The sequence below is a fragment of the Hordeum vulgare genome, chromosome 2H (genome assembly GCF_904849725.1).
Source record: "Hordeum vulgare subsp. vulgare chromosome 2H, MorexV3_pseudomolecules_assembly, whole genome shotgun sequence".
Taxonomy (NCBI): Eukaryota; Viridiplantae; Streptophyta; class Magnoliopsida; order Poales; family Poaceae; genus Hordeum; species Hordeum vulgare.
Genome location: NC_058519.1, coordinates 52,493,524 through 52,565,612, shown reverse-complemented (window position 1 = coordinate 52,565,612; position 72,089 = coordinate 52,493,524). Strand labels below are relative to the sequence as shown.

Here is a 72,089-nt window from a genome sequence, read left to right as displayed (position 1 = left end):
TGAGATTGATCAAAAAATTAGAACTTTTCTTAGGGTGGGAGCGCTTGCCGTTATTTGATCGCTTTGGCTATGTCGAAATGATAAGGTTTTTAACGATAAAAGTACTTCTATGCAGGTTATCTATCTCTACTATTAAAGCAGGATCGAACGTCGTGATGGTTCGACCTCCCAGCGATGGTTCGACCTCTCGTTAGCAAAACCTCTATACCACCCGAAAAAGCACCTCCCTCGTAACCTCCTCCTCCTCCTGCGATCCAAAAAAATCGGGAGAAAACTAAACCCACGCACGCACCAAGCCCACACACGCACGTCTCGTACCGCAGACCCGCACCGACGTCTCCCATCCACACACCACCCACACCCTGGAGTTCCCCCGCCTCAGCAGCGCGGCCGGGCTCCTCCCCGCCGCGTCTGGCGCCGTGTCGGACGTCGTGGTGAGGGTGCTCGACACCGGGATCTACCCCGCTCAACCGCGTCTCCTTCAAGCCCGCCGGCGACGGGCTTGGCCCCCACCCTCGTCCTTCTCCGGGGGATGCGTCTCTGCTGCCGCCTTCAACGCCTCCGCCTACTACAACAACAAGCTCATCGGTGCCGAGTTCTTCTACAAGGGGTATGAGGCCGGCCTCGAGCACCCCATTAACGAGACCCTGGAGTCCAAGTCGCCGCTGGATACTGAGGGATACGACACCCATACAGCGTCCACGGCTGCCGGGTCGCCGGTGGATGGCGCCGGGTTCTACAACTACGCGCACGGGAGGGCCGTCGGCATGGCCCCCACCATGCGCATCGCCGCGTACAAGATCTGCTGGAAGTCCGGCTGCTACGACTCCGACATACTTGCGACGTTCGACGAGATCCCCGGCGGCGTGATGGCTCACCGGCACGGATCCCCTCCTCCGCCTCTCCGACCGCCTAGTTGCAGCAGCGAGCTCCCCCTTTCCCCGACTCCTATCCTCTCTCACATCACATAAGGTTGGATCGGACCCCTGGTTTATTTTTCTGTTCGATTCGGTCAGGTGCAGCAGCAGTAGCAGCGGTAGGCGACCTACAGCAGCTCCTTCCTTGCATGCATGGATGAGCTCGACGGAAATGCCGTCCAGCCCGACCACGGCTGCTACCATCCCACGCACAAGGTCCCTTCCTGCTCCCCCACCTTCTTCCATGGATCAAGATGCTACACACACTGTTGCTGTTGTTGTTGTTTGTCAAATGAACGAACGAACCTTCCTTACTTACTGAATTGAAAAATGAATCAACCTTTCTCTAGATCAAGCAGAGAATGAATGAATGAAAGAATTTGCAACTTCTCTGCTAAAATGAACGAACCTCCAACAGTTTGCAATGGAAACGTGTGAAATTGTTGGATGTTCACATTTTTGTAGTTGCATCGATGGGATTTCAATTCTTTAATGGCCATGATATATCACATATTTTAGAATATTCCTTTCCATGTCTCCTTCTTATGTTAATTGGGAGTCCAATAGAGATATTATACTGCACTCTTTCTTCTGTTGTAAATAATTATTGGCCCCTTTCAGTTGAGCAGATGCAGATCATATCTAGGGAGATTAAGATGCTCAAGACCAAGGTTCACAAATGAGATTTCTTGAACTTACTTGTGGAAAGATGAGCAAATCAATTCCCTTCTCCAGAGTATTTTTGTGGCAATGTTTTGCAGGAAGGCATACTAAAGGATGGCAATGATATACTTCAAGAAAGGGTACTATACTCTAACCCATATCCATTTTAAAGAAACTGCACTGTTTGAGATGTTACCTCTTGATTTTAGGATAGCGTGCAGATTAGTTTTAGCATTTAGACCTGACCAAAGCATGATAAAAAAACAAGGTTCACGAATGAGATTTCCTGAATTTACTTGTGGAAACATGAGCAAAGCAATTCCCTTCTCCAGTGTCTTTTTGTGGCAATGTTTTGCAGGAAGGCACACTGAAGGATGCCAATGATATACTTCAAGAAAGGGTACTATACTCTAACCCATATCCATTTTAAAGAAACTGCAATGTTTGAGATGTTACCTCTTGATTTTAGGATAGCGTGCAGATTAGTTTAGCATTTAGACTTGACCAAAGCATGATGAAAAAAGGAATAGTCCATAGGAGTGGTAGACAATCTTATTGCCGGTATGTTATATTTTATAACCATGAATGTACATATTTGCTGATAAAAGGTACTTTTGCATATGATTCAGGGACGCAAGTTGGTCAGGGCATCTACCCACCATACCAACATTATTCTTAATGTCTTCATATGTTCCTGAACATTATATATATTATTTGAAGGTATGCCCATGATGAGGTTTTACCATTCTGTCTCCTGTAGCAATAGTTTCCCTTTTTTGTTCTTCCAAAAACAAGCAATGGTGTTTGGCCATAATCTCTATACAGTCAAATCACATCTCAATTTTGCGTGTCTCAGATTTGAGTCTAACCTGCAACATATCAAGTGAGTCTAACTGTATTGCTTTTCTAATTTCATCAATTGAGTGCTTTGATGTTTCAGAGTTTATACCATGAGTGTATCTGCAGCAATTTGGTATCTGGTTTTTATATCATTTCCTTACAATTCAGAGTAAGCCTTCTCGAATAAATCACAGTGTGACCTAATCTTACGTGATTGGATGTCGCCTAAGTATGCTTTCTTCTATTTTTTAAATATTGTTAATGCCAAACTGTTGTCATGACTTACTGGTGAAATTTATAAGTGATATATTTGCACATATATACGGGTATTTAACTTAACTGATGTCATGACTTTTGTTTGCTTCCTTATACCACTATTATTTTTGTTCGGTTGCTTGCTAATGCACGCGGGTTAATTGACTGGTTGTTCTTGTTGCTCATCGATGCATGCAAGTTAATTAATCATCCAGTAGAAAGAATCTTATGCTCCTAGGGTCCAGTAGGTCTTTTGTTTTCTGCTTTGCTTGCAATGTAACACTCTACTTGCTATCAAAGAAAAGGAGAGAGGTTCAGGTTTGGAATCTGACATTATCCCTGTTAGTGCAAATAGATAAAAGGACGCAAAGAAACAAATGATTTCACGGACTATATATCGTAGGAAAATCAACAAATAAGGTAAATTTACATGAAGAAAAATAATATTGTTTATTACTTTCTTTTCTCCTACTGATTTATCCTTTTAAACCATCTTTAGTCAACACCTAAATATGCACGGAAGAGGATCACGTTAGCTGATGGGAAACACATTATCCGTGGTACGGAACTACCTGTATCCCCCTATTTATATCACAGACTGACATGCATTACCTGTTACATTCAACAGGTATCCATGGTCACTAATGAGGTAAGTGGCCAAGGTGAGATCAGGAAGAGGTGGTGCCATAACTGAACTGAATTGACAAGATCAGAGGTAAAAAAATATATGATTTGAAGGCTTTTCCAATTTCTGTGCCTTTCCTTGTTAAATGTCTAAAAAGAAATAAGAAAATCATACTGAATGTGGAGATTCATTGCATCACATTTATAGCAATGATACTATTAAATTTCATTTGCTTTCATGGGTTCTCACTCATCTGTACTATTAAAACAGGATCGAACGTCGTGATGGTTCGACCTCCCAGCGATGGTTCGACCTCTCGTTCGCTCCCCACCTCCTGAAGTGGCACTTCCACCAATTTTTTTCATCCCTCCTTAAACCAATCGATTAAATATATAAAATCTGGTTCACAATGCAAAAAGCAAAACCTCTATACCACCCGAAAAAGCACCTCCCTCGTAACCTCCTCCTCCTCCTGCGATCCAAAAATATCAGGAGAAAACCAAACCCACGCACGCACCAAGCCCACACACGCACGTCTCGTACCGCAGACCCCCACCGACGTCTCCCATCCACACACCACCCACACCCCGGAGTTCCTCCGCCTCAGCAGCGTGGCCGGGCTCCTCCCCGCCGCGTTTGGCGCCTTGTCGGACGTCGTGGTGAGGGTGCTCGACACCGGGATCTACCCGCTCAACCGCGGCTCCTTTAAGCCCGCCGGCGAGGCGGCGACGGGCTCAGCCCCTCGCCCTCGTCCTTCTCCGGGAATACGTCTCTGCTACCGGCTTCAATTCCTCCGCCTACTGCAACAACAAGCTCATCGGCGCCAAGTTCTTCTACAAGGGGTATGAGGCCGGCCTCGGGCACCCCATTAACGAGACCCTGGAGTCCAAGTCACCGCTGGATACCGAGGGACACGGCACCCATACAGCGTCCACGGCCGCCGGGTCGCCGGTGGATGGCGCCGAGTTCTACAACTACGCGCACGGGAGGGCCGTCGGCATGGCCCCACCGTGCGCATCGCCGCGTACAAGATTTGCTGGAAGTCCGGCTGCTACGACTCTGACATACTTGCGGCGTTCGACGAGGCCGTCGGCGACGGCGTCAACGTCATCTCCCTCTCCGTCGTCTCTAGTGGTAACGCCCCCGCCTTCTACGAGGACTCCATCGCCATCGGGGCCTTCGGTGCAGTGAAGAAGGGCAACGTCGTCTCTGCCTCGGCAGGTAACTCCGGCCCCGGAGAGTACACCGCATCCAACATCGCCCCGTGGATACTGACTGTCGCCGCGTCCAACATCGATCGTGAGTTCCCCGCCGCCGCGATTCTCGACGCCAATTGTGGATCTTGATTGCCAAGGTGGTCCTTTTGGGGTGCAAATGACTCAAAGGCTCCTGCTTCATGATGAACACCATGAATCTGCACTTTTCAGTTCTGCTACGACTTAGAACAACACACTACAAGGGCTAGCTTTTGATTGATATATCCATACACTATAGAGTACCTCCTGTAGTATGTTGAAGATCTGACAAAACATGAGGCTCCAGTCTATCGGCAGTTACTTTGGGTCAATCGCAGTGCAGGACAGATACCGGTCCTCTACTGGTCTGGTCTGGTAGTGATTTCAGTTAAGAATGCTCTCTCCTCTTTACAATTAATTAAATATATCCGTTAGTTGCTTGATTGATACAACTGATTGTAACACCGGCCGGTTACTTTGAGTGAATTGGGCACATCAAATTATGCTATGTATGTTCCATCTCATTTTGTTCGATGCTTATGCTCTTCTTAATTGGGAGTCTCCAAGTTTTGATTCCATTTATTAGAATGGTTGCTTCTATCAGGTTGATGAATGGAATGTGAAGATCACGTAAAACAGTAGGATTTTCAGTTTGTATGCTCGTCCACTAACTGAGTTACCAAATTTTATTCTAACGACATCAGGCTGTGACGCGATTGGTCGAGGCGGAGATGCCAACGCGCGGGGTCGACTCGTGGTTGGAGAAGCTGTTCAGCATGCACGGTAAAGTGGTTGATGCTAAAGTAGTTTACTATGAGTTTAGAGGAGGGACCAAGCGTTCAAGGGGATTTGGTTTTGTCACAATGGCGACAGAGGAGCAATCCTACTGCGCGATAAATTCTCTCAACAAGCAGGTCAGTGTAACAACTGGTTGGTTTCAGTGTCAGCTCAAGAAAATCTGGTTTTCACTTTGAATCGCTGCAGATTCTGGAGGGACGTACCCTGCGAGTGAAGGTTTCAAGGGAGAAGCCACAACAAGGCTACTGAAGATATATGTAGCACGCCTGATACTGCTCAAGGCCTCCTCCGAAATGCATAAATTGAAAACCAGAGTTTAGGAAAAATGCGGGAACTATAGTGCCATGCCTTGTGCAATGATACAGGAAAGTGAACTACGTACATGAATTTTCCATATTGTTCATCTGGGAATTTCTTAAGTTCTATAAGAACTCCGCAGGTGTTTGGACAGAGAAGTGCCCAAGAGACCAGAGAAAACTTCCATGAGATTGAGACCTCATGTTTCTTCTATGAAACTCATTTTAATTAGACCATTTCATTTCATAGGAAAATGTCATATCAATCCTGAAGTGTGATTTCTTCATTTGAAAGTTGAATGGCGTTGCAAAGGTAAAAAAGAAATTCACAGGTTTCAAATTGTTTAGCTTTCTTTCCACTTTTCCCTCGTATTAAAACTATTTTTATGATCTATAGCAAAGGGAGTAACTTTTAACTGACCCCAAAGATGCAAATAAGCTAATGGCTGATAATATACTGGAGCAGGTTCTTTAATATTTGTAAGTAGGCATTCTTTGTTTCAAGGTATGGAGAAGAACAATATTTTAGATGAGTACTTAAACTATTGAGAATATGGCTTTCAAATGGTACTGAAACTTCCGCTAAAAAATGCTAATGAAATTTAATTTAGGCATGGTTTCGGTCTTGTATCAAATGTTCATGTGTCACTTAAGCCCAACAAATGGGATTGTGGTAACTGAGATTACAATGTTTGTTGCATATCAGTTACATTTTCTAAGTTATGTTTGTGCATTTGGCAATATGAAAAAGTGTGACCACAATGACGGCACATAGCGTGGGAGAGGAAGAGAAGCTTGTATTTTCCCCTTTATTATTTTTATGTAATCATCAGCATGGTTGTCACCCACACCCACCCAAAGTAGATTAATATGTAGTAGGGTTCATCCAACTTGCATGTCATGTGCAAGTTAGTTGCATGGTCCGCAAAACTGTGCTGAAAGGCTGAGACGACCATGACCTACTCGCCGATAGCACCGAAATAAGCCATAGGATCGTTTGCCACGACAGCAGGGTGGCCAAATCCGCCGCATTTGAAAGTAGCCAACACCATCCTTATTAATATTGACGCTCTTGTGGCTCAATGAACCAGCCTAAAAGAGTCGGATGATGATGATTCTTCAAGAAGAAAATGGAGAAACACAAGAGATTCACTATTGTTGTGCCTGGCATGTGTGTTTACTATATTTAAATACACTTTGATCTAATTTATTTATTTCAATATATTTTGTCTTCTATGAACGCATCGGCAACTTCTATATTTAGTGGGAGCCTCACCGGAAAAATCATCGGGTCCGGAGTGCCATGTGGAGCTATGTTTGATGAATGTGTGTGTCTAATTTTATTGTTCCGCGGCAACGCACGGGCATTAAGCTAGTAGATGTAGAATCGAGACCTGTTTACGAAAGTGTGTACATGATTGGAGGATACAACAAGGGATACTTTTACCCAACATGGATGACAACATGATCTTAGGACTGGCCTACCTCCGCTTTAGGCGTTACAGAGACTCTTCGTGTTTCTCTGTATTTCACCTTTTTATTTTTTGTTTGTGCGTAAGAACTTCGTTTGACTGTGTGTATTTTAGTTATGTAGAGGTCGGGTGTAATGTTTAAACTTTTTAAGTAATAAAGCGTTCCTTTTTAAAAAAGGAAAAGAAAATGACAATGGATCGATGGATCAATGGAATCTAACAAAAGTTAAATCAGTAGTGTCTAAGATGGATCGAGCAATGAAATCAGAGCGAAGGCTCCATCCCAGGTTGGTTAGACCAAATTAATTCGTGGTGCGCCTACTTCATAGCCTTTTAATAAACGCCGGGTCCAACACACATAAAAAAGGGCGTGCCGTCTCTAAAGGAACAAAGTCACTTCGACAGAAAAAAAGAATAGAACAGTCACCACATCATATAGTAGAGAAAAGCTATGGACATAGTGAAACACGAGTGGAATCATAAACCCTGTATAAAATTGTAGATGCCACATTCCTAATTTTGTCGTGAGATAGACACTGCAAGCTTACTTCGGTCGCGTTATGAATAAATGTTATATATATCTCCAACACATAGCATTTTCCCCTCTCGGTCCGTCCAAATTGGGCAAGGAATTTGTTTAGTGCTAAAACCCAATTTCATAGTTTTGTTCAAGAAGAAACACCATGGTATGTTTAGCATCTTTCATACAATACATCACCTATCATGTAATAAGAGACGCGTCATCATCTACGTCATCATCGGCTAATAGAACTGCTCATTGTATTGCCCCACTTGTATCGTATGTCTAACTTTACTTGGGGAAAGGTACCACTGGCTGGGCTGATGCATTCTATTTGATCTATCATCTAGGACTGATTGTCTATGGTCTATCATTTGGAATGTGATAGTCTCTTCTGTGTCATTGCCATTCTCCAAACCGGAGAATATGCGAGTAAAAGAAACTATTACAGTCCATTCTAACGATCTCATTGGACACGGTATAGCGCCTTCCCGTTATAGTTTCTTTAAGTTCTTATGTTGCCTCTCTAAGTTCTTGTTTCTTTGTGATTTTCTTTAATAAAGGACATTTTCATCTATTGATAAATTAACGTGATACAACCATATTATACAAATGTCTGCCTCTACATAACACGATGCACACAATCAACACGTCCAACACAATAATGAATAAAATGTCGTTTTAAGATTAAGAATTCTAACTTAGGATGTGGTAGAACATATCCAAAGATTAAACCGCTATCCATCGTGGAGAAGACCACCCTGAGTGTATGCTCCAACCGGATAGATATCGTATTTAAAAGGCATCTGTCCTTTGACCGTTGCATCATAGACTAAGTACGGAGCCATCACGTATATGCATGAATAACTTATACAAGAGATGAAACATATTGTTGGTGTTAAAAACACAACATTGCTAGTAGTAAGCCATAGAGCCCAAAATTATTATGTTGTTGTCCCCATAAGAATGTGGCTAATTTTTTTAAAATAATATATTTTTTATTAAATTTGACAAATAATATGCAGTTTTTATTATTTACAAGAATAATACATCGCCGGCCGCGGCGTAGCCGATTGGAACCTATCAGCCACGGCGTAGCCGACTGGGACCTATCAGCCGCGCCGTAGCCGACTCGCACCTCTCGGCCGCTATGTAGCCGACAGGTCTCCCTCGTCTCTCTCGCCGAGCCATTCCTCTTTCTTTGCAGAGCGTGCGCGTGCGTGGGAGAGATATTCCTGCTGGTAAAGTACGTTCGTGCGCGCCTAGCAGCAGCAATAGGTTCCTGCTGATGAGACGCATGCACCTGTCCGCTACGCAGCGGCCGACTGGTTCCAGTCGGCTACGCCGCGGCCGACGATGTATTATTCTTGTAAATAATTCAAACTGCATATTATTTGTCAAATTTAATAAAAAATACATTATTTAAAAAAAGTTAGCTAAGAATGTGTGCCAAAAAATGTATGTCAATACGCGCAACTAATTGTCGAGCATGATACACACACTATTTGAAGCTACTTGAACGACGACTACATTACCGACAAACTTACACTAAATTATGGTGTTTAATACTCCCTCCATTCCTTTATGTAAGGTGTATTATTTCCGGCACGGTGACCAAGGCGCATAATTATACACATGTTAAGATGAAATTAACCTTGGCCAAATCATTGATTAGAGGCAATAAAATCATTTAGGCTAGGAAAGTAAGAGATACACACAATCATGAGAGAGATTCTTTCCTTTTTCTCTTTATAATAAGAGATGCATGCAATCAGGGGAGAGATGCTTTCCTTTTTTTTTGAATGGCTAATGATGGAATTACAAAGAATTAAAAGAAATGCATCTTACATTATGGAATTTTATCAAAAAACAAATACACCTTATATAAAGGAACGGAGGGAGTACATTCGTTATGTTGACAAAAGACACAAATCTTGCGACCTCGTCAATTACAACGTGACAAGTTATGAAAAGAAACATAAGGATCTTTTCTTGGCACAAGACCTTCTTTTTCTGTTGAGTGAATTCCACTTTTTACCCTGTAATTATACATTTATGACATATATTACGCCATTTAGTGAAAGTACTATCAAAACATCACATTTTGAAGACTTTTAACACAATTTTACCTCAGTTTTGCATTTCGCTTGTTTATGTTGGATAGGATTGCCATGTTGCATCAATGATTTGTCAAAATAAATGTGCATAGTATAGAGCTTATCATTGACAATTATGTCCGCACTTTTTCTTGTCCATCTGCTCCATTCCTCATTGCCATCCAAATAGTTTTGGATCCCGGGCGTCACCTCACACCTGCCTAATGGACACTCATTAGAAAACTTGGGTCCGAAGTTTTTAAAAGGTGTGTTCTAGATGAATTTTCACTCGATGGGTAATTAGTGTTAGAAATGCATATCTAGGGGATAAAATATGGAATTCATTCTTATATATTTTTGCTGGACACGATACCTATTTAATTGTGACAAATTCATGGCTAATAATCAGACACAAGCTTGGGTATCGTATCATATACTACGAGGCAACGTCCAGCAAAGTATCGTCCCAGAATCTAACCTCGAAGCCGTCTAGAGAAAAAGTGTGAAGATGAAAAAAGAAGATCCCAACCACACCGTGGAATACGACGGGTTTGACCGGTTCGTCGGGCCGGCGAAAGGAACGGCACACGGCCGGTGCTTGAGCGCGTGCGCACAAGACCGAGCAAAAGTTTGCGGCCATCCATCACGGATGCGTCCAGTGTCTTGCACGTACGTTTACGTATGAGGCGGTGTGCCTCGCGACTTGACAATGGTTAGCGACGGTTTGACGCTTGGAGCAGGACCGGTTTCTTTCTTGGACCTGTCGGCCATCCGTTTGTTCAAAAGGTCTTTGACGTGTACGTGGAGGTTAAGACGGATGGGCGTACGGCGCTGGCTAGGTGGTGACTGTCAATTCCGCAGGGTCTGTGGGGGAAAGTTGGCCGGCCGACGGGTGGAGCTCACGCGGAGGCTCGGCCGTACGCCAGAGCGACGACTTTGTGCTGTGGCGTACGAGGAAATGCCATGACGACTTGGAATTCTAGCTCCGCATGCGCACTTCAGAATAGAGAAGTTGGAGGATTTATAGTACTGGTTAAACTGGAGAATTACGTGGCAAGAAAGGAAGGGTGGTGTGGTATCTGAATTGTTTGAAGATACGTTGGACGGTTGGAGTAGTGTATAATATAGACATGGTATATGTGTACCAGCGACAACCAAACTGAGTATATACATCTCCTTCCTCGCAAAAGGAAGAGTATATAAATCTCCGGACAACTTACTCTAGTTTCATGGAGTCAAGTTCATGCATGTTGCCGCAAAGAAACGTGGATCTAGAATTTGTTGGTACAAAGAATGGACGACCGCGTGCTTGGACCAAGGAGGGGAAACGTGGATAGACTTTCGGCCCCGTAAAAAGGGATAAATTATCCGTTGTAAAAGGTCTGTATTTGATATACACAATCAAGTTCAAGGATGGATGAACACTTCAAAAATTCAAAATTTAAAGTACAACGTATTTTTATTTGGAGATGCTTACAACTTATTCTTTTATTAAAGTTTTGTTCATTTAAAACTAAATGACATATGGGCCATCCCCACAAGGTAAGGAAAAAAAAAAGAAAAATGGACATTTCGTTGCCTCCATGCGGAGGTGGGTTTTCTAGCTAGACGCACCCTAATTTAAAAAAATAAATACTAGTCGCGCCTTCTTGGGCCCTCGATTTAAGACGATGGAATCCATTACTATATTTCTCGTATATATACAACACTTGCGTATAGGAATACCCGAGGAGGACATCCCCAGTAGAGAGGGTGCGTGGGTGCGGTTGGTTTTCATCTGGCCTTATATCTTCGACGTTAAATAACACCCCCCCCCCCACCCCCCACCCCACCCCACCCCAAATATGATTTTTGATGATTTTATTAGAAACATGTTTGTTGGTTTTTAGTTTTGCCTTTTTATTTTAATTGTTTATTTTCACTGCTGCTATTTTCTTTCCTTTTTTCAATTTCCCCCTCTTGTTTCTTTTTGCCTGTAATAGGCGAACTCTTTTGGTGAATAAAATTGTCATATTTTATGAAGATATGAACACATTTGGGAACAAAGTGCTCATTTTTTTACTTTAAATGTGAACACTTTTTTCAAGTTATATGTACATTTAAAAATAGGTGAGCTCTTTTTTAACAAGATGAACATTTTCCAAAAGGATTGGACAGTTTTCCAAAACACATACACATTTTCGAAAGCACAAATACATTTTAAAAAGCTGCATGATTTTTAATGTTAAATAGATGAACACTTTCTAAAGCTACACGGAAATTAGCTAAAATAGCAGAGCACTTTTTTAACTCCATGAATATAATTTAAAGAATGAACACTTTTTGGAATTTCACATTCAAGTTTTCACGAGGCGTGAAAACTTTCTAGAAAGCATAAGCAATTTTCTCTCCCTTAAAAAAATATAATAATAAGCTGAATACGTATTATTTCTGGATTTAAATTTTCTAGTGAAAAGCTAAGTATTATTAATCAAAAGCCACACCGAGTGGGATACAATATGGATCATGAGGGTGGAACCAACGATGAGCCCCTCATCCAAAGAATTTTAAAACTTAGCTAGACTATCTGTTTCTATATTGGTCGCTCTTTCTTCGAAAGTAGTTTTGCAGTTTTTGTAATATATGAATTTAAATATAAATAAAAAAAGAAAATTTGTATGATATCTGCATTACGTGGACCTCCTACTGGGCCAGTCAACCAGCGGCAACCTGTAGGTAAGGTAGCCTTCCGCCTCATAATAGGCGGGACATAGTCGTGCCCGAAAAAAGTATGACCCGAGAGTTATATCTCGCTTCTAGCAAGGCAATAACTTCTCTTGAGCCAGGACCAGTGTGAGCGAGTCGGCCTATTACCCTAGGACTATTGCTACGGAGCAAAAGAATAATTTGTAGATGCATTGAAAAAACAATTAACTATCGCATCGATAACAAACTATGTTGTCATTTTTATGTTGAATGGAACACCATTATGATTTGCTCGACAACAAATTGTATTGTATATTTTCTTATGGCGAGTGGAACACTATCATGGTAGGTTTCAAATTAAGCATCTCGCGCAGATTTTTTATTATCCTCAATTAATTAAGCTTTTATTTGTCAAAATTGCACTATACCGCTTTACGTTCTATAAATAGAAATACAAAATATATTATGTGCGCATAGACATACTTCAGGATAAAATTTAGGCATGCGAGACCAGTTTTATCAACTTCCCACATTTTGAAGGGCATAATTTCAGCAAACCAGCAACTCATGTATGCAAATGTTTGTTATTCTTCAGCATACTTGCATCATGAAAATATCACGTTTCAGAACTGAGAACCTTGCCATTTTAATCTGACATATAATACTGATATGATATAGCATGAAACAGTTAGAAATCTCTACTATTAAAGGAGGATCTACCGTCTGTCGTGATGGTTCGACCACGGCAGATCCCCCGTCGCTACAGCTAGCCCTTTCACCGATTTTTATTCATCCCTCCATAAACCAGACAGCCCTTTCATCGATTTTTCCTAACCCTCCGTAAACCGATTCAATACCCCACCTCTCCTCTCTCGCACTTGACAACGCACAAAAAAAAGACAAAAAGAAAAATATCGGTCGCCCTCCCTGCAAACCGCTCCCTCACCACTTCACGCACCCTAGCCGCACCCGCCTCCTCTCGTATTCCATGCCTCTAGCGCTTCGCCTCGCTTCGCACCGGCGGCGGCCCACCCCGTTGTCCACCTCGCCTTGCCTCACGCCGGTGGCGGTTGGTGGCAGGTCGACCTTCACCGCCCCTCCCCCCTTACCCCTGCACCGTGCGCACCATCTAGCACCAGCAACTCCGCTGCTCCCTCCCCTCACCCATCCTGATCTAGATGCCTAACCCGCCCGACGCGAAGAGGTGCACGGCGGCAACAGCTCTACTGCGTGCGGCCATCAGAGAGAGAGAGAGAGAGTGAGGAGGAAGAAGGGAAGGAAGGATGCTTGAGGAAGGGGTGGCTGGGTTGGAGCCCCGGTGGTGCTATTGCTACTGATGGATGGCGGCCGATGGGAGAAGTCCGTGTGTAGGTAAGACGAAAAAACTGTGCTACATCAGCACATTTGATGCAGAGCAACCACTCTAAGTTCCTCCCACTTCTCTAATTAGTAGAGAGATTCCTCTCCCTTCTCTAATTAGTTTTGAGATTCCATTGCTATTTGATGGAGAGCAGCCACCAAAAGTTCCTCTCTTTTTTTGCAGAAAAAGTTCCTCTTTTGATGCACAGCGGCCACTCAAAACAACTCTCTCTTTCTCTCTATAATTGATTCTCAGGTACAGAAGCACGTGTATCTATGCTACTTGCTAATGTGATGGCTAATTCATGTGGATTGATTCATGAATTAGCAAATTATTTCCTGTGAGATGTGCCAATATACAAATTTTTACAGTGCCCTTCATTTGTTTGTTGTTATGCCTTTAAGAGATGATTCTTTGCATCTTTTAAATAGAAAAGTATAATACAGTTGCTTACAACTTATAAAAAGCGATTACATGTAAGAAGTGTGGTGTATTCTCCTTAAAACAAAATTGCAGAAGTTCACAACGAGCGCATTTTTTCCCTAGAGATGAGAAGGCACATGAATATCATCTCCAAAGTCTTCAGTGCAGATAAGATGAACCATGCAAAAACTCAGGGTGGACCACGGGGGCTACACACATGGCGAAGCGGCAAAGGGCTTGGCTGCTACCAGGGTGATCCAAATGGAATATATATGACAGCCCGGTGCCGACAGCCCAGAAGATTCCCCCCTTCTATTCCGTTTTTGTCGTGTGATTTATTTTATTTGTCGCATCATCATCGCATCATGCGCATCATCTGCATTGCATCGGCGTCTCCGTTGCCGCCAGTTTTCAAACATGCATCCGTTGTTAGTTGCCGGTTCTCGTCGTTGTTCGTTCTGAGTCCGACTGCACTCGCACGCGCCCGCGGCATCGTCAAAACCCTGTTTTTAAAGTGTGTTGAAAACTTTCTCTAATTGGGTTGGAATTTGACGTGCGGTCTTATTTGTATGTAGGTAGGCCGCCTGTCAAGTTTCATCGTGATCGGAGTCCGTCTGGTACCCGAACGGTCGACCGTAGCGGCACCGTATTCGGTCTATCGTCGGACGTTTTCCGGTATTTTAAATCTCGTTGCCGGGCTGCCATCTCCGCCTAGCCCCTCTGTACAGTGCACTGACCCTACACGCAACCTAGTCCGAAAACCTACCGGGACCCGAGCCGGGCAGACGTGACCGTTGGATCCGGATCAACCCCGTTTTACCCAAAACCATCACCGGTTTTACAATTGGAGACTCTAACCTATATTTCTCGACCGTCCGATCTAGATCGGAGGGTCTATATTACCTTAAGGTAGCCCCTAGCCTATTTATACCAGCCAAACCCTATTCCAATCCCAAAACAAATCCTCCTCCCATCCCATCACGCAGCCGCCGCATTCATCTGCCACCTTGGGATCTTCCGAGATCCAAATTGCTCGAATCGTGTGTGCTCTTGGATATGTTCATGCGCCCGCACACGACTTCGTCCGCGCGATCACAGGAGCTGTAGCCCAGCAAATGAGCTCGTCCATCTCCTTCTTTCTCCTCCCTTTCTGTGTTTCCCTCTTTGATTTTTTCCTTTCTGTCTCCCTTTCTTCAGGAAACAACAGTCGGCGCGAGAGCCTCCTCCAGCCCAAGCCGCCATGATCGAGCGGCTCAAGCTCGACCTTCTTCGCTCGAGCGCACCCGCGCTGCCCTCACTGCTTCGGTCGCCTCATCCTCTACGCGCCCGTCGTCGCGTCATCAACTTCATCTGGCGAGCCATATCGAGCCGCGCGTGCCTGCCTCGCCCCTCTCGCCGGCCGGCCATCTGGACCAGGCCCGACCTCTCTTGGCCGGCCAGCGAAGGCGCAGATGCAGCTAGGTCCTTGTTCCCCGACCTTTCTCTTCCCTCCCTGCCTCCTCTCTCTCCCGTAACCTCTCCATCTGCTTGTTCCCGTGATGCAGAGAAGCAGGCTGCAACACTCCCCCGAGGCCAGCCCCATCTGGAGCCGGTCGTTGGAGCCGCCGCCGCCCCGAGCTCGAGGCTGCCTCGTGCCGCTGCCTTCGGGAATGGATGCCCCAGCACTGGATCAGCCCGTGCTTGCTCTCGGACTGGTTCGCCCCGCCCTAGAGACGCCATACGACGCTCTCTTCTTCACTTCGCGCACCTGCAACTGCGTCTCCAGCGACAGCAACTTGCAGTTTCTTCAGTCAGCGTATGGGTATGGTACTTCTAGGGCCGTTCTCGTTTGTGTAGCAAAGTCGGCCGTAGCCGAGCTGGTCAGCGCGCTCGGTAGCAACCGTCAGGTCCTGGGATCAATCCCTAGCGCCTCCAAATTTAATTTTTGTGCTCTATCTATTTTAGCTCCCGAGCGACTCTGTGGGTTGGCTCAGTTTTCGTTTAGATCAGCTCGAAGGGATGAGCCATAGTGTGCCAAACCCATCCAGTATCACTTGTCAATTGTAGCCCAGCTGGTCAGGTTGTTAGACTACAACCAGGAGGTGCAGGGTTCGATCCCCCCCACATGCACCTTTTTATTTTATTTTGTGTGAGTGTGGATGTGTGGGTGTGTGTGTGTTGTGGGTTCTAGGCCCACTTGCATACACCCACTAGGGGCCCTGGAGAGTATGGCCACTGGGACCCCTGATGATTATATGATTTTTTTTGTTTGTAGTATTTGTGATGTATTTCCAAATCTAGAGCGACTCTGTGGGTTGGCTCAGTTTTCGTTTAGATCAGCTCGAAGGGATGAGCCATAGTGTGCCAAACCCATCCAGTATCACTTGTCAATTGTAGCCCAGCTGGTCAGGTTGTTAGACTACAACCAGGAGGTGCAGGGTTCGATCCCCCCCACATGCACCTTTTTCTTTTATTTTGTGCGAGTGTGGATGTGTGGGTGTGTGTGTGTTGTGGGTTCTAGGCCCACTTGCATACACCCACTAGGGGCCCTAGAGAGTATGGCCAGTGGGACCCCTGATGATTATATGATTTTTTTTGTTTGTAGTATTTGTGATGTATTTCCAAATCTAGAATATTCCAGAAGAGGAGCATGCCAACTCTGGCATGTCAGGAACAACCCCTGTTCTTGTTATTAGCGCAGTTTGATCATGTGTAGTTTTTCCTTTGCTGTTTCTGGTGTTTTTCCGCACACATATATAGCAGTGTTATATATGGTTTTGGGGTAGGAGAACCCAATGAATCCAATGGTGGCACTGGATTCCAGTTGTGAGCAGTTATGCAAAAGTGTCACTTTGTGACGAGGTGGCACTTGTTGACCTCGTGGGTTGGTGTAAGTGCATAGTTAGGTTTGAGCATCAATGCATCATTTTAGTCAGTGCTTCCTGTTGTGTGTGTCTCTTGAACATAGCTCCGTTCTATGGTCCACGTGTTGACCGACTAGGATGACATGTAGATTCACCGCTTCACCCCTTGCCATGTTAACAACATTTAATATTGTCGTGTGTCTAATCGGGATAGAACTAAATAACTAACATGGAGTTTCGTCAATATGCAACTCGTTGCATATTGAACTTCACTTAATGTGTAGTGTTTGATTGTGTGAATTGTCATGCCGTGACTTGCATGTATTCAGCTGCTCATGCATCATTTGTGTTGTGCATCGTGTGGTGAATTCCGTGTGTTGATTTGTGTTTCCGGTTTGCTTCGTCTCGATAGAGTTCCGCAGCGTGCCGGATAGTGACGACCCGTTCGACTACGTCGGTTCGTCTGCTTCACGGAGTCGTTTTTCTTCTCAGCGGGATCTCAGGCAAGATGACTATTTTCTCAGATACCATTACTATCATTGCCATGCTAGTTATTTTGATGCTATCGATTATGTCTCGTTGCCTACCACATGTAAAATTCCAGCCTCTCAACAATGCCATGATTACCTTCAACCTGTTCGACCTAGCAAACCACTGATTGGTTATGTTACTGCTTGCTTAACCTTGTTGTTAGCGTTGCTAGTTGTAGGTGCAGATGCTGCCATGTGATAACATGGGTTCCTTGTTATATCACCATATTTAAATGCTATTTAATTTAACGCATCTATATACTTGGTAAAAGGTGGAAGGCTCGGCCTTTTCTAGCCTGGTGTTTTGTCCCACCTTTGCCCCCTTAGTTTTCGGCTACCGGTGTTATGTTCCATAAATGAGCGCTCCTAACACGATCGGGGTTGTTATGGGGACCCCCTTGATAATTCATTTTAGATTAAAGCTGGTCTGGCAAGGCCCAACTTTGGTACTACATTTGCCTAATCACCTAATAAAATTGCATAGGGACTTCCCAGGCCCCGAGGATAATTTAATCAACCCCCGGGCCAGTGCTCCTCATGAGTGTTGGCCCCACCTGAGCGATGTCCGGCGCCCCTCTGGTCACCCGGAGGTTTAGCGATCCCGACGTCTAGCTCATCCGCCGTGTCCTGAGAACGAGGTACGCGACTCCTATCGGGATCGTCGACACGTCGGGCGGCCTTGTTGGATTAGTTTTACCTTTGACGAGATATCTTGTGCATCGGGATTCCGGTGATGCTTTGGGTAATCTCAGAGTTGAGGTTTTCCACTAGGGAATCCGACGAGATCGCGAGCTTCGTGATTGAGGATTTCTATGCGGCTTGTGGTAATTTGTGATGGACTAGTTGGAGCACCCCTGCAGGGTTAAATCTTTCGGAAAGCCGTGCCCGCTGTTATGTGGCAACGTGGAAGCTTTGTTTAACACTGGTTCTATATAACTTGAAGTAACTTAATTAAAACATGCCAACTGTGTGCGTAACCGTGACTGTCTCTTTCGTGAGTTCCTTCTCCGATCGAGGACATGGTGGGGTTATGTCTGACGTAGGTAGGTGTTCATGATCATTCATTTGATCATCAGTAGCTCACCTCCGTAATGCGTAGATCTTCCCCCTCTTATTTCTTGTACTCGTAAGTTAGCCACCAAATATATGCTTAGCCGCTGGTGCAACCTCACCACTTAACCATACCTCACCCATTAAGCTTTGCTAGTCTTGATACCTTTGGAAATGAGATTGCTGAGTCCCCTGTGGCTCACAGATTACTACAACACCAGTTGCAGGTACAGGTAAAGGTTACTTGACGCGAGCGCGTTGATTGTTCATTTGGAGTTGCTTCTTCTTCTTATTCATCGATCTAGGATGGGTTCCAGGCCGGCAGCCTGGGATAGCAAGGATGGACGGCGTTCTTCTTTTCTTGTTTGTTTTCGTCCGTAGTCGGACCCTGCTCTTACTCTTGATGATTATGTAATGTACCGATGTGACTCTGATGTAGCTTGTGACGAGTGTAAGCCAATTCTATTTATATCTCTTCTTTTCAGTACATGTACTTGTGGCGATATCCATTCTTGCGACACGACGAGATGCGCTTCTACCCCTGACGAGGCCTTCGTGCCAAATTGAGGATAGGGTCGCATCTTGGGCGTGACAAGTTGGTATCAGAGCAGTACCGACCTAGGAGCCCCTTGATTGATCGAACTTGGTCGAGTCGAGTCTAGTGAAAAACTGCTTTGAGTCTAGTTATATATCGGAGAGTAGGATTCTTTTTTCTCCTCTTCTATGCTCCGGTGAGGAATCTTGACGTAATAATTTACTCTACTCCTCTTCCCACTCAAAAAAAATTAGGATCACGCGGATATTCTTGCGATCTATATGATGCCGATGTGACGGAGTTCTGTCTTGGTGCCTCCTATCTGCTCTAAGTCTCAGGGGAGTTGAGCTCTAGGGGATTCTTGAGCACATCGTTATCATTCAGATTTCTTAGTATCTCAGAACGAAAGATGTTCGTAATTGCTTCAATACTAGTAGTGGCGAGATAACCCCGATGTCCCCAGTACTGGTGCAGATTGTTCGGGAGTACTGCCATACTTTGTATCGTTGTGATCACGAGGGTCTGTTGTAGATGAAGGTCCAAGATTCTAGTTGTGTGTTGACGGATGTGATACAGGTGATGGGTTAGTATAGGAGTTGTGTGATATTACTCAATGTATCCGTGTACCAGATTGCATGACCAGATATTTCGGGAATTCATAGGTGGGAATTCAAGTAGTTACTTATAGGACAATCTTCCAACATATACATGATGTTAGGTTGGGGTTCGACATCTAGTGGATTCGTTTGTTCACGGTCGACTTACAGCGGTACACGTTGTGTCTTAAAGAGTCCTTGTAGCTTGCTACGACTCGGGGACGCTTCGTATGTCAGGTGCACTGCCTTGCACTTGATGGCTACTCTAAATCGAGCCCGTGCGATCCTCTCCACGAAAATATCGGATGAAATCTTTCTCATGAGTTTGTTTTGGCTTGTTTCGTAAGCCGCATCCTTTGTTATGTTGTATTTGGTAATTCAAGTTGCTTCGATGTCAAGTGGTGTTTTCAGATCTTTCCTAATTTGTGTTCTCATATTTTTATGTGAATGCTAATTCTTTTGCTCAATCAATTGTCATATCAAGTCTTGTCTACCGGAGTTGTCATGTTAATTCTTTTCCAACCGGTGTGCTTCTCTTCAGTGAATTCAATCCTCTCTAATTTTGCAAGATCATTCTCTCATTTTATTCCGGAGTTCATCTCATCCGTCCGAAGTCGTCTTTGTTTTTCCCCGCCCTCCCGCCCTTTTGCTTCAGTGATTGGATTTCATCCAAGTGCATTTCATTCCAGTGATGCTTCCACTGTCTCTTCTTCTTTTTTGTAGCCGGTGATTCATTGTGAACATTCTGAGGAGTCGATTTCATCATTTCTTCATTTTGTTCCTTCCCGGTGAACTTAATTCTGTCGTCTGTGTTCATCATATCCTTTTCGCTCTTGTAATTCTTTCCGATGTTGGAGATTCTTTCAGCCTATCTTGGTTATTCATTCCTCTCTTTTCTTCCGGAGTGTTGAAGATATCTCGGAAGTTTCGTGTTCAATTCTTTTAATTATTTCAAGGTGCTAACCTCATCTAGTTTTCTTGTACCGGTGCAATATCTCTCTTCGAAGTAATCTTTCTAACGGTGGTTTCTTTGAGTGGGCCCATAACCCACAGGTTTTTCCCACGATCTTATATGTCTCTTCTAATTTTCTGGAGATCTTAAATCTTTTCAACTATGACGTAAGTATGATTTTCATCAGTCATATCCCTTCTTCAAGATCTATTTCAATTAATTCATTCTTTGGTTCAACCTTTCATTCTTCATTATTCCGGAGTGTCTCATTATTCTTGGTGTTGTTCCTCGTCATCATTCTCAGCTTGCAGTCTGAAGGAGTGTTTCTCTCGAATCTTGGTTCATTCTCTTGAAGATTCATCATTGCAGCTTGGTGTTGTCATCTTATTTGTTCCAGTCACGAGTAATCCCTTTCTGGCTATCCGATGCATTTCTGAGTTGTTTTCATTCTCGATCCTCCGAAGGCCATCATTTTAGAAGATTCTTCGTTCTCAGCCTTCAGCTTTCATCCTCAATTCTTCTCAATTGTTGTCTCTTCGTTCGTCTCTCATATATTCGGGTGCCTTGTTCTAGTTTTCTCTCAGGTGGCTCATGATCTCTTCATTCTCATGTATCTCCATTCATTCATGGTTGCCTCGTTCATTTCAATTCTCACTGGTGTTTCTTGCAACAATTCTTCTAGTTTGTGCTCATATCTCTCCTCAATCTTTTCAGAAGAATAAGTTGTATGCTAGATCTGTTGATTGTCATCAATTTAATTTGATGAAGTATAAGCATAACATAATTCTTATTCTTAGTTTATCAAGTGATTTCAATCTTTCTTCCGGAGTGGCTCATGGTTTCAATTCTTTTCTCGTGTGCTTATCTTTATTTTTCCGGAGTTTCAACTTCTATTAAGTATCTTTGTGAGGCTACATCTAAATCCTGGCAAGGTCATAATCTTATTCTTTTCTACCTTCTTATCTTTGCATCATCCTTTTGTATACGGAGGCTCGTCACGGTGGTTCTTCAAGGATGTGATTCATTCTCATGTGTTCTTCAAGATTTTGTTGGAGAACCTCAAGTATCCCTTCTCTTGCATTTCTATGTGCAATTGTTCTTCCTTTGTCTTTTGAGGTGGTATTATAGCATTCTTGATAGTGTAAGAGCCTCGAAGAGTTTTTCTTTCAAGAATGAGATAATTAAGCCCACCAATTCTATGATCATGAGATATTTTCAACCCAGGATTTCTTCATTGAGCTATCTTGGTTTGGATTTCACCTAAAGCTTTTCCTATGGCTTGTTGCTATTATGGTGCTTGTCATTAATCCAAGTTCTCAATGTATCCTCTTGGTGTAAGAAGTTTTCATATCTTTGCTTTCATCTATCCTTGGTTCTTGTAGTGGTTGGTTGTCACTTCATTAGTTTGAAAGGTTTCCATAAGCCCACTACTATCTTGTTCTTTTCATTGTTGTTTTTCTAACAACTCCGTGCAATTCTTCTTGCAAGGATGCTTGCCAAGTTCATTCGCGATAATAGTTGTCATTCTCTCTTCATTCTCTTCTTCCGTATGAGCTAGTTCCTATTCTATTGTTCCGGAGGCATTGTGTTGTTGCTCTTTTGGGTCAATCTTGTTGTTCTATCAAGATCATGGTGTTCCCTTGTTCTATTTAGTTGTTTGTTATGAATATTGTCTATTTCTACCGTCTTATCGAATTTTTTGTCCCATTTTCCTATCGAAGTGCTGTCGAAATTTTCCGTGAGTTCTTGCTTCTTTCTCATATCATTCCTCATCTCTTTGCAACCTTGAAGGATCGTTGGTTTCACTCGTTTGTCAAAGAAGTGACTAAGTTTTTACCTCTTGTTCTTTCTCACCGTATCCCCCTTTCATTCTTGGATCTCGGGGCGAGATCCTCTTGTAGTGTAGGAGAGTTGTGACAGCCCGGTGCCGACAGCCCAGAAGATTCCCCCCTTCTATTCCGTTTTCGTCGTGTGATTTATTTTATTTGTCGCATCATCATCGCATCATGCGCATCATCTACATTGCATCAGCGTCTCCGTTGCCGCCAGTTTTCAAACATGCATCCGTTGTTAGTTGCCGGTTCTCGTCGTTGTCCGTTCTGAGTCCGACTGCACTCGCACGCGCCCGCGGCATCGTCAGAACCCTGTTTTTAAAGTGTGTTGAAAACTTTCTCTAATTGGGTTGGAATTTGACGTGCGGTCTTATTTGGATGTAGGTAGGACGCTTGTCAAGTTTCATCGTGATCGGAGTCCGTCTAGTACCCGAACGGTCGACCGTAGCGGCACCGTATTCGGTCTATCGTCGGACGTTTTCCGGTACTTTAAATCTCGTTGCCGGGCTGCCATCTCCGCCTAGCCCCTCAGCACAGTGCACCGACCCTACACGCAACCTAGTCCGAAAACCTCCCGGGACCCGAGCCAGGCAGACGTGACCGTTGGATCCGGATCAACCCCGTTTTACCCAAAACCATCACCGGTTTTACAATTGGAGACTCTAACCTATATTTCTCGACCGTCCGATCTAGATCGGAGGGTCTATATTACCTTAAGGTAGCCCCTAGCCTATTTATACCAGCCAAACCCAAGTCCAATCCCAAAACAAATCCTCCTCCCATCCCATCACGCCGCCGCCGCATTCATCTCCCACCTTGGGATCTTCCCAGATCCAAATTGCTCGAATCGTGTGTGCTCTTGGATATGTCCATGCGCCCGCACACGACTTCGTCCGCGCGATCACAGGAGCTGTAGCCCAGCAGATGAGCTCGTCCATCTCCTTCTTTCTCCTCCCTTTCTGTGTTTCCCTCTTTGATTTTTTCCTTTCTGTCTCCCTTTCTTCAGGAAACAACAGTCGGCGCGAGAGCCTCCTGCAGCCCAAGCCGCCATGATCGAGCGGCCCAAGCTCGGCCTTTTTCGCTCGAGCGCACCCGCGCTGCCCTCACCGCTTCGGTCGCCTCATCCTCTACGCGCCCGTCGTCGCGTCATCAACTTCATCTGGCGAGCCATCTCGAGCCGTGCGTGCCTGCCTCGCCCCTCTCGCTGGCCGGCCATCTGGACCAGGCCCGACCTCTCTTTGTCGGCCAGCGAAGGCGCAGATGCAGCTAGGTCCTTGTTCCCCGACCTTTCTCTTCCCTCCCTGCCTCCTCTCTCTCCCGTAACCTCTCCATCTGCTTGTTCCCGTGATGCAGAGAAGCAGGCTGCAACACTCCCCCGAGGCCAACCCCGTCTGGAGCCGGCCGTTGGAGCCGCCGCCGCCCCGAGCTCAAGGCTGCCTCGTGCCGCTGCCTTCGGGAATGGCTGCCCCAACACTGGATCAGCCCGTGCTTGCTCTCGGACTCGTTCGCCCCGCCCTAGAGACGCCATACGACGCTTTCTTCTTCGCTTCGCGCACCTGCAACTGCGTCTCCAACGACAAGAGCTTGCAGTTTCTTCAGTCAGCGTATGGGTATGGTACTTCTAGCGCCATTCTCGTTTGTGTAGCAAAGTCGGCCGTAGCCCAGCTGGTCAGCACGCTCGGTAGCAACCGTCAGGTCCTGGGATCAATCCCTAGCACCTCCAAATTTAATTTTTGTGCTCTATCTATTTTAGCTCCCGAGCGACTCTGTGGGTTGGCTCAGTTTTCGTTTAGATCAGCTCAAAGGGATGAGCCATAGTGCGCCAAACCCATCCAGTATCACTTGTCAATTGTAGCCCAGCTGGTCAGAGTGTTAGACTACAACCAGGAGGTGTAGGGTTCGATCCCCCCACATGCACCTTTTTCTTTTATTTTGTGTGAGTGTGGATGTGTGGGTGTGTGTGTGTTGTGGGTTCTAGGCCCACTTGCATACACCCACTAGGGGCCCTGGAGAGTATGGCCAGTGGGACCCCTGATGATTATATGATTTTTTTTGTAGTATTTGTGATGTATTTCCAAATCTAGAATATTCCAGAAGAGGAGCATGCCAACTCTGGCATGTCAAGAACAACCCCTGTTCTTGTTATTAGCGCAGTTTGATCATGTGTAGTTTTTTCCTTTGTTGTTTCTGGTGTTTTTCCGCACGCATATATAGCAGTGTTATATATGGTTTTGGGGTAGGAGAACCCAATGAATCCAATGGTGGCACTGGATTCCAGTTGTGAGCAGTTATGCAAAAGTGTCACTTTGTGACGAGGTGGCACTTGTTGACCTCGTGGGTTGGTGCAAGTGCATAGTTAGGGTTTGAGCATCCATGCATCATTTTAGTCAGTGCTTCCTGTTGTGCGTGTCTCTTGAACGTAGCTCCGTTCTATGGTCCACGTGTTGACCGACTAGGATGACATGTAGATTCACCGCTTCACCCCTTGCCATGTTAACAACATTTAATATTGTCGTGTGTCTAATCGGGATAGAACTAAATAACTAACGTCGAGTTTCGTCAATATGCAACTCGTTGCATATTGAACTTCACTTAATGTGTAGTGTTTGATTGTGTGAATTGTCATGCCGTGACTTGCATGTATTCAGCTGCTCATGCATCATTTGTGTTGTGCATCGTGTGGTGAATTCCGTGTGTTGATTTGTGTTTCTGGTTTGCTTCGTCTCGATAGAGTTCCGCAGCGTGACGGATTGGGACGACCCGTTCGACTACGTCGGTTCGTCTGCTTCACGAAGTCGTTTTTCTTCTCAGCGGGATCTCAGGCAAGATGACCATTTCCCCAGATACCATTACTATCATTGCCATGCTAGTTATTTTGATGCTATCGATTATGTCTCGTTGCCTACCACATGTAAAATTCCAGCCTCTCAACAATGCCATGATTACCTTCAACCTGTTCGACCTAGCAAACCACTGATTGGTTATGTTACTGCTTGCTTAACCTTGTTGTTAGCGTTGCTAGTTGCAGGTGTAGATGCTGCCATGTGATAACATGGGTTCCTTGTTATATCACCATATTTAAATGCTATTTAATTTAACGCATCTATATACTTGGTAAAAGGTGGAAGGATCGGCCTTTTATAGCCTGGTGTTTTATTCCACCTTTGCCCCCTTAGTTTTCGGCTACCGGTGTTATGTTCCATATATGAGCGCTCCTAACACGATCGGGGTTGTTATGGGGACCCCCTTGATAATTCATTTTAGATTAAAGCTGGTCTGGCAAGGCCCAACTTTGGTACTACATTTGCCTAATCACCTAATAAAATTGCATAGGGACTTCCCAGGCCCCGAGGATAATTTAATCAACCCCCGGGCCAGTGCTCCTCATGAGTGTTGGCCCCACTTGAGCGATGTCCGGCGCCCCTCTGGTCACCCGGAGGTTTAGCGATCCCGACGTCTAGCTCATCCGCCGTGTCCTAAGAACGAGGTACGCGACTCCTATCGGGATCGTCGACACGTCGGGCGGCCTTGCTGGATTAGTTTTACCTTTGACGAGATATCTCGTGCATCGGGATTCCGGTGATGCTTTGGGTAATCTCAGAGTTGAGGTTTTCCACTAGGGAATCTGACGACATCGCGAGCTTCGTGGTTGAGGATTTCTATGCGGCTTGTGGTAATTTGTGATGGACTAGTTGGAGCACCCCTGCAGGGTTAAATCTTTCGGAAAGCCGTGCCCGCGGTTATGTGGCAACGTGGAAGCTTTGTTTAACACTAGTTCTAGATAACTTGCAGTAACTTAATTAAAACATGCCAACTATGTGCATAACCGTGACTGTCTCTTTCGTGAGTTCCTTCTCCGATCGAGGACACGGTGGGGTTATGTCTGACGTAGGTAGGTGTTCATGATCATTCATTTGATCATCAGTAGCTCACGTCCGTAATACGTAGATCATCCCCCTCTTCTTTCTTGTACTCGTAAGTTAGCCACCAAATATATGCTTAGCCGCTGCTGCAACCTCACCACTTAACCATACCTCACCCATTAAGCTTTGCTAGTCTTGATACCTTTGGAAATGATATTGCTGAGTCCCCTGTGGCTCACAGATTACTACAACACCAGTTGCAGGTACAGGTAAAGGTTACTTGACGCGAGCGCGTTTATTGTTCATTTGGAGTTGCTTCTTCTTCTTATTCATCGATCTAGGATGGGTTCCAGGCCGGCAGCCTGGGATAGCAAGGATGGACGACGTTCTTCTTTTCTCGTTTGTTTTCATCCGTAGTCGGACCTTGCTCTTACTCTTGATGATTATGTAATGTACTGATGTGACTCTGATGTAGCTTGTGGCGAGTGTAAGCCAATTCTATTTATATCTCTTCTTTTCAGTACATGTACTTGTGGCAATATCCATTCTTGCGACACGACGAGATGCGCTTCTACCCCTGACGAGGCCTTCGTGCCAAATTGAGGATAGGGTCGCATCTTGGGCGTGACAATATAGGTAGCGTGTTTGCAGCCTCTTGAACTAACATGATTAATGGTAGCTTATATTCCAAGACATGAATTTCAGCTATAATGATATGTTTCATGCAAGAGGACATAAACTTGCTTCCTATTTTTTGGTCCAGTTAGTTCCAAATTACAAATGTTTGTCCTATAAGTGACAATCCCGTGGAAAAAGACGAGTCATATATACACCCAATGTAAGCTTTCACATCAGCCGTTGCTCTTGATTGTCTTTGCAAGTCCATAGATATAAATTTTATGGTTTTCCTTTACTTATAGTAAGTACGAATGTTTTTTCCTTCAATCCTTTAGGTGTTAATATCTGTGATGGAGCTACCCAGAAGGCCAGAACTTCCGATTTTGGTGCCAAGATGGATGGATTCAATTGGGTGACCCACCGTCAGGTATTGTTGTTCACTTATCCTGAGGGTAACGTGGATATGTTCTGTTTGAGATCAAAGATTTGTATTGCTAGAAAATATATCTGTGATGTGCACTGACATTTCAAATATATAACAACAGTGATACAACACACTCTTCCCCTTGCCATCGATGATCATTGAATTAGCATACTTTATAATAATATTTCTATCTTGGCACCATGAGTGTTGCTTACTGGCAGTATTATTTCTATCTTAACATCTGTATGCTGACTATATTTTTTGGAATTGAATTATGTATTCAAAGCTATTGTTCAACATAGACATCGGTTAATAATCATACAAGGGACAAAATGTATATGTACCCTTCTGTTTGAATATCTCTACTATTAAAGGGGATCTGCCGTCTATCGTGATGGTTCGACCACGGCAGATCCCCCGTCTATACGAGCACAGTTTCACTGATTTTTTTCTATCCCTCCTTAAACCAATCGATTTTTTTATCCCTCCTTCAAACGGGATAGCAATAGCACCACCGGGGCTCCAACCCAGCCGCCCCTTCCTCAAGCATCCTTCCTTCCCTTCTTCCTCCTGTCTCTCTCTCTCTCTCTCTTCGATGGCCGCACGCAGTAGAGCTGCTGCCACCGTGCACCTCTTCGTGTCGGGCGGGTTAGGCATCTAGATCAGGATTGGCGAGGGGAGGGAGCAGCGGAGTTGCTGGTGCTAGATGGTGCGCACGGTGCAGGGATAAGGGGGCAGGGGCGGTGAAGGTCGACCTGCCACCAGCCACCACCGGCGCGAGGCAAGGCGAGGTGGACAACGGGGTGGGCCGCCGCCGGTGCGAAGCGAGGCGAAGCGCTAGAGGCATGGAATACGAGAGGAGGCAGGTGGGGCTAGGGTGCGTGAAGTGGTGAGGGAGCGGTTTGCAGGGAGGGCGACCGATATGTTTCTTTTTGTCTTTTTTTTGTGCGTTGTCAAGTGCGAGAGAGGATAGGTGGGGTATTGAATCAGTTTACGGAGGGTTGGGAAAAAATTGATGAAAGGGCCGTCTGGTTTATGGAGGGATAAATAAAAATCGGTGAAAGGGCTAGCTGTAGCAACGGAGGATCTGCCGTGGTCGAACCATCACGACAGACAGCAGATCCTCCTTTAATAGTAGAGATTCTCTTGCTGTAGGTTCACTGTGCTCTGGATTTCTTCTGGGCTTTCTCTTTAATCAATTTTTTTCTGTTCGTTTTGTTTCTTTATCATTTCGTTTTTCCTTTTTCCATCGTTATATTTTTTTTTGTGTTTCATTGATTATCAATAATTTTCTTTAGTTTTCATTGATTTTATTCATTTGTCTTTCTTTATAAGTTGTCTTTTGAGTTCTTTGGCATTTCTCTTTCTTTCTTTTTATTTGTGTTTCTTTGGTTTTAGAACCTTTTTATTGTCTTTTTTCTCATTTTCTGTGTTGTGTTTGTCTAGTATTTCCTAGGTTTTCTATGTGCATTTTCATGTAAATTTGAAATATTTTTATACATGTTAATTAAAAAAAATGCATAATTAGCATTATTCAATTATTTTTTTTGTTGTCCACATTTTTTGTATACATAAAAGAATCATTATATACATGATTTGCATTATTTAATACAACGATTAACATTTCTTTCAAATGTGTGTGATGTTTAATTTTTTGAAGAAAAAATATAGTTTTCATATATATCAAACATTAGATAGATGGTTAATTTTTTGAAATACACTATTAATGTTTTTATCAATCTCTCCCTAATCTCCCCTAATAATAAAGCGCGCAGCGCTTCTGTCGTCCGTCGTCGGTCGTTTTGCAGAAAAGCCCTCGCAGTTTTAGGTAATCAACCCGCAGTCCAGTTTTAAGCCACAACGAATCGTTTTCTGTCATTTTGCAGAAACGTCCTCATAGTTTTTGATAATCAACCCGTAGTCCTCCCGAGCTCCACGCCCCTCCTCGTCGCGCTCCCGCTCCACCCGGCCCCGCGCCGTCGCCTCGCGGCCCTCCGCGGCCTCCTGCCGGTCTCCCTCCTCCGCCGCCACCCGGACCTCGCGCTGCGCCTCCTCCACATCCACGCCTCCCTCGGCCTCCTCGCGTACGCGCACCACATCTTCGACCACCTCCTCCCCGCGCGCACCCGCCGGGAGCGCGCATTCCCGTGGAACTGCCTCGTCGCCGGATACGCCAGCGTCGGCCGCCACGACGACGCACTCGCGCTCTACCTCCAGATGGACGAGGAGGGCGCGCCGCGCGACGGGTTCACCTTCGAGAGCGCGCTCCGGGCCTGCTCCGGCGCCCGGTCCGCCGAGCTCGGTCGGGCCGTGCACCGCGACGCCCTCACAGCCGGCCTCGCCGCCGACGTCTCCGTGTGCGATGCCCTCGTGGAGATGTACGCCCAGTGCGGCGACATGGAGATGGCGTGCCAGGTGTTCGACGCAATGCCGGAGAGGGACGCCGTCTCATGGAACGTCTTGCTTGGTGGCTTGCTGGGGGACGGTGGCCTCTCTTCTCAGGCAACGGAGGCCTGGAGGAGGATGCTCGGAGAAGGGCACAAGCCCGACTCCGTCGTGCTGTCGGCGATGCTCTGGCATCACCCTGGTGATGGCAAACAGGGACGGGAGGTTCATGCCTGGGTGATCTGTCATTGGCTCGAGACGGAGTTATCAGTGGCAAACGCTCTGATTGGAATGTACTCTAGAAAGAATGAGCTAGGCCATGCCCTGTCGGTGTTCGAGTCGATGCCGGTCAGGGACCCGGCCTCATGGAATGCTATACTATCTGCCCACAGCCAAGACTTCAGAGTTCTCATGATGTTTCGCCGTATGGTGGACTCCGGAGCACGGCCGGACGAGACCACCTTCATGGCGGTGCTCTCGACGTGCGACAATCTAGGATTGGTGGAGGGCGGCATGAAGCTGTTCTCTGAGATGGAGAACAAGTACAGAATTCAGCCTACTGTACAACACTGCACCTCTCTGGTGAACATGCTAGGCAAAGCAGGGATGGTCAGAGAGGCATACCAGTTGTTCGTGTAAAAATCTAAAAAACATTTCGTGCCTCTGTTTTTAGTCTCATTTTTTATTTTCATTTTTCTGTTCCATTTTTTAGTTTAAATAATTTAGAACTTTGAAAAACTTTTGCAATTTATAAAACTGGGAATTTTGAAATAAAAGTTTGAAGAAAATATAAAATGTTTGTGAATTCAAAAAATGCTCAGGATTTTTTCAGAAAATCGTTCATAATTTTGAGAACAATGTTGATGAAAATAATAAAATCGAGGATTTTGAAAAAAAGTTTGTGTGTTGTTTTTTGAATGCAATTGAAAAAAAAATTGCTAATTCAAAAAATGTTCATGCATTTCAAAAAATGTCCTAAAAATTTAAAGACATAATATGATCAGCATCATTGAAGATTATAATTGTTTTTCTCCCGTTGCAACGCACGGGTCCTTTTGCAATGTAGGTTTCTGGTGGTCCGTCATGGCAGTTTTGCAAAAAGGCCCTTCCATTTTCTGTTAATAAACCCACAGTCCTTTCTTTAGTGAGGAAAACGTTTCACTTTTATGATTAAGACCCTATATGTTTTCTCAGGCGAGGAGCCAGATCCAATCGGCGGCTGCGTGGTCCGGCGGCCTCGGTGGCTCCCTCCACCCTCCGCCGCGGCCGCGGCCGCCCCCGCCCCGCCTCCGAGATCCGGCCACCTCCGTCCTCCGTACCCCCAGCACGCCTCCACCCTCCGCCGCGGCCGCGGCCGCCCCCGCCCCGCCTCCGAGATCCGGCCACCTCCGTCCTCCGTACCCCCAGCACGCCTCCTCCGTCCGCCGCCCGGTCGTATTGTTACCTTGGGTCTGGGCAGGGTGGTCTCGCCGGATCGCCGTCCACGTCCGGAACCCGGCGACAGACACGGCGCTCTTGGGCACAAGGACCTGCCACCAGCCCGCCGACTTTGGATTCTTGCTTACAATGTTGCCTGTTCCGAGGGGAAGGGGGTGTTGGTCGGTGGTGATGGGTGCAGAGGAAGAGGGGCGATTTTGATACTGTTCTTGGGTGGAGGGGTGCAGGGCTGAGAAGGGCGATGGGGGCGGGGGAGGAGGATGCGGCGGCGGCATGGGAGAAGGTGGAGGCCAAGGAGGAGAGGATCATGGTTTCCGTGCGGGTGCGGCCCCTAAACGGCAGGGAGTCCGGCGACAGCTCCGACCGGGAGTGCATCAGCCCCACCACCGTCATGTTCCGGAGTACCGTCCCTGACCGCGCCATGTTCCCCACCGCCTACACCTATGGTAAGCAGAAGCACCGACAGAGCTCAATTTTGCAAATAATGCATGGCAATGTTGGCCACAATTGCTGTTCTTGATGTTGAAACCTCGCAGGGATTTCATTCGGCAGTCGATTTCTTAGTTTGTTCTTCTTTCGCGTCCTTTTCAGACAGGGTGTTTGGCCCCAATTGCTCTACCAGACAGGTCTACGAGGAAGGAGCAAAAGAAGTTGCTCTATCAGTTGTCAGTGGAATCAACTGTATGTACAAAACAAACAATGCAACTAACATTTGCACATGAATCTCTTATCGACAGCAAGCGTATTTGCGTATGGGCAAACAAGCAGCGGAAAGACTTACACAATGACTGGAATTACTGAGTACATTGTTATGGACATTTATGACTACATAGAAAAGGTGTGCGTGTGCGTATGCGTGGCACGGATGATGTTATACTTCACTTCGCGAGATGATATTTGCCTCATTGTTTTTCATTGCTACAGCACCCTGAAAGAGAATTCATGCTGAAATTCTCAGCAATAGAGTTATATAATGAAGCTGTGAGGGATCTTCTGAGCCATGATACGACACCTCTTAGACTGCTTGATGATCCTGAGGTACTCCATTCTCCTTTGCTTAAGCTTACTATAACTATTTTTTACCCAACCCTAGGCTGATCTCCCACTTCATCATTTGAATTCAAACAGAAAGGGACTATTGTTGAAAAGCTTACCGAGGAAACATTGAGGGACAAGGACCATCTTAGGGATCTTCTTGGAATGTGTGAAGGTGCGGGCAAAAATTTCTAGAAACAAAACATGCACCATGTTTGTTCTTTTAATCATTTGCTTAATTTGGTATGTACTGCAGCTCAAAGAGAGATTGGAGAAACGGCTTTGAACGAAGCGAGTTCTAGGTCCCACCAAATACTCAGGCTGGTTGGTGGCTCTCTTATATATTTATTTTACACTACACTTGTTGACCCATCCGCAAAAAAAAAGATGATTTTGTTGACAAGTTTTTGTTACATTCAGACAATCGAAAGTTCTGTTAAACAGTATTTAGGAAGAAGCAAATCGAGCACCCTGGTGTCTTGTGTGGTACGGAATGTCTTTCTATATTCATGATTATTTGGTACTAGCATGTTTCCATCATCTCTGAGGTTCTTCTTCTGGACAGAACTTTGTTGACCTAGCTGGAAGTGAGCGAGCATCTCAGACTGCTTCAGCTGGTATGAGGTTAAAAGAAGGTAGTCATATTAATTGAAGTCTGCTAACACTCGGAAAGGTTGTTCGCCAACTCAGATTTGTTTGGTTTGTTTTCTTCTTGCAAGAACTTGTAATCCCAGTGGTTTAGTTCTTATGTAAATAGAGTCCGGTCATAAAAATTATCAGACTTTGCACATATATTTCCTCTTTCTTTTGTATTCACTAGATAAAGTTATTTTGAATTCCATTTTCTGTTACAGTTTGACGTTTCTCCTTTCTGCTCATTTTGTCTGCTCTTTGAAAGATGACCATTACAGCTGTTTGCACATATATTCCTTCTTTGTTTTGTATTCACTGTATACCTTTTCTCGACAAAGGGTAATAAATAATTTTTCCGACAAAGGGTAAAAAAAGAAGAAGACAAAGGGTAATATATTAACATGAAAATGATATCAACTACACCTTAGTCTGAACTACTATGTTCCTCTTGCAGCAAGGGAAGAAATGGTCATATCCCTTATAGAGATTCAAAGCTGACACGCATATTACAGTCCTCTTTGGGAGGCAATGCAAGAACAGCCATTGTCTGCACCATGAGCCCTGCACACACTCATATTGAGCAATCCAGGAACACACTTCTGTTTGCGACTTGCGCAAAGGAGGTAGTTACAAATGCACAGGTCAATGTAGTGATGTCTGACAAAGCACTACTGAAGCATCTACAGAGAGAGCTCGCAAGATTAGAAAATGAACTGAAAATTCGGGTCGATGAGCTTGGCAGTATGCTTCAGGCACGCGTTTATGGTGGGCGAGCTCGACAGCTTCGAGATGGCCGTCAGTGCCCGCCCCGTAGTGATGGCGAGGGGCAGATTCAGGTTAATTGATTCTCAATCCTTGCGTTAACCTGTGTTCAATGATTCTGAACTTTACTTCAGTTATCTGCCCGCTCTGGAGTCTCAAGTCTGACCTCACCTGAATGGCAAAGCTAAAACTGATAATGGTCTATCGATGCTCCGCAGTAACTACCTGTTGCAGACCGCCGTCGAGCATGGCACCCATATGAACAGGTATATCATCTTGGATCGGATCAAGACGGACCTCGTGGGTCTGTCACGCCACCAGCACGGGCACTACGTCGTGCAGTCACTCTTCCTGAAGACGACTGGCGAGTCCCAGGGCGAGCTGCTACGGCGCCTCATCAAGGCGTTCGGAAACCTGGACGTGGCACAGCTTATCGAGCTGGTGCGTGATCCTTTCGCCAGTCATGTCCTCAGCAACCTGCTTGACACAGCCAGGATCGTAAGTACCTCTACCTCATCATCGTCGTGTCTTATACATTGATGGTTTGCTCGTTGGCCGGCGGACCATCTGATACTCACACATGTTGTGAATTGTGATCATGGCGCAGCACTTGAAGGGCCGATTCGGATGGAGGCTGGCAAAGAAGCTCGCTTCGCTACAAGTCTATCAACTAGGTCTGGAAGTAGGGAACTCCAACGTCCCGCGGGTGGTGTACTCCTTGAATCGGATGGGCATTAGACTATAGTTACCGATTCTGTGTTCTTACAATGTTGTGGATCTCAAGTTTTCTCGGGAAGGCTCGATGTGGCCACGGTGCCTTGGTTCGAATTGTCAGTGCGAGCCTAATATGTACGTCTGTACCGTACTACATAATTGATGTCCGTTTATGTTGCACGCAGCAAACAATGTTGAGTAACGAATTCGTCTCCCCTTGAAAGGTTACTTTGAAGGCTGAAACCTTCTTTTGCGCCTTACTTTGATCGACTAGCTAATAAATTAACCACATATAATCAAGTTTACCTTTTGTATTGTACAAGCATGGGCATATATAAAATTCATTATTTAGGTTTTGAACAATAATATGGAAGGTCATGTAGCATACTTTTTGTAATTATTCAAATGACTGACACGAGGTTTAGCAAGAATGTTTATGATGACCTAGATGTGCACCTTTTCATAGTGGTTGTCGTGGTTTGCTGGTTAAAGGTATGTGGTATTTTTTTCTTCTCCCGTTGCAACGCACGGGCAATTTTTCTAGTGTTACATAAACTTGATAACACGCGGGAACATCGATAAATCGTGAGTGGACATGCAGCCACACGAGGTTGATATCCACACCGCTTGTTCCCACGTGATTCGTGCAACTTTAATACAACGAGCCGGTATAATGTTTTTCATCCTTCGTATATCAACTGGTATAGCCTGCGTATTATGTCTGACCGCGCTTGCTAACAAGTCAGAGTCATGCATTGAAGTGAGGCTAGCGTCCATGACATGTCAGTCCCAGTGAGCTACCCACAGTCCTTGTAATTTTCTAGTAGCTTGCAATCATTCTTCTCTGTGCTCCTTCTCTATTCCTCCCAGTCTGGCCGTAGTTCACAAGCATGTGTTCATGGCCATGATGAAATATGGCTGAAGAACATTTCCATCCCGGGGCTCCTAAACTTACTGGCCATGGGCATGATGTTCATGCACAAACTCTAAAGCTTATCCCCTCTGCGAGGGGACTGTTGTGGTTTTTCATATGTATTTCATTTTCATGTAGCTGCTAGTACGTGTGTTACGTGCTCTTGATCTTATCTTTTAACCCATCCAACTTTATCATCAAGGGTTAGGTACTATAGCAAGTCGTAATAGAGCGGTACATAATTACGTGAACTCTAATCATGAGATACCCTGCAAAACAAATGAAAATACACCAAGCACCACATCCACTCAATGTCAATAAATCATGATTAGACAGCCGACATGTATTTAACTACACAACAAAGGTAAATTAAATCGCCCATCAATTCCACCCAGCTCCCCTTGCAGGCTGCAGCCCATCATGACTCTCAGCAAATCATGTTAATGTTGTTTTCAGTGCGATTACCCTTTCAGCACTCGTATTCTCTTGTCTGGCAGCTCTCCTTTTTCCGAAATCAACGAGCAATGAAAAACTTGTAAGATCCAACTGTTTTCTACCCTATTGTGCTTTTTCTCGTTTGAAACCACAAGATCTGTTCCTTGGCCAACATCAACGAAATCCTGCAAATTCGCAAATCTGTTGACGGTGGGCACATTCGCTCATAGACAAAGAAAACGAGAACAACGAATTAGGTATAGTATAGTCGGGCTAACATGTTGAACTAGGTTTCTGCAAAGCTAAAGAAAAGCCCGTTTCTGCGGAGCTATATCCTATTCTCCCTGTGTTTATCCACGGGGCAAGGCGTTGACAAGATCTACAGTTCGAGCCACTAATGAGCATGTGTGGTTAATGATGTCTGCCCAACATCTAAGAGCAGTTATCCCATCGCACGAAGTGTGACATTGGTCTCTAACATACAAGCATGTCTTCCTACGAACATAAATGTCGTCTGGCCCACTAGCTGGTTGTATAGTGCAATGTATTCACGAGCGATGGGGATTAACATGTTAGGTATTGCAAATGAGGCTATAATAAGTAGCAACCGCGATGCGCACGCGAACGCACAGGATTTCGGCATCACGTGGCCGCATGTCCCAAAAATCCGGGGAACATTCTTAAAATACAATGTTTCTCATATACATTGGAAAGATTTATTTTATAGATGTTTTAGTATGCTGTCAACATTCACTAGTGGAGACAGACCCTATAGCCCCAGCCCGTAAGGGGCTTTAGTTCCGGTTCACCAACCGGGACTAAAGGGGCGGGACTAAAGGCCTAACCTTTAGTCCCGGCCCTGTTCCAAGCCGGGACTAAAGGTGCTCCACGTGGGTGCCTCGGAGCGCCCTCAGAGGCAAGCCCTTTAGTCCCGGTTCTTTACACGGACCGGGACTAAAGAGTTTTAGATTTTGTTTATTTTTGGGTTTTAGGGTTTTAGGGTTTAGGTGTTCGGGAGATTAACGTGATGCCTCGTTTGTTGTTCGGGAATTAGTTTTCATATTGTTCTAAATAGAAATAATTATGCATATATATATATAAGATTAACTTATCTTACAAGCGAGCATATATATACAATTATATGGAGATCTGAATTATCGGGACTAGAGCCCGTCTATTCGATTACATGGATGAACATCAGTAATGGCCCCTAGCTACACTAAATCGTCCTTTGTCATCTATAGTTTCCCTTCTTAGAAAGGCCGCAAGCTCCTCTGCAAGAGCAATCGCGCGTTGCTCTGGTAGGACCTTCTCCCTCATGGCCGTGTACTATATAAGAAGAGGAGATGAATATGAATATCAATCATGATAACAAAGAATGACGGGTAAAAATAGAGGTGTGAATGTTCATTGCTTACATTGAATCTGTGATCCTTGTGCTCAGAGGTAAACGTGCGAATGGTCTCGCAAACATAGTATCCGCATAGATGCGTCCCCCGTGGCTGCTGGTCGCACTTTATGAGAATAGAATATATATAATCAAAATAACAATCTAGCATCATAAATGTATTGAAAATAGAAGTATATCATACTACTACTTACCTGAGCTGCTCTAAAGGTCAGCTTCTCAGGCTCGATACCGGGAGTCACGCACTTGAACCGCTTCCAAACACTGCCCGACAAGGATAATGATTTGCTAAGTTTTTCATTAATTGATATATCAGAAAGTCATCGAAAGAGACCGATAGAGCGCAAGAATGATTGAAATTACCCTTGGAGCATGTCCTGCAGGCTTTGGAACTGTTCCAAGGGTCTCGATAATGGGTCGAAGGCATCAACTCTTCCCTTATCAATTTGAATGTCCAATAGAATCCAATGGAAGCTGCACATGTATATATATATATATATATATATATATATATATGTGTCAGTAACTTATCAATTACACTTATAAGTGAATGGACACAACAGAGTAAAGATCCTCACCTGAAGTTGTATGGAAATAGTATGTGGTCACAGAAATTTTGATCTGTTAGAAACCTTAGAAGGTTTTCCTCCGTCTCCTTGGGTTTATCAGTTAGCGTCGCTATATGTATTTTATCTGGGTCAATAAACCCAATATTTAGGATGTTCCTATTTTTACAATCCAGAATCTTCATTCTGCATAATAGAGTACAAGTTATATATAGACAATGAATTGAAATAACTAAACAAGTTATATGTAGACAACGAATCGAAAAACTTACAGACAATAGCAACTCATAAGCGATTTGTCGAGGGCGTCGGCATTGTACATCTGGAAGAGTTCATCAAAGTCGATATGGATTTCTTCGGGGCGGCCGTAGTACTCCCATGGGACACTCACCACGACCATCGTTCTCCCATTCTTTGATTCACTTAAGTACCATGTATGCAAGTAACACATATTTGTTGGGAGATCATCTTTGCTGACCAAAGGCGCTCCCATGACAAACTATGGCTTAGGGGCTACCACAGCCTTGGGTAACCTGTCGTCTTGGGAAGCCAAAACGTCATCAACCGGGATACCCCATTCATTCGCCCACTTCTTTGCTAATTCCAAATCTTGCCCCTGCACCAGAGGGGGGACATTCTCGGGTAACACCCTGAGTGGTGGGATCGACTGTTTGGCCTGTTGTCCAAGCTGAGGAACGTCTGATCTTTTTTTGCTTGTAGTTGAACTTGATTTGCTCCCACTTGCACTTGCACGTGATCTGCTCTTTTTCACTTCCTTCTGCAATGTGCGTGTATAGTCATCAGGCTTATGGTGTAAGTCATACTATGATGGAAGGGTCGTGAAGTATTTTGCATATGCTATTTGCTTCTCGGTGTATTCCGGGCGGGGCTCGGGTTTCTTCTTTTTCATCTGCGCATCATGATGTTCCTTTGCTATCCTGGCGTTTTCCTCGGGGGTACGATCATAAGGTCTGATAGGAAGATTAGCATGAGGTACCTTTGGGAGGGGCGACAGTTTGCGCTTTGGGGGGCTCCGTCGCTTAGAAATCATCGGCGAAGCGTTCTTGTTGGCACGCTTCCGCTTAGTATCTGGAGCGGGCGGCGGCGGAGACGGACGACCCAAGTCCGACGGCGGTGATCGAGATGGACTCGTGTTGTGCTGGCCGACGTCATGTGGAGGGCTTGGAGGTGATGGAGGTGTAGGTGACCTGCGACGACTCGGAGGCGGTGTTGTCCTTGGGGCCGAGTCTGGAAGCTTGATGTAGTTCTTGTCCCATAGGATGACTCCACCCAGTACTTCTCCGAGTGTCCTCTCATCTTCGGGTCCAGCTATGTCGAGCTCCATATCATGAAACCCCGCCATGATTTCATCCACCCCGACTTTAGCAAAGCCAGCTGGAATCTCACGGCCATGCTAGCGTGCATCAGGGCCAGAAGGTAAAGCTTGTTCGACGGCCACCTTCATGGATATGTTCTTGAATTTCTGATGGAGTTCACATGATGTTGACTCCTTGATTCCATCCACGGGGTAGCCGGGACCGCCCTCTATCATTCTTCGTGCATTGTCGGGCGGGGCCTCAGATTCAGCCATGCTGCTTTTCCGCTTAGATGGGGCGCCGGTAATATCAAATGCAGGATCTTCCTGGCGCGCTACTCCTCTAAGCTCATCAATCCGCTTCTGTTGCTCGTTAATCCTGGCAAGCAACTGGTTGAACTTGTCATTCTCCTCATCCTGCTGCCGCTTCTTTGCTCTAGCTCGGCTTTTGTAAGTGTCTTGGTCTCTGGCAAACCCAAGCCACCACGGGTAAGAAGGACCGAAGCCTCGCGTTCGTCCTCCATGTTCGTCATTGCCGAGGACCAGTGTGAGCAAATCTTTCACTCTATCTGCAGTGAACTTTCTTTTTCCCTCCTTAATTTCTTTCACTATCTTTTTCCAATTCTCCCTGGGTATCCTAAGACCGTCACTGCAGATGAGGTCCCCTGTTTCTTCGCCGTACGAACCACCATGCGCAAGGAACCAATTTCTTGCTCTCAATTCCCACTCATCACGGAGTGGTTCAGGTACGATGCCTTTAGCTAGCAGATCTTGCTCTTTCTTATCCCACTTTGGGATGGCAGTCTCATAGCCCCCTGGCCCCAGCTTGTGGTGATATTTCTTCTTGTCGGCATTTATCTTGTTCTTTTCTGATAATGCCTGGGCATCTTCTGACTCCTTGTACTCTTGAAATGCCTTCCAGTGATTCGCCTGCTTGGCTAGATACCCCTCGAATACTGGCACTTTCTTTGTCTTTAGATAGTTTTTCCATAGCTTCTTCTTCCAGCTACGAAACAGTTCGGCCATCTTCTTTAGAGTCCACTGCTTGACTTTGGCCCTCAGTTTGTCTGCGGCGTCTTCATTCTCACATTCTGGCAGGTTGAAATGTGATATGAGATCATTCCAAAGATTATCTTTGTACCTTTCGGCGACATAGTCACTATCGGCTGCCCCTTTGCGCTTGTTCCACTCCCGAACGCTAACCGGGACGTGATCCCTAACGAGAACTCCGCATTGCTTCTTGAATGTGTCAGCAACATTCTTAGGAAGCTTGGGTTCGCCCGTAGGCAATATCACCTCAAAGGTGTAATGCGTTTGTGCATCCAACTTTCTAGTCGGGCCTCGTTTCGTAGCTTTGCTCGATGTGGAGGCCTAAGAGGGAGAAATATTCGTCAAATGAATGTGTATGTATACCATATAGAGCTATCTCCAATATTTTTCACATATTACAAGTGATTGTCGAACTTCATATGTATACCTCGTGGACTTTATTATTTCTCCACCGGCTTCTCCACCGGCTTCTCCATCAGTGGAGCTATCACCTTCTCCGTCATTGGACCTATCTCCTGCCCCATCGGCTTCATCTTCGTGTCGGTCGACCTCCATTCCATATCCGGAGGGGTTTAGATATGACGACGGAGATTCAGCTGGTTCAACATCGGGGCCGTCTTTGATTATATCTTCGAGAAGTTCTTCCTCTTTGAGGTTCCTGATATGTGGATCCATAGTTCTGCAAAAAACGGACATTTGATTAACTAATAAACTAACAAACTATATAAGAGGGGTTGAAACTTCGAAGTGTCATTTTATATAGGAGGACCTTTAGTCCCGGGTCTTGGCTAGAACCTAAACTCTAAAATATGTCTAACAGATTCTCTTAACCTTTAAGGATTTAACAAAATGGCGACATTGTAGATGTGTAGAAAATGATCCTATTTTTCCTGATCTCATCTACCCTTCTATACGTCACATTGTCTAGTGTCAAAGGACTTTGTTGAACTTTGTACCAAAAAAGAATTATTCTATCAGGAACTCCGTTCCAAAATAACTTTAGTCCCGGGTCCTGGCTCCACCCGGGACTCCTAGATTTCTGCATAGTATTCAAAGTAGGAGTACTTTTCCACTTTGAGCATTCAATAAGCAAAACCAAATTGTAAAATAAAGTAGTATTCAAATGAGCATGCATTCAATTATAAGCAAAACTACATCATCTCTTTTGTCCGTACATCGTCGAATATTATCACTAATACTCCTCGAATACTATCATACATATAGCATCACTGATACAGCTAGAACCGTAGCGCCCGACGGGTATCGTCGCGGGCGGTGGACACCCAAAGAGAAGGAACCATCACAGGATCATAGCTCCAGTGAGATCCCCGAAGAACCTGCCAGGTATGCTCGAACCTGCCCTCCAACGCAACCATGTAGTGACGGACGTGCTCATCCCCCTCGCTGACACGGTGACGTACCACCTCCGCGGTGTCCGGAAGCCTCGGCACCGTCACTGGCCCACGCGACCGCCACCAAACAAGGAGCGGGTCAACAACGGACTGGTTCCTCACCAACCTACGCCCCCCGGAAGGTAGCACCTCCCAATACCAGCCAGGCGGAGCCCAGTCCCGGACAGGGCCCCTCTGATCAAGCAGGTGTCCTCCGCCGAGTCGACGACGAGGATGCGGGATAGGCATCGTAAAATGAACTAACAAAATAAACTAGTTCTATTAATTTTCTTGCTAAAAATAAACTATTAACACTTAAGCATATACAATAGCAAAATTAAACTATTAACACTTGTGGCGGCGGCGAGGAGGACGACGGCGACGGCGAGGAGGACGGCAGGCGGCGGCGAGCAGGACGGCGGGCAGCCTGACGGCGTCGTCGAGTCCGTCGCTGTGCCACGCCGGGCAGGAGAACGAGGAAGAAGGAGAGAAGGAAATGCGATTTGGGTTGGAGATTTTCTAACTCCCGCTTATATAGGTGGAGATTTTCTAACTCCCGCTTATATAGGTGGATTTTAATTGTTATTTTCAATTAAAAACTATGTTTATTAAAATTCTTTTTGCATATTTGAGAATTTGACAAAACTATGATAATGAAAAGTGTTTGGAATTGAATAAATAATTCAAAACTATTTTCTATTTTCAAAAGTAATTATTTTGACTATCCAAACTATTAACTATTTTGTTATTTTCAATTAAAAACTATGTTTATTAAAATTCTTTTTGCATATTTGAGAATTTGACAAAACTATGATAATGAAAAGTGTTTGAAATTGAATAAATAATTCAAAACTATTTTCTATTTTCAAAAGTAATTATTTTGACTATCCAAACTATTAACTATTTTGTTATTTTCAATTAAAAACTATGTTTATTAAAATTCTTTTTGCATATTTGAGAATTTGACAAAACTATGATAATGAAAAGTGTTCGAAATTGAATAAATAATTCAAAACTATTTTCTATTTTCAAAAGTAATTATTTTGACTATCCAAACTATTAACTATTTTGTTATTTTCAACTAAAAACTATGTTTATTAAAATTCTTTTTGCATATTTGAGAATTTGACAAAACTATGATAATGAAAAGTGTTTGAAATTGAATAAATAATTCAAAACTATTTTCTATTTTCAAAATTAATTATTTTGACTATCCAAACTATTAAATATTTTGTTATTTTGAACTAAAAACTATGTTTATTAAAATTCTTCTTGCATATTTAAGAATTTGACAAAACTATGATAATGAAAAGTGTTTGAAATTGAATAAATAAGGGATTTCGAACGAGAACTCATCTCTTACAAAGGGATTTCATTTTTTTGAACTTATTTGAACTCCATAAATTTTGTGTGTTCAAAATGCACCATTCAAAGGCACATCACAAAATTTCAACAATTTCTGACTTAATTTGGTATATTTCGTGCATTTACTTATTTTTTTGAGCTAGTTGACCCTGAAATTGAAAAGCACTACAAATGAACTTTGAAAATGTTGAAAGTTGGCATGCTATCATCATTTCACCCACATAGAATGTGTTAAAAAGTTGAGAGGGCTACGACAAAAACTGGATGCACTTCGTGTACAAAAGGGACAATCTCTCTCGAAGTATCACGGTTTCGAACGAGAACTCATCTCTTACAAAGTGATTTCATTTTTTTGAACTTATTTGAACTCCATACTTTTTGTGTGTTCAAAATGCACCATTCAAAGGCACATCACAAAATTTCGACAATTTCTGACTTCATTTGGTATTCTTCGTGCATTTACTTATTTGTTTTTGAGCTAGTTGACCCTGAAATTGAAAAGCACTACAAATGGACTCTGAAAATGTTGAAAGTTGGCATGCTATCATAATTTCACCCACATAGCATGTGTTAAAAAGTTGAGAGGTCTACGACAAAAACTGGATGCACTTCGTGTACAAAACGGACAATCTCTCTCGAAGTATGAGGGTTTCGAACGAGAACTCATCTCTTACAAAGGGATTTTATTTTTTTGAACTTATTTGAACTCCATACTTTTTGTGTGTTGAAAATGAACCATTTAAAGGCACATCACAAAATTTCAACAATTTCTGACTTAATTTGGTATATTTCGTGCATTTACTTTTTTTTGAGCTAGTTGACCCTGAAATTGAAAAGCACTACAAATGAACTCTGAAAATTTTGAAAGTTGGCATGCTATGATCATTTCACCCACATAGCATGTGTTAAAAAGTTGATAGGGCTATGACAAAAACTGGATGCACTTCGTGTACAAAACGGACAATCTCTCTCGAAGTATCAGGGTTTCGAACGAGAACTCGTCTCTTACAAAGCGATTTCATTTTTTTGAACTTATTTGAACTCCATACTTTTTGTGTGTTTAAAATGCACCATTCAAAGGCACATCACAAAATTTCAACAATTTCTGACTTCATTTGGTATTCTTCGTGCATTTACTTATTTTTTTGAGCTAGTTGACCCTGAAATTGAAAAGCACTACAAATGAACTCTGAAAATGGTGAAAGTTGGCATGATATCATCATTTCACCCACATAGCATGTGTTAAAAAGTTGAGAGGGCTACGACAAAAACTGGATGCACTTCGTGTACAAAACGGACAATCTCTCTCGAAGTATCAGGGTTTCGAACGAGAACTCATCTCTTACAAAGTGATTTCATTTTTTTGAACTTATTTGAACTCCATACTTTTTGTGTGTTCAAAATGCACCATTCAAAGGGACATCACAAAATTTCAACAATTTCTGACTTCATTTGGTATATTTTGTGCATTTACTTATTTTTTTGTGCTAGTTGACCATGAAATTGAAAAGCACCACGAATGAACTCTGAAAATGTTGAAAGTTGGCATGCTATCATCATTTCACCCACATAGCATGTATTAAAAAGTTGAGAGGGCTACGACAAAAACTGGATGCACTTCGTGTACAAAACGGACAATCTCTCTCGAAGTATCAGGGTTTCGAACGAGAACTCATCTCTTACAAAAGGGATTTCATTTTTTTGAACTTATTTGAACTCCATAATTTTGGTGTGTTCAAGATGCACCATTCAAAGGCACATCACAAAATTTCAACAATTTCTGACTTCATTTGGTATTCTTCGTGCATTTACTTATTTTTTTTGAGCTAGTTGACCCTGAAATTGAAAAGCACTACAAATGAACTCTGAAAATGTTTAAAGTTGGCATGCTATCATCATTTCACCCACATAGCATGTGTTAAAAAGTTGAGAGGGCTACGACAAAAACTGGATGCACTTCGTGTACAAAACGGACAATCTCTCTCGAAGTATCAGGGTTTCGAACGAGAACTCATCTCTTACAAAGGTTTATTTAAATTCTTTTTGCATATTTGAGAATTTGACAAAACTATGAAAATGAAAAGTGTTTGAAATTTAGTACATTTCATACATGCATTACATAAAAGGTTTAATACATTATTACGTTATTGCACCAATATTCCTATCTATTATTTCTGTTTTCTTCTGGGTTGTAGCCATGGAGAATATTCATCATTCAGTAGGATGCTTGGGTCAGTTTTCACTTTGAAGGGCGGAATTTCATGAAACTTATTATAATCTTCTGACATGTCTGTCTTGTCATCTACTCCCACGATGTTTCTTTTCCCTGGAAGAACTATGTGGCGTTTTGGCTCATCGGACGATATCTTCTTTTGCTGATTTCTTTTTCTCGTTTTTGTAGACATGTCCTTCACATAGAAAACCTGAGCGACATCATTGGCTAGGACAAATGGTTTGTCCATGTACGCAAGATTGTTGAGATCCACTGTTGTCATGTCGTACTTTTGGTCTACAACTACCCCGCCTCCTGTCAGCTTCACCCATTTGCACCGAAACAAAGGGATCTTAAAAGTAGGTGCATAGTCAAGTTCCCATATCTCCTCTATGTACCCGTAATATGTTTCCAAACAGTGCCCATTCTCGTCTGTTGCATCAAAGCGGACACCACTATTTTGGTTGGTGCTCTTTTTTATCTTGGGCAACCGTGTAAAATGTATTCCCATTTATCTCATACCCTTGGAAAGTACATATAGTCGAAGATGGTGGCCTGGCCAAACAGTACAGCTGATCTCCAATGGTGTCATCATTCATGAGATGTGTCCGCAACCAACTGCCGAAAGTCTTCTCGTGTTCCCCTTTAATCCAAGAGTCAGCCTTCCCCGGGTTTTCGGAGCGTAGAATATTCTTGTGCCTCACGATATACGGAGCCACCACGGTGGAAATGTGTAGAACTGTGTAGTGTGCTTGAGAGAAAGAATGCCCGTCCATACATACTTTTGCTTTCCTTCCTAGTGTGCCTTTTCCTGTCAGCCTACCCTCATACCGAGATTCAGGAACACCAATCGGCTTAAGGTCAGGAAGAAAGTCCACACAAAACTCAATGACCTCCTCTGTTCCATAGCCCTTGGAGATGCTTCCTTCTGGCCTAGCACGGTTACAAACATATTTCTTTAAGACTCCCATGAACCTCTCGAAGGGGAACATATTGTGTAGAAACACAGGACCGAGAATTCTAATCTCTTCGACTAGGTGAACTAGGAGGTGTGTCATTATATTGAAGAAGGATGGCGGGAACAACAACTCAAAGCTGACCAGACATTGGACCACATCAATCTGCAACCCTGATAGACTTTCTCGATCGATTACCTTCTGAGAAATTGCATTGAGGAATGCACATACCTTCACAATTGCGAGGCGAACATTTTCCGGTAGAATTCCCCTCAATGCAACCGAAAGCAATTGCGTCATAAGCACGTGGTAGTCATGAGACTTTAGGTTTTGGATTTTTTTGTCTTTCATATTTATGATTCCCTTTATATTCAACGAGAAGCCAGTCGGGACCTTGATACTGAAAAGGACTTCAAAGAAGATTTCCTTCTCTTCCTTAGTAAGAGCGTAGCTGGCACACCCTTGAAACTGCCCTGGATGCATGCCATCTCTTCCTTTATGACGTTTCTGGTCCTCCCGTGCTTCCGGTGTATCTTTTAACTTCCCATACAAGCCCAGGAAGCCTAGAATATTCACGCAGAGGTTCTTCGTCAGGTGCATCACGTCGATTGCCGAGCGGACCTCATGGACTTCCCAGTAGGGTAGCTCCCAAAATATAGATTTCTTCTTCCACATGGGTACGCGCTTATCAGGGCCGTTAGGAACAGGTTGGCTGCGAGGACCCTTTCCAAAGATTACTTTTAAATCTTTGACCATATCAAATACTTCAGCACCAGTACGGATGACAGGCTTCCCCCGGGGTTCTGCCTTGCCATTGAAATGCTTGCCTTTTTTCTTTAAGGGATGCTTGGGCGGAAGAAAACGACGATTGTACGGGTACACATTCTTCCTACATTTGTCCAGATATATACTTTCTGTCTGATCCAAACAGTGCGTGCATGCATTGTATCCCTTGTTTGACTGTCCTGAAAGGTTACTAAGAGCAGGCCAATCATTGATGGTTACGAAAAGCAACGCTCGAAGGTCAAATTCCTCTTGTTTGTGCTCGTCCCACACACGTACACCTGGTTCGGCTCACAACTGTAAAAGTTCATCAACTAATGGCCTTAGGTACACATCAATGTCGTTGTCGGGTTGCTTTGGACCTTGGATAAGCACTGGCATCATAATGAACTTCCGCTTCATGCACAACCAAGGAGGAAGGTTGTAGATACATAGAGTAACGGGCGAGGTGCTGTGACTGCAACTCTGCTCCCCAAAAGGATTCATGCCATCTGTACTCAGACCTAACCATAAGTTCCTTGCATCAGCTGCAAATCTCGGGAACTCTCTCTCGATTTTTCTCCACTGCCGACCATCAGCGGTGTGCCTCAACTTATCATCTTTCATACGATCTTCCATGTGCCATCGCAACAACTTCGCATGATCTTTATTTCTGAACAGACGTTTCAACCGTGGTATTATAGGAGCATACCACATCACCTTGGCAAGAACCCTCTTCCTGGGTGGCTCGCCCTCAATATCACCAGGGTCATCTTTTCTGATCTTATACCGCAATACAGTGCATACCGGGCATTTATCCATATTCTCGTACTTCTCACCGCGGTAGAGGATGCAGTCATTAGGGCATGCATGTATCTTCTGCACGTCTAATCCTAGAGGGCAGACAAGCTTTTTTGCTTCGTACGTGCTGGCGGGCAATTCGTTCTTTCTTGGAAGCATCTTCTTCATCAGTACCAGCAACTTTTCGAATGACGAGTCAGTCACACCGGTCTCTGCCTTCCACTTCAGCAATTCCAGTGTGCTACCCAGCTTCTTCTCGCCATCTTCACAAGTTGGGTACAACAATTTGTTGTGGTCCTGTAACATCTGCTCGAACTGTAACCTCTCCTTTTCTGTGTCGCAACCTCGCCGTCCATCAGAAATGACCCGGCCAAGATCATCAGTGGGCTCATCTGGTTCCCGTTCTTCATCCGGATCTTCTTCTTCATTGTATTCCATTGCGGTATCAGCATACTCAGGGAACAAAGATCGGTAGTTGTCATCATCGTTCTCTTCTTCTTCATCGTCGTCTTCCATCATAACCCCTCTTTCTCCGTGCTTGGTCCAAACATTATAGCCCGACATAAAACCGGACCGAAGCAGGTGGCTCTGAATGACTCTTGAGGAAGTGTAATCCTTCTCATTCCGACATTCAACACATGGACAAAACATAAAGCCACCACCATGCTTGTTCGCATCGGTTGCATCTCGAAAAGAATGCACGCCTTCTCTGTAAGCGGCTGTGCGTCGATCACCGTACATCCATGGATGGCTCATCTGCGTTATACGACAGTATATCAAATACAATCACGATCCTAAAAATTAGTACCGCACGGTCTAAACAAGGAAATATAGTTGCTAACCTTTTAGAATAAGTAGAAATAAAGAGGAAGAGGTTTAAGCGTGGCTCAGGCATCTCATATCGTAGTTGTGTTCGGTGAACTGAAGCGGCATCGCTCTAACACACATTTTAACAAACACCTCTAGTGCATAAAAAAAATGGAGAGCTAGCACACACCCACACTCTTCCATCCAAGAAAAATGCAAGGAAGAGGGGAGAGGGGGGTTGTGCTATATATAGGCAGAGGACTTTAGTCCCGGTTTGAGACACAAACCGGGACTAAAGGTGCCGCACATGCGGGCTGCACACCGCGTAGCCCTTTAGTCCCGGTTTGGGACACAAACCATGACTAAAGGCTTCTTACGGGCTGGGACTAAAGCCTCGAGGGAGGCATTGCGATTTGGGGCGACGTGGCCGGGCCTTTAGTCCCGGCCCAGAGGCAGGCCGGGACTAAAGGGTCCAGGCCAAAGGCCCGTTTTCCACTAGTGATTTACTGAAGCTAAAAATTGTTTTACATCATGTTAAAATATTTTAAAATTCACCATTTTTATTTGTTTTGCGATATGTGTTTAAAATATTTACAGGAAGAAAAAAAAAGAACAAAGGTAAAACAGGAGAAAGGACCAACTTATCTATACTACTAATAAACAAGCGAACATTTTCTTCTCTAAAGACACCCCACCTAATGTACACACAACAACTCAAAGCAATTAGAGCCTTATGATCAGATCTATTCATTTCAATATAACCGTTAACATAGCAACTAACCTCACCGAAAGTACGTTTAGCACTTTTTAGAGGCGGACGAAAACTCTGCCATCCGCCGAATCCTCACGAAAAGGAAAGCCCACATCTCCCGTTAAAAAAAAGAGCCCACGCTTTGTCCTGCCCTGCCTCCATCGTTCCCCACTCCCATCCCTCCCTCCTCTCTCCTCCTCGCCGCCACCACAAGACGTCGCCTGAGTCCCTCTCCTCCCTCAAGCAGCGGCAGCGGCAGCGCGAGACACAGCGAGCTCGACCTTCTTCAGCGGCGTTGTTCTACTCCTCCGTCGAGCAGCGACGACAGTATGGTTCGAAACCCTATCGACCTGCGTCACCGGCGGCGGCCGGGTCCCTCTCCTCGGCCGAACGAAGGCAGCTGCTTGGGAATCATATGCCTCGAAAATAGATTCAGGGATCACTGTGGGCAGCGGGAATGTGGCGGACGGGTCGATGTGGCGGTAGAAGAAGAGGCGCTCGACGGGGTCCGTGAAGATCCACGCAACGTCATCGAAGAAGGTGATGGGGAACCCCGAAGACGGCGTCGCCGTCGCTGGCCCCATGCGGATCCGCTCCAGCACGTGCACCTCCACTTCCGTCATGAATTCCTCTTTGCTTGCTTCGATGGGTCGATTTGATCTGCTCTCTCTCACTATGCTTTTGCTCTGCTTGATGGCTTGTGACTACGGACACACGGGATATGTTTGGCACTAATCCGCTGGAGTCATTTAGCTCCCATACTGCAGCGAACATGTTTTGTCCAGCCACCGCTCATATTTGAGTGATTCACAAGACCGTCAAAACGAAGGTTCATGCATCCATGAATGCTTGTCAATTTTATGCAATTTTGTACATGAATGGGTATGTTTAAGAATGGCTTAAAGCAAAGTCTGAAACATATCAAAAGTCAGCCAAGCATATGTTTTTGTAGCTTAGATTTCTGCTAGGGTGCTATATGTATTTCAGGTGTATTTGTATTAGTCTCGGCGTGCAGCAAAATTACTACTATGATACAGAAAATCTAACAAATTATATGTATTGATGCTTCCTTGAGTCTACTACTAATAGGATTGCATTATGTTTTTACTGGAAAGCAGTAGGAGCTTATCCTTGATTCAAGTCGGAGAATGAAGCATGAATCCATATTTATCCAATCTACGTGGATTGGCTACCCTAGAAGGTACTGCTAAGCATCACCTCTATATTATAAGAAGATTACCTTTGAATTGAGAATTACTATCTCCAATAAAATATGGTTGGCCAGTGCTAAAAAGAGAAGCGTTGTTGCACTACAAATCCTATGGTATAGTAAAAAGGTACTTTCCTTTGGTACATATTTCTCTCTCGTGTATATCCTTTTGTTCCGTGGAACTAGCAATAGTACAGCTATGTAAATGAAATTGCTGCTGCAATATTGTGTTTGAGATGTCGATACTATATTTACAATATTTAAGTGCGGATGTGAGAGTGGTTCTTATTTTCATCATGAAAAGGTTGATTAAAGTTGATCATCCAGAATTAAAGAAGCATATGTGATGTGTGTAATAAATTATGTTTTCATTAGAGATGTCTTAGTGGAGATGTATTCTGATTTAACTTCACAAATCTCAGTGTCTTTGTCATGATGTTTATCTATAACCATTCAGGTCAGGAGTTTGTGGAATGCATTTGTCTATGATTAATCGATTCAAAGTATACCATGTTCTCGATCAAGCAAGGTTGTTTGCACTTTTACCATTGTCTTCAATGGTCTTCCTCATCGGACACGGAGAGGTACACACCACCACTACCACTCCATCACTATCGTTATCCCTCCCCGGGATTGGGTTTTGACAATTTGTTCTGTATGTGTTGTTTTTTGCAGTACATCGTGAGGGTCGGGTGTAACCTCCTCCCGGTGCTCCCTAAAGTGTTCAAGGGCGTCAAGCAGATTGGTGTCGTCGGATGGGTCTCCCAGCTTCAGTCCCAGCTTAACTTCTCTCCCCTCAATGCATGTTTCTTTCATAACTCTCAAGATTTACATGACTATCTACTCGAGACACTCTTGAATATAGTGTCCGTTACTTGTGTTCAAATTGAGTGATGGATTTAACACATATTTGTTCTCTTCTGCTACTTGGGTTGTATAAGTCTGTGTGTTGGCTCACGAAATATTTTTGGGGTGCTTTTTTAGGGTAAGACATGGGCCCAGATCCTGAGAGATTCTTTGGTTGAAGACAACTCTGACAAAGTCGTTAAGGTTTGTTATTGTCATGTATCTCCAGCTTTAGACACGGAATTGAGTTTTAACCGTGTGTTGAGTGAAAATCTTTGAAGCTTTGGCTGGAAGCCCTGAGTGAACACCCACAACTATTATTTATGGTTTTCTTTAGTTCGATAACTTTCAGTGGGCACTGTTTATTATTTGTTCTTGCTTATATTGAGCATTTCATGTACAACATGGAATATGGAAATTATGTGATAACTGATATTTTGTCTCATTTGGTAGGTACTTGGACTAGCATGACATGTGTTCAATAAGCTATCTTTTCAAGGAGGCACGTGCAGCTGGGTTCGCTGAGGAGAACGGGACATTCGAAGACATATGGGAGACGGTTTCAGGTAGAGATCTTGTGCTTTGTCCATCTCAGATTCTGAACAAGTGTGCATCATGCTAACTAGCTTTATGCGTGATCTTAAGCTTTCGTTTGTCAAGTGTTTATTTAGATTAGGCTCAGTGTTAGGATGATCTTTGCTTGCATCATGTTGGTTTAATTAATTAATTTAACTTACATGCTCTGTCTCGAGCAAACTATGAACCATTCACTGCATGATACACTTGCCAGGTCCCGCCACCATTTTATTCCACCCTTGTAACTGAAGTTCCCATATGTTTGGAACTAAAGCCAAATGTTTCTTATTAGGAAGATGACCCGCACAACTCCTGAGATTGTATTTCTTCACGCAGACACTTATCATTCATTTTTATTATTCAAATCTCTATATGGTCGTCATAGATGCTTCTGTTACATGGATTTATCACCATTTTTCATGTTTTGTTATAAATAGAACTCCTTGTGTATTGGTATATTTGTGAAGAGGGAGTAGTATATAGTAAGTTTCATTTCATGGAGGCAAGCTTCCGTTACACGGAATTTAAGTAATCTCAATATGAAAACAGAATTCAATACACACACGAATAACTAATCTCAATATGAATGCAGAATTCAATAATCCCATGAATTTCATAGGTTGCTTTGATCCAACGTGCGTGCACGTGCATACTTACTAGTGTTTTTAATAGCAAAGAAAGAACAACTTAAAATCCTTCCCATTCGCGACGCCCGTACGTGGGCCGCTCTATTTGGCGCCCGGACAGAATGATCGCGGGCTGCGGCCTATTAGCATGCCGGTCAGCTCGGTTAACGGTAGACATACCGCTGGTTGACCAGTTAGCCGATCAACCGTTGACTTCCAACAGAAAGTAAAGGAAAATCACAAAAATAAGAAAATAAAACTAAAAAATTAGAAAAACTTCACAGATTTGATTTTTCTTCCTTTATGAATTCTGAAAAGAAATTCAATATTTTGATAAAAAAAAGTTCATGGATTTGGAAAAATAAGTTTATGGATTGGGAAAAAATGAACATCTATTTAGGAAAAGGGTTTACAATTTTTTTAAAATTCATTGATTTTGGAAAAATTACCGTTTGGAAATGAATCTTAAGTTGGAAATATAAAACCAGCAATTTCGATAGAAAAATTATTGATTTTGAAGAAAAATTCAGTAATTATAGGTAAAAAGTTCACGAATTGCAAAACGAAAAATAAAATGACAAATAAAAAAAAAATCAAAAATAAAAACCCGAGGGAAAGCCAGGAAACCAAAACACATAAAAACGGTGGAAAGTCTTTTGAAAGCTCTCGATGCGAGAAATCCAAAGATGAGAACGGTTCAATATTTGAGATAAAAAATTTAGAAATACAAATTTATGAAAAAAAAGGAAAACTCTCAAGTTATGATAAATGAAACACATGCAATGTGACATTTATCGCAACTTGAAAAGATGATCTTTGAAAGTACTCCTAGTAGATTTCGCCTAGCGGCTCAATAGGATACGCATCCCGCTCCATTTTACTATTCCAACACGCACAATGATTTCAAGCTTTATTTCCGGCTAACAAATACTTCCTCCGTCCTAAAATAATTGTCTCAAGCTCAGTATAATTTTGTACTAGAGCTAGTATAAAGTTAAGACACTTATTTTAAGACGGAGGGAGTAGTAAGTAGACAATGAGAGTGCAAAATAGTATGTAAAACAAAATGGGATGCTACGTCTAAGAGAAAGCAGGCATGAGCTTAGTTAAGATGGAGGTAAGGCGTGAGCAGAGACTGCCTGCCCCGCAGTCCACCGTCCACCAACCAGGATGGAGATTCATCACGCTATCAACGTGCGGCACGTTCTCCCCAACAAGAACAAGCGGCGGGATGCTCTGCTCGCTCCTGAAGTAGTCGCGGGGGTCGATCTTAGCCTTGGCCATGGCGAGCCTTCTGAAGTTGGCCTTGGAGTAGTACTTCTCCCCCCACACCCTGCCGGCCTCGAAGCTGGTGACGCCGCCGGCGCCGACGACGTTTTGGCCGATGTCGAGGTCCCTGTAGTTGATGTAGGCCTCCCTCGGGTTGTTGCTGACGTGGGGCTCCATGAAGGCGTACATGTCCCTGACCCACCTGGTCTGCGCGGCGCCGTCGCCGCCGCCGCCCCAGAAGTTCATGTACTGCACGTTGTAGAGCACGCCGGCGCGGTGCGAGAAGGGCGTGACGTGGTCGGGCACGCGGGCGATGCTTCCGCCGTAGGGGTCGAGGATCATGAGCCCCGCGTCGGGCCTTGCGAGCCAGTCGGAGAAGATGCGCGCCCACACGTCCCTGGAGATGGGGCGGCGGACGTAGTCGGACGTGGCCTTGTTGGCGGCGGAGTCCCTGGGGACGGTCCGGTTGAGGATGTCGTCGACGGTGGCCGTGTCGCCGATGTAGATGTAGGGCACGGACTGGATCCAGGACATCTCCTTGCAGTGCGCCGGGTTGACGCCGAGCTCCGGGAAGCGGCTGCCCATCACCGGCAGGAGCGCGTCGCGGGTGCCCAGGTACAGGGCCTGGAACCTCGCCTTGTCACCCTGGACGACCACCCGAACCAGCAGGTCGTCGGGGAGAGCAGGGGCCACCTCTTGCCACTTGGCGAGCACGTCCGCGGCGCCCTGCTGGGCCGACTTGACGACGGTGAACACCGTGACCCTCGGCGGCACGGCCACGAGCCTCACCTTCCACGACAGCACGATGCCGAAGCTCCCGCCGCCGCCGCCCCGGATGGCCCAGAAGACGTCGCGCCCCATTGCCTGCTTGTCCAGGAGCCGTCCCTCGGCGTCGACCATCACGGCGTTGATGACGTGGTCGGAGGCGAGGCCGTACTTGCGCAGGAGCATGCCGAAGCCGCCGCCGCTGAGGTGGCCCCCGACGCCCACCGTCGGGCAGAGCCCCCCCGGGAACGCGTGCAGGTTCGTCGCCTTCCCGATGGCGTGGTACAGCTCCCCGAGCGTGGCGCCGGACTCGACCCACGCCTCGGCCGGCTCCCTCACGGTGACGCGCACGGAGCGGAGGGCGGCGAGGTCGACGACGGCGAACTCCTCGGGCCGCGCGGACCGGAACGAGAGGCCCTCGTAGTCGTGCCCGCCGCTGCGCACGCGGAGGCGCACGCCGTGCCGGCGGCCGCAGACGACGGCGGCCTGGACGTGGGATGCGTTGGTCGCCGTGACGATGCAGAGCGGCCGCACCACGGCCGGCCCGAGGAACCGCGGGTTCCGGACGGACGACGCCAGGACGGACGCGAACGACGGCGAGCTCCGCGGGAAGAGAAGATTGCCGGGGACGGACGCCGACATGCACCGGAGGAAGTCGTCGGCGGCAGCTTGGACAGGGATAGGAAATGCTGCATGGGAAGCGACGAAGAAGAGGGCGGAGACGAGCAGCATTGCGAGCGCCATGGTTCGCGAACTGCAGGGCATCGAGCTCTGCATGCTTGAGCTCGTGAACGGCGACTGATACTTTGCTGGCCTCGCAACGCGCAGTTAAATGAAGTCGGACCCGGGTACTGTCGGGCAATTGAAAATGGGTAGGTAGCACGCGCCTCTGTGTGTCGATCCAATCTGAATATCGATCGTGACTCGGCGAGGACATGTAGAGAGTCATTAAGTAGTCCAGTTATGGCGATCTTGATCTGGATGGCATATGGTGCACATGCAGCTTACTGTTTTTGTTGACTCGCGCCGTGCGTCGGTGAGCTCGATCGACAGTCGCAAGAGAAAAGAGATTCTCGTGAACGAGAGATCCGAGCGCATGCAAACATACTCCCTCCGTTCCTAAAAAGTCTTTTAAGCGGTTTCATTATGTGTCTACATACGAAGCATAATGATCGAATGTACACTTTAAAGTATGTCTATATACATCCGTATGTAGTCCACTAGTGAATTCTCTACAAAAACTTATATTTAGGATCGGAGGGAGTAGCACCGTAGGCCATCAATCAATCCACTTTATGTCATGACGAGCAGCACTGCAAGCGTCATAGTTGAAGTCCTTGATCTAAGAGCAAGTTTAATAAGGCCTAATCAACAGACTATAGCAGATGACATGTCATTAAAATCTTATATGAAAAAAAAGAAAGAAGGAGAGAGAGGACAGCGGGCGCTGTAAGCATCGATCTGTTCAACTCACTCTCACCCTCTCTCGCACCCTCGCCACGGATTCAGAATCACACTCACACGATCACAGGAGCTTGAGAGATTTTGCGATGCACACAACTTGCATCCTTTTCCGTGTATTCCTTCTACTCTTATTCAGTTACAAGATAACCTGAAGCCACCAACGGCCCGAGCAAAACGCCCGCCACAACCATCACGATCGCGCCATCCCACGATCCAGTTGAAGCGGGCGGTAGACCTCTTCTACGGGAGAAAAACAAGCTAGCCTAACTAACTTATCTACTCAGCTAACTAGCTGTTATTTGCAGATAAAACAGAAGGAAAAAACGGCTAACTAACTGGCAATCTGAAGAAACGAACACATAAGGTTTAAGTCCACAATCACTCCCTAAACCTTGTGTGCTTCGTTGAGCTCCAGCATCCCGATCTTTGCTCGCTGCGCCTGAAGTTTAACTTGTCCCAGTGCCTTGGTTAACACATCAGCGAGTTGCTCCTCGGATCGAACGAACTCGATCTGAATCTTCCCATCCTCCACGCACTCCCGAATAAAGTGATACCTGATCTCTATATGCTTGCTTCGGTCATGGAAGACAGGGTTCTTACTCAGTGAAATAGCTGATTTGTTGTCGACGTTGAGCACGGCGGCCTTCTGTTCTTCATCCTTGATTTCTCCCAGCAACCGAGCCAGCCAAATTCCCTGACAGGCGGCAGTGGTGGCCGCCATGTATTCTGATTCACACGAAGAGAGAGCCACCACTCTCTGCTTCTGTGACTGCCAGCTTACCGGATTGCTTCCCAGGAAGAACACAACTCCGGTGGTGCTCCTGCAACTGTCCACGTCGCCCCCCAGATCACTGTCGCTGTAGCCGATCAGTGGAGCTCCGTGGTCACCGCGGGTGTAGTGCACTCCCCAATGCAAGGTTCCAGCGACGTAGCGCATGATGTGCTTCACCGCCATCATGTGCTCTGTCGTCGGCTCCTGCATAAACCGCGACACATACCCGACGGAGAATGCTAGGTCCGGCCTGGTGTGGACGAGATAGCGAAGGATGCCTACGATACTCCGGTACTCTGTAGCATCCACCGGCCTCGCCGTTCTCACCTTGCTGAGCTTGAACCTCGTCTCCATAGGCATGTGACAAGGATTGCACCCTGTCATGTCTGCCTTGTGGAGGATCTTGGCAGCGTACACAGCTTGGCCGAGGTCGATGCCGCCGCCGTGCTGCCTCACCTCGATCCTGAGGTAGTAGTGGAGCCGTCCCAGGTCGCTCATGTCGAAGAGTGTCTGCATCTCTTTTTTGAATCCCGCGATCTCTTCTTCGTCAGTCCCCGTGATGATTAGATCGTCGATGTAGACGCCGACCACCAGACGAGAGCTCGCAGTCCCTCTGGCATAGACAGCGTGCTCCGAGGGGCACCTTACGAACCCTAGTGAGGCCAGGCTTGCGTCTAGCTTGGCGTTCCAGGCGCGAGGGGCTTGTTTCAGCCCATACAGCGCTTTCCTGAGCTTGAGCACCTTGGTATCCTTGCCGGCGACAGTGAAACCTGGTGGCTGAGCAACGTAGACCTCTTCCTCCAGATCGCCGTTGAGGAAGGCCGACTTCACGTCCATGTGGTGCACCGTCCATCCGGCCCGAGCAGCCAGAGCGAGCAGGAGGCGGACAGACTCGAGCCTAGCCACAGGCGCGAAAACTTCATCATAGTCCACGCCGTGCTTCTGCACGTATCCCTTCGCCACCAGCCTTGCTTTGTGCTTTACCACTTCTCCATTGGCGTCCTTCTTTACCTTAAACACCCACTTGAGACCGATCGGGCGATGGCCAGCAAGTGGATCGACGAGGTCCCAAGTATGATTCGCCTCGATGGATTTCATCTCCTCCAACATCGCCTGTCGCCAGCATGCCTCAGTTTCTGCCTCTTGGAAGGAGCCAGGTTCTTCCCCAAGTGCCAAGTGCAGCTCGTCAATGAGCTCATCATCATCGATGTCAGCATCGGCCCCGCTGGGTTCCTCCAGTCCAGCCGGCAGCCCGCCCCGCGCTGCTCTCTCTGACGTACTCATGTAGCGGGGGTTGGGGAGGTAGATGCCGTCTCTTCCTCGTGTCCTCATCGGATGCGGCGGCGCAGGGTTGGCCCTGGTGCACGCAGGAAGTGCGCGCTCTTCTGTTGTGCCTGCCGTGCTCCCGGTTGCAGCGTCAGATTCTGTAGCTGGCGGAGTAGCACCGTCTTCTTCTGTCCCTGCTGGTGCGGGACCTTTCTCTGCGGATGGGGGTGCAGTGGCGCCACAGGGAGCCGCTTCTGGTGATGTAGACGGGCCAACACTTGCAAGGGGTGCAAGTGTCTCGATGACGAAGCCAGCGTCGGTTGCCGTAGCCTCCTTCTTCTCCCACTCCCATGCTCGTGTCTCGTCGAACACGACGTCACGAGAGACGTGGACGTGCTTGCCCACGGGGTCGTAGAGGCGGTAGGCTTTGCTCCCAGGTTCGTAGCCGAACATCACCATAGCCTTGCTCCTGTCTTCAAGCTTCGACAGATGTGGCCGTGTTTCCTTGGCGTGTGCCACACAGCCGAACACGCGCAAGAAGTCGACGGAGAGCTTCCTGCCGTGCTAGGCCTCGAACGGAGTCTTCCCCACGACGCTCCTGGAGTATGCCCTGTTGAGCACGAAGACGGCCGTCGTCACGGCCTCGCCCCAGAACTGTGGGGGCACTCCCATCCCCTTGAGCATGCACCTGGCCGTCCCGACGACAGTCTGATTCTGCCTCTCTACCACGCCGTTCTGCTGCGGTGTGTGTGGTGCAGTGAGATGTCGTTGAACTCCAAGCTCGGCTAGGTGTCAGCTGAAATCTGCCGAGTTGAACTCCCCGCCGCGGTCGGAGCGGAACATTTTGAGCTTGCGTCCCGTCTCGCGCTCCGCGTGTGCCTGGAAGGTTTGGATTGCCTCGGCCGCCTCGTCCTTGCTCCGAAGCAGGTACAGCCACATGAATCTGCTGTGGTCATCAACGAGCAGCAGGAAGTAGCACTTCCCGCCCGGTGTGGGCGATGAGATGGGGCCACAGAGGTCACCGTGCACCAGCTCGAGGGGCTCAACCGCACGGTACTTGGCCTGCTGGGGAAAGGGGGCTCTCCGCTGCTTCCCCACCAGGCAGGCGTCGCACACTTGCTCGATGTGGTGGATCAGGGGCATCCCCTTCACCATGCCCTGTCGTGTCAGCCTCTGGAGGGCGTCGAAGTGTTGGTGGCCGAAACGAGCGTGCCAGCGCCATGCCTCCTCGTCGGCGTGTGCGGCGAGGCAAACGGGGACGGCGAGCCACAGTCGCGCGATGTACAGTCGGTTGCGGGAGCGAGGTACTCTGGCCAGGAGACGATTCTGTCGATCGCGCACCGTCATGATCCCGGCTTCGACGTGCGTGGGGCAGCCGCTCTCATCAAGCTGGCTGATGGACACGATGTTGCTCCTTAGTCGCGGTATCCAGTACACGTTGGTGAGTGCACGGTGTTCCTCTCCAGTCGTGGAGAAGAGGACAGTCCCTCACCCATGGATTGGCACGAGCGAGCCATCCCCGAACTTGACTGAACCGCGGATGCCCTTGTCCATCTCGAAGAAGGCCGCCTCGTCTCCGGTCATGTGGTTCGACGCGCCTGTATCAAGGTACCAGGCTGCATCCACATCGTCGGGGGAGCGTCGCAGCTCCGCCCGGGCACGCGACTCGTTGAGGAGGATGATCTCATGACCCGTCACGGTGGGGGGGGGGGGGTCAGAGGTGGTCGCCGTTAGGGAGACCTGCTCGATCATCAGCAGGCCGGGGTCGTCGTCCTCTCCCGCTTGTCCCTGGGCGAGGAGAGCCTGGTCTTCCTGGCGTTTCTTCTTGTGGCAATCGCGGGCCCAGTGGCTAGGGATCCCACAGTAGTGGCACTTGTCGTGGTCTGCGTCAGCTCCCTTTGCGCCGCCAGACTCCATGCCGGCAGGAGACTTGCCTCTCCCGCCGCGGCCACCGCCACGACCGCGCCCATGGCCCCGTCCTCGCCCGCGCCCTGGTGGGCCAGACGAGTTGCTGCCGTTAGCGGCCAGGACCTTTTCACGCTCGCGCCACTCCTCCATGGTCAGCAGGAGGTGGGCGCCGCCTTCACCATCGCCATCGCGATCGAAGCGATCCTCTGCCACCTTGAGACGGCCAGTGAGCTCTTCCACCGTCAGGGTGTCGAGGTCGACCAGGGTCTCAATGGAGAGCGCGACCTGGGCATACCTGCGAGGCACAACGCGAAGGAATTTGCGCACGACACGCCCATCTCCGACGGGGTCGCCGTGGATCGAGAGGTTGTTCACAAGTCCACTGAGTCGCATGGCGAAGTCGTCGACGTTCTCACCGGGTTTGAAGCGGATGTCCTCGAATTCCCGGCGGAGGCTCTGCGCCCTGGCCTCGCGCACAGCGGCCGAGCCCATCCGCATGGTCTTGACGGCGTCCCAGGCTTCCCTCGTTGTCTCCTTGGTGGAGAGAACGGCGAGCATCTCTGGCGGCACCGCCCGGAGGACTGCCTCCAGCGCCATGCGGTCGTCGTGGAAGTCCGTTGTTCCCGTGGTGACGGCGTCCCATAGCCCGTGCGTCTGCAGGATCGCTCGCATGAGGAGTGACCAGTCACCGTAGTTGCTCCGAGTTAGGGTGGGGAAGACCGTCGGCAGGGCCACCTCCCGCCTCTGCACTACCGGCGCGGCGATCTCCTGCCCGCGCCCAGCATGTCCGTGCCTCCCCATGGGTGAACGCGTCAGAGTACGCCCGCGCCTGGGCGACGGCGACTCTCCTCCGCTCTGCGCTTTCGGCCATGGTCCCTAGGTTGACGAGGCTCTGATGCCAATTGTAAGCACCAATCTGATCAACTCACTCTCACCCTCTCTCGCACCCTCGCCACGGATTCAGAATCACACTCACACGATCACAGGAGCTCGAGAGATTTTGCGATGCGGACAACTTGCATCCTTTTCTGTGTATTCCTTCTACTCTTATTCAGTTACAAGATAACCTGGAGCCACCAACGGCCCGAGCAAAACACCCGCCACAACCACCACGATCGCGCCATCCCACGATCCAGTTGAAGCGGGAGGTAGACCTCTTCTACGGGAGAAAAACAAGCTAGCCTAACTAACTTATCTACTCAGCTAACTAGCTGTTATTTGCAGCTAAAACGGAATGAAAAAACGGCTAACTAACTAACAATCTGAAGAAACGAACACATAAGGTTTAAGTCCACAGGCGCTACATCTGCAGCCCGGCTATAGCAGCACAAAATAGGGAAAAGTTTGCATGCAGCCTACGAGAGCTCCTCCCTCCCAATCACATCTCTCCTTTCACGTGCATGCATTAGATGCTACAGTTAATTAGTAGCTAATATACAGCCAATTTGTTATACGAGTGAACTTTTTTAAAGGATGACATGGCATCTCTTTGTAGCCGGCAGCGGGCTACATTATTAACCATGCTCTTAGAGCATACGTAAAAAATTTGGCCCGTTCGTCGGACGCGTTCCTTATTTGTCCGTTCATGCAGCCACGTTCTTCATTTTTTTCTCATAAGACCGACTTGCATGTGATTGGTGTAGAGAAAGAAACAGAAAGAAAATAATAGATAAATTAAAGAAAAAGGTGGTTCGGAGTGGGGACGCATCCGATGTGGCGGACTGATCGGCCCCGTCCGCGGTCCGCGAGCTCCCATATTCTCTCCATATTTCAGATGGATATGACTGTTCGAGGACAGTCGGATATATAGGGACGATATGAGGGGTCTGGTTGGATCACTTTTTTCCTTCTCTCTCCTGTCCGGTCACTGACCGGACGCGTCCGCACACATATGAGGGGTCATTTGAGGGGCTCGGTTGTAGATATTCTTAAGAAATGGTGTTTTGATCAGATTGCATCTAGAAAGTTGATTGCTAGAATGATGGTAATGGATGAGTTGCCTTTCACATTAGTTGAGTATAGTGGCTTTCGAGAGTTAGAGCATGTTCGGGTTCACTCCGCTCCGCTCCCGGAGCGGGAGGAGTGGCACCGAACATTGTAGTTCCTCGGAGCAGGAAGAGTGTAGCGGAGCAGGATTTAGTTCAATTCAATGGAGTGGCTAATTCCTAGCTCCACGGGTCACTCCGTGTGATCTCCTACCCGATCGAAATTTCTCTTTGTCTTGAAGTGCCTCTCTCAGCATTGAACCCACTAGCGTTGTTCGTGCACCCTTCTGGTCGAAACCATCCACAAGCACTATTGCAGTATCCTTCTGGAGTGGAGACAGTTGCCGAACGTGTTATCAACTCCCGATTTGGCAGGAGGAGCCATCGATCCAGGAGAGGGGAGTGGAGTCAATGATCTGAAGGAGTGAAGGGGATCTGAACGCCCTCTTAGTGAAAAGCTTGAATCCATTGTTTAACATGGTTTCTACAGGTACCATGAAAGAGGATTGCATGAAATTGTATAATGAAGGGAGTTAGTGTTCTATGAAGGTTTCAAGGGATATACACACTAGTCTCTTCAACAGCTGGTATGTGGACGTCAAATCAAGCTTTGTCATATTTATGCATAACTTGCCATTATGTCACAAAGTGGGCTCTGAGAAAACATATCATAAGTTTTTTTATGGTAGAGACTCCACACAATGGAATATCAATGTTTAATGTTTTATTAAAGAGCTTGCAAGATTGGAGCATTGAAGACAAACTCTTTAGTACAACATTAGATAATGTAGTTGTTAATGGTACAATGGTTGATCATCTAAGGAAAAATCTAAACAACAAACATATGTTGACTTTTAAAGGTCAATTACTTCACATTTTTTGTGCATGCCATGTGCTAAATTTGATTGTCCAAGATGGGTTGACACTAACGAAAGGTGTGATAGATAATATAAGAGAGGGTGCAAAGTACGTTAAGAGTTCCCCCTCTCGGTTGGATAAGTTTAAAGAAGTAATTGCAGAAGTTGGTATTTCTTGCAAAATCCTCTTGGTTGATGTCCCAATGCGTTGGAATTCCACCTTTCTTATGTTAGAGTCATCACTCCCATCGAAGAGCCTTTCGTACTTTGGTGCAACGGGACAAGGATTACAATTTTTGTCCATCGTTTGAAGTGTGGAAAAGATCTCAAACTGCTTATGCTACGTTACGTGTTTTTCACACAGCCACATAAGTAGTTTCTGGTTCAAGTTATCCTATCTCAAATATGTACTTCCATCAAATATGGAATGTGAGAGTGTTGCTGCAGAAGGAAGCAGAGGGTGATGTTATTCGAGCAATGGTTGCAGAGATGCAAGCAAATTTGACAAATATTGGATTGAGTAATATTTGCTAAATTATGTAGCGGCGATCCTTGATCCTTGATTTAAACTTTGCTTCATTGAGTTTTGGTTAAACAAGCCTTTAAACTTTGCTTCATTGAGTTTTGGTTAAACAAGCCTTTGATTCAGATGTAGAGAAACACTCGGATGATGTATATCAGTGATATCAGTGGTATCAATCCATGTCATGACGCACATGACCTCCTATTCACCGCGCGTTGCTGCAAGGAGTCGCGCGCGCGCCGCACAGGGTGGCACCGCTCGACTGCGTCAGCCCATCTTTGGCTCGCCCCCAACTGGGCTGACCAAGCTTACTTTTTTGTTTAAAAAAAAATTAATAATCGTTTATCTATTTTCCTAAAATTCTGACACATTTTTTTAAAATTCTGAAACATTTTTCCAAATTCCTGAAATTTTTCTAATTTTTGGAACATTTTTTCAATTTCCAGAACATTTTTCAAATTCTGGATTTTTTTTTCAAATTTCAGAACATTTTTGAAACACAAACAGAAAAAAAGAAACAAAAAAGAATAAAGAAAAAAATGTTCATGGAATCTTCTAGAATGTTCCCAAAACCGACTGCCTTAGTGGGCTGGCCCAATTCGCTCGCTTCAAGGGGTGACCTGTGTGAAAGACTGACATTTTGACGCACTAAGCATCAAATAGGATTTTCCATTACGAGCATCACTCCCAGCGCCATAGTTGAAGTCCTCGGTTTCATCTCCTCATTTTTTTTTGAAAAGGAGGATGCCATGCCTCGATGCTTAGAGCATACAGTCGGACCTCGCAAAATCGGCCCCTCAAACACCTGCGGACGCGTCTGGTCAATGATCGGGCTTGTCCCTTATTTGTCCGTCCGTACAACCCCATTCCTCATTTTCTTCCTCATAAGTCCGGCTTGCATGTGACTGGTGTAAAGGAAGAGAGAGAAAGAAAATAATAGATAAAGTAAAGACAAAGGTGGTTCGGAGTGGGGACGTATCCTATGTAGCAGACTGATCGGCCGCGCCCGGGTGCGTCCGCGAGCCCCCATATTTGAGATGGATATGAAGGTTCGGGGACAACTGGGTATATAGGGACGATATGAGGGGTCCGGTTGGGTCAATTTTTTCCTTCTCTCTCAAGTCCAGTCATTGATCGGACGCATCCGCGGATATATGAGGGGTCGTTTGAGGGGTTCGATTATAGATGCTCTTAAGCAGTGGAGTTTTGATCAGATTGCATCTAGAAAGTTGATTGCTAGAATGACAGTAATGGATGAGTTGCCCTTCACATTAGTTGAGTATAGTGGCTTTCGAGACTTTGTGAAAAGCTTGAATCCATTGTTTAACATGGTTACTACAGGTACCATTAAAGAGGATTGCATGAAACTATATAATGAAGGCAGGTTAGTGTTGTGTGAAGGTTTCAAGGAATATACACACAAACTCTCTTCAACAACTGGTATGTGGACGTCTAATCAAACTTTGTCATATTTATGCATAACTTGCCATTCTGTCGCAAAGTGGGCATTGAGAAAATATATCATAAGGTTATTTAGGGTGGAGACTCCACACAATGGAATATCAATGTTTAATGTTTTATTAAAGAGCTAGCAATATTGGAACATTGAAGATAAACTCTTTAGTATAACATTAGATAATGCAGTTGTTAATGGTACAATGGTTGATCATCTAAGGAAAATCTAAACAACAATCATATGTTGACTATTAAATGTTAATTACTTCACATTTGTTATGCATGCCATGTGCTAAATTTGATTGTCCAAGATGGGTTGACAGTGATGAAAGGTGTGGTAGATAACATAAGAGAGAGTGCATAGTACGTTAGGCATTCCCCCTCTCGGTTGGAGAAGTTTAAACACCTAATTGCAGAAGTTGGTATTTCTTGCAAAATCCCCTAGGTCGATGTGCCAACGCATTGGAATTCAACCTTTTTTATGTTAGAGTCATCATTCCCATTTTGAAGAGCATTTCGTACTTTGGTGCAACCAGAGAAGGATTACAAGTTTTGTCCATCCTTTGAAGAGTGGAAAGAAGCTCAAACTGTTTGTGCTATGTTACGAGTTTTTCACACACCATAGAAGTAGTTTCTCGTTCAAGTTATCGTACCTCAAATATGCACTTCCATCAAATATGGAATGTGAGGGTGTTGCTCCAGAAGGAAGCATCGGTAGAGGATGATGTTATTCGAGCAATGGTTGAAGTGATGCAAGCAAAGTTTGACTAGTATTGGATTGAGTCATCTTTGCCAAACCATATAACTGTGACCCTTGATTCCTGATTTAAACTTTGCTTCATCGAGTTTTGGTTAAACAAGCCTTTGGTTCCGTTGTAGAGAAACACTCGAATGCTGCGAAAGAAACTCAAAAGCCTGTTTGAGGAATATTCTTGAGAGATGACAAATGCATTGGGTGACTCAACTGAAGAACACAGAAATAATGAGGGTGTGATTGAAGAGAATGATCCTTTGGCCGATTGCGATCAACATTTGAACAAGAAGCAACACCAAACTGCTAATGAGCTTGTTAGATAATTAGAAGAAGAGACACTCAATTGCAAAGATGATTTGAACATTCTTCAATGGTGGTATATGCACTGTTCGAAGTATCCCATCCTTTCTTGTATAGCTCATGATGTTCTTGTTGTACCAGCTTCCACATTACCGTCTGAATCAGCTTTCAGTACCAGACATCATGTGGTAAGCGGCTACAAAAGTAGATTGAGCAACAAGACAGTCGAAGCCTTGATCTCCCTCCAAGATTGGTATAGATCTGCTCATTAATGTGATGTAATTGTTGGTGAAGTTCACTACTATTAACTGAGGTATGTGTGCACTACATATTCACTTTCAAGTTTCTTGTCGATCTCCAAATATTGTTCAGTGTCTTGAGGGAGTTGTCCAGGGCTTACTTGTATGTTCAACAAAACCCAATATCAAAAAATAATTATCCCTGGTTGATGGTTATAGTTAACAAACTATTTCGCATAAAGTTCATCTTTTATCAAGTTTTCCTCCTCCTGATTGAGTCATTCAAGGATAAAGTTTACACATGAAAAAAACTAAATTTTCTTTTGTTATGGACGCATGCTTTATTTGTCACCGTAGATTTTGGTATTACTTTTATTTGGTGAGTACAATTTTATATTGTAGTTTAAGTTTGTGAACCATGCCTGTTTTTTGAGATGAAAACATAGGTTAGACTGGCAAATCCTGTTAAGACATACATGTTAGGAAGGAAGAGTTGCTTAGGTGGTATAAGGAAGCATACATGTTCTCAACTGCAAATTAAGTTCAACTAAAACAATTTTGAAATGCTATGGTGTATTTTCGTTGCAAAACTGTGTAAATGTTGAGGCTAGAGATGAGAGTTGTTATTTTGACGATGTATTTGCTCTCTGGTTATTCATTTACAATGTTAGTGTATCAGTGGTACCATGTATCTACTTGTAATACATGGCTGTTTTTGTGAATATGTGATATTATGTGAACAACACGTACGTCACTTAAAAGTTAAGTGGATTATGACATAATCCCACGTAAGTAGTGATGGCCGATGCGGGCAAGTCCCACGACGTCCACTCAGCTGCCATTTACATCCCGAGTCTCGTCCATACTGATACTATATAAAAATCACCAACAGGTGAGTGAACCGGGCCGACCCATCAGCATAGTTGCTCGCGCCATTCATATAAAGATGTAGGCTCACTCGCTCTATTCCATTTTTTTGTTTTTCCGTTTGTTTTCCTTTACTTTTTCATCAGTTTTTGTTGGTTTTACCTTTGTCGTTCGTTATACTTTGATTTTCACTGGATTTCTTTGATATTTTTTCTGATGGCTTTGGTTTGATTTTATTTTTTCCCTGTATTGTTGAGTTTCTCATTTTTCTGTTCCTTTACCAGTTTTAGTTTTTAGCACATGTCTATGAATTCTCGGTATAAAATGTAGTTTTTTAGCGCACACGTAACAAAAATGCACTTTGGAATATTTTTAAATACATTATGTACATTTCTCAAAAATTACATGCCTTGAAGACTTTTTGAATACACCATAACATTTTTAAAAATCATCATATATTTTATTATTGACAGTAATCATTTTATGAAAACAACATGAACATTTTTTACATTGTTTAAACATTTTGAAAATTTTCATGGACATTGTTTGGACACACATGAATATTTTTTAAAAACTTTCATGTACAATTTTAATGAAAATAAACATTTTTTAATCCAAAACCATTTTTTACAATGTATAACTTTTTGAATATCACCAACAATTTTTTGAATCACTGGAATTTATCTTTAAAATGTCATGTACATTTTTCTAATGGTACAAAACATTACACAAACATTTTTTGACAGCGTATACACTTATTTTTTTAAATGCCACGACCACATATTTGAAACTCTTGAGCACTTTTCACATATTTATTTTGTGAATGTACACAACTTTTTTCTTAATGTACGGAACTTTTTTTCCGAATTACACGAACATCGGCGACAGCTAAAATGGACGGCGATGGTTGGCGGTGACACGCTGGTGACCGGCGTTGTGGTGATGGTCGTCAGCCAGCAGTGCGTTTCCTGTAGTTTTGGAGATTATACGGGATCTAGCAAAAAAAATACATGTTTACAGGAACTGTTGGAGAGCTTTGTTGGGTCCAACTTTCCCTAAACAGTGGTTATTTACGGATGCGGGAAATGTTGGAGATGTTCTTAGGAGGAGCAATATGCACTTAAACCACTACTCCATGGAGTCCGTCCCCACCTCTCATCCTTATTCTCGTCCTCTATAGACCGTCCCTCTTGATGGAAGTTAGAGACTTGCTACCATGACATCATGATGGAGTTTGATTTGAGCTTGTCATGGGACTTCTTGGTGTTGTTGAGCTTGGAGAACATGGTGCGAGGGAGTGGATGGTCCAAGGTCAATGTGGTTTAGCTAGAAAGCATTGGATATGGAGAACTCCTAGCTACAGTACCACAAGAGAAGTAGAAGTAGTGGATTTAGCACAATTCATTTTTAAAGAATCAATTTGTTGTGTGTTTGCAGGATTTCTCTATTTGTATGTAAAAGTATAGGTGACTTTACGATGTGCCACTCCTTCCTACATTAGCTTATCATGTATAATTGATGTCGTTAGATGTAGTCTTACATTTTGATAGTTTATTACTTTTTGGTGCACTAACTTGATAATTTAGCAAACATTTTTCTCCAAACAGTTCATGCAAATTTGAGATACTATACAACTTGATGGTGAATCATTGACTCATCACCGATTTACACACTAACATGCTTTATTTGGCTCCTCCTATATATTTCTTTATGGGGCAATCTTTATTTTCAACAAAGTGCAATGTTAGTTTCTTATGTTCCTTTTGGTTTATTTGCATTATCTTTCCTCACGTAGTGTTTCCTTGATTCATGTATTTGCATTTATACTTAGTTGTATCGAACTATTCTCAAAACTCCATTAAGTTGGTTCATGGTTTTTATAACATTTTATTTGCAATTTACATTCTCATGTATGCAAAATGGTAACAAGCGATATTGGAAAAAATGGCCATAAAAAGCTTAGTGTAGTACTCCCTCCTTTCTAAAATCATAGGCACCTATGCTTTTTCATAAGATCCTAAAATATAAGGCGCATTAGCACTCAACTCTTGATATTTTCTCATGTATGATCAACATAAGCTAACCATTGCTAATGTGGATAAGCCAACCACGTTTGTTAAATGAAGGAAACTTTGTGTAACCATGGCTCCGTAATTTGTGATTTGTCTTATGCTAATTAACATGCCAAAAGTTTACGTGCCTTACATAATGGGAAGGAGGGAGTATAGGAATGCCAAATTGCACATTGTCGTATTCATTATAAATGTAAACATTTCATCATATATTTAGTAACCTTTTAACACATTTCATCATGCCTTTTTGAAAAAGCAGAGAGATAAATATTTTGAAATCTTGGGAAGCATGAAGGTCATATATCGCAAAAATGATATTTTAGTGCTTTGGTAAGTGATACTTCTCTGAATTAGAGTTTATACAGCTCTAAAACACCATAGGGTGTTAGACTATTTCTTGGATCACAAGTTTCCTAGTGTAAGTCGGTTTGTAATACCTAGTCTAAGTCAGTTTATATCATTATATAGCCATGTACCCTGTACCAAATAATAAATAAGGAATAGTTTTATTCATCTATCATGATATCAATTTTTCGATCCTAGGGTTTAGTGTATGGTTCCACCCACTCCACCACCGCCGCTGCCGCCCGGCTACTTCGAACGCCGGGCTGCTCTCATCGCCAAAGTCGCCACCGTGCCGGCACTTCTTCCTCTACTCTTTCCCTAGCACCACTAATACCTCCTACTAATCTCCTGGCTGCACCTATGTCGCTCGCTGACACCATCACCAATGTCAACCCCTTCATCCCCATCGTCCTCGATCTCGCCGCCCACAACTATTATCATTGGTGCCACCTCTCTGATCTACACCTGGGACGCTTCAACCTCCACTCTGACGTCGCCGCCAACAATCCTCCTCGCCCTGATGATCCTCAATGGGTGAAAGATGATCTCGCGATTGTTTAGTGGTTCTACACCCGCATCACCACCAAGTTCTTCAACCTGCTTGATCACGACAGCGCCACCGCCGCCAACATGTGGGGCTCTCTTCGCCAGCTTTTTCAAAGCAATAGCGACGCTCGAAAAAACACCGCACACCGAGATTCGTAACCAGGCCCAAGGCGATGACCCGGTGAATCTCTTCTGTCGGCGCGTCAAGGCCATCGGTGACGAGCTTCGCGAACTCGGCGATCCCGTCAGTGACTCATATCTCATCAACATCACCGTCGTTGGACTCAGCAAGGATTTTGACAAGCATGCCTCCTTCATCCCGATGATGCGACCTCCTCCAACCTTCGCCGAAGTCCGCTCCATGTTGCAGCTCGCGCCGAACACTCAAGCTCGCAAGGACTCTCGCCCCAATGTCTTCCATGATGCGCTCATCCTCCTACGCGATCTCCATCAGCGCCTCCCGTGCGAGCTCCTGCCGCCACGCCGCCCCCGATGCCATCCGTGCAGCCACCTCCAGGATGGCACCCCAGTCCCAACTATCACGGCAAGAACCCCGTCTACCGACCGCCCTTGACACGCTCGGCGCCTCCTTCGACATTATCGTCTTCAAACCCTGCGTCAGCTCCAAGTGCTCCACGTGCGGCTCCATCCTGGCGTCCTCCGCATGACCCATGGACCAGGCTTGTCAAGGCATGGCCTATGCCCTGGTCTGCCCTGTCCCCCTTGTCGCTCCACCTGCCTACACCGGTGCTTGGCAAGCCGGCCTTCGTCTGCATACTGGTGCCCCTGGGTTGCTTACCGATGACAAGTTGATGGATATACTTCTCGCCCCTCGTTGGTTACCCCAAGTGGAAGGTGGAGATGTAGTCAGCAGCATATTTCCCTCACACGAAGACTGTAAGGTTTATCAAACCAGGAGGACTCCTAGGCTCAACAAGTAGGTGTCTTCCATCCTGGCGCTAGCAGAAGACGCGGACCTGCATACACAACAAATAACTTTGCTCCCAACGAGTACACAGAGGTTGTCAATCTCTCCGGCCTTGTAGTTTGCAAAGGATCAAAACACAAGCCGGAAGGTAATAGTGATTGCAACGGAAAAGTAAATGAAAGCGGTAAATGATGGAGGTGTAAACAATGATGGTGATATGTGTTGGGGAACGTCGCATGGGAAACAAAAAATTTCCTACGCGCATGAAGACCTATCATGGTGATGTCCATCTACGAGAGGGGATTTCCGATCTACGTACCCTTGTAGATCGCACAACAGGAAGCGTTAAGAAATGCGGTTGATGTAGTGGAACGTCCTCACGTCCCTCGATCCGCCCCGCGAACCGTCCCATGAACCGTCCCGCGATCCATCCCACGATCCGCTCCGATCTAGTGCCGAACGGACGGCACCTCCGCGTTCAGCACACGTACAACTCGACGATGATCTCAGCCTTCTTGATCCAGCAAGAGAGATGGAGAGGTAGATGAGTTCTCCGGCAGCGTGACGGCGCTCCGGAGGTTGGTGGTGATCTTACCTCAGCAGGGCTCCGCCCGAGCTCCGCAGAAACGCGATGTAGAGGAAAAACTGTGGAGGTATGTGGTCGGGCTGCCGTGGCAAAGTTGTCTCAAATCAGCCCTAATACCTCAGGATATATAGGAGGGAGGGGAGGGACCTTGCCTTGAGGCTCAAGGGAGCCCCAAGGGGTCGGCCGAAGGGGGGGGGGGTAGGAGGAATCCTCCTCCAATCCTAGTCCAACTAGGATTAGAAGCTGGAGTCCTTCCCTTACTTCCCACTTACCACTTCTTGGGCTTGCCAACCAGCCCACTAAGGGCTGGTGCAGCACCCCTAAGGCCTACGGGCTTCTCCCGGGTGGGCTGCCCCCCGGTGAACATCAGGAACCCATTCGTTACTCCCGGTACATTCCGGGTAATGCCAAAAACTTTCCGGTAATCAAATGAGGGCATCCTATATATCAATCTTCGTCTCCGGACCATTCCAGGAACCCTCGTGACATCCATGATATCATACGGGACTGCGAACAACATTCGGTAACCAACCATATAACTCAAATATGCATAAAACAACGCCGAACCTTAAGTGTGCACACCCTGCGGGTTCGAGAACTATGTAGACATGACCCGAGGGACTCCTCGGTCAATATCCAATAGCGGGACCTGGATGCCCATATTGGATCCTACATATTCTACGAAGATCTTATCGTTTGAACCTCAGTGCCAAGGATTCATATAATCCCGTATGTCATTCCCTTTGTCCTTCGGTATGTTACTTGCCCGAGATTGGATCGTCAGTATCCGCATACCTATTTCAA

General features: G+C 45.4%; 2 protein-coding genes and 1 pseudogene across 3 annotated transcripts; 2 read left to right on the top strand and 1 right to left on the bottom strand.

The window, feature by feature from the left end:
* Window positions 1–23,870: 23,870 nt before the first annotated feature.
* LOC123425398 (pentatricopeptide repeat-containing protein At4g25270, chloroplastic-like) lies at window positions 23,871–31,451 on the top strand. The gene is made up of 3 exons (XM_045109092.1): window positions 23,871–24,133; window positions 29,315–30,446; window positions 31,008–31,451. The coding sequence occupies exons 1-3, from the start codon at window positions 23,871–23,873 to the stop codon at window positions 31,449–31,451; spliced, it is 1,839 nt and encodes a 612-aa protein (XP_044965027.1).
* On the top strand, window positions 31,016–34,622 carry LOC123429524 (annotated as a pseudogene). The gene is made up of 11 exons (XR_006622695.1): window positions 31,016–31,696; window positions 31,842–31,935; window positions 31,992–32,088; window positions 32,175–32,288; window positions 32,379–32,460; window positions 32,542–32,609; window positions 32,706–32,771; window positions 32,851–32,979; window positions 33,377–33,754; window positions 33,899–34,178; window positions 34,288–34,622. The product of XR_006622695.1 is annotated as a kinesin-like protein KIN-7H (transcript).
* An 18,645-nt stretch (window positions 34,623–53,267) lies between these two features.
* LOC123429523 (berberine bridge enzyme-like Cyn d 4) lies at window positions 53,268–55,343 on the bottom strand. The gene has a single exon (XM_045113550.1). It carries the CDS (start codon window positions 55,193–55,195, stop codon window positions 53,465–53,467), a length of 1,731 nt encoding a protein of 576 aa, XP_044969485.1. The 5' UTR covers window positions 55,196–55,343; the 3' UTR covers window positions 53,268–53,464.
* Window positions 55,344–72,089: the final 16,746 nt, after the last annotated feature.

Coding starts and splice junctions, on each gene's coding strand:
- LOC123425398 (XM_045109092.1), top strand. CDS start 23,871: ATGCAGAGAAGCAGGCTGCAACACTCCCCCGAGGCCAACCCCGTCTGG. Junction 24,134..29,314: donor TTTCTTCAGTCAGCGTATGG/GTATGGTACTTC, acceptor GTCATTTTGCAG/AAACGTCCTCATAGTTTTTG. Junction 30,447..31,007: donor GAGAGGCATACCAGTTGTTC/GTGTAAAAATCT, acceptor ATGTTTTCTCAG/GCGAGGAGCCAGATCCAATC.
- LOC123429523 (XM_045113550.1), bottom strand. CDS start 55,195: ATGCAGAGCTCGATGCCCTGCAGTTCGCGAACCATGGCGCTCGCAATG.